General features: G+C 43.1%; 2 protein-coding genes across 2 annotated transcripts in view; one reads left to right on the top strand and one right to left on the bottom strand.

Annotated features, from left to right (window-relative positions):
• Window positions 1-10111: 10111 nt before the first annotated feature.
• On the bottom strand, window positions 10112-64328 carry LOC106586511 (tumor necrosis factor receptor superfamily member EDAR). The gene is made up of 11 exons (XM_014173897.3): window positions 64077-64328; window positions 35250-35314; window positions 30448-30570; window positions 27574-27755; window positions 26494-26579; window positions 21619-21810; window positions 21432-21506; window positions 15350-15422; window positions 11958-12231; window positions 11781-11841; window positions 10112-11634 (listed from the first exon to the last, which is right to left on the bottom strand). The coding sequence occupies exons 2-11, from the start codon at window positions 35298-35300 to the stop codon at window positions 11306-11308; spliced, it is 1446 nt and encodes a 481-aa protein (XP_014029372.1). The 5' UTR covers window positions 35301-35314; window positions 64077-64328; the 3' UTR covers window positions 10112-11305.
• Window positions 64329-68344: 4016 nt separating this feature from the next.
• Window positions 68345-69154, top strand: part of sh3rf3 (SH3 domain containing ring finger 3) — a 72849-nt gene continuing 72039 nt past the window's right edge. The window contains exon 1 of the mRNA XM_045707732.2: window positions 68345-68987. Coding sequence (XP_045563688.1) covers window positions 68613-68987 — 375 coding nt within the window. The 5' untranslated portion in view covers window positions 68345-68612. The remainder of the gene's footprint in view (window positions 68988-69154) is intronic.

Genomic DNA, 69154 nt, shown 5'->3' with positions numbered 1-69154 from the left:
TGTACTATTCAGTGCCTCCCTCTACTCTTACTTTCTTATACCCTGTTTATACAAAAGTATGTGGACACCCCTTCAAATTAGTGGATTCGGCTACTTCAGCCACACCTGTTGCTGACACGTGTATAAAATTGAGCACATAGCCATGCAATCTCCATAGACAAACATTGGCAGTAGAATGGCCTTACTGAAGAGCTCAGTGACTTTCAATGTGGCACTGTCATAGGATGCCACCTTTCCAACAAGTCAGTTCGTCAAATTTCTGCCCTGCTAGAGCTACCCAGGTCAACTGCATGTGCTGTTATTGTGAAGTGGAAAGGGCTCAGCCGTGAAGTGGTAGGCCACACAAGCTCACAGAATGGGACCGCTGAAGCGCGTAGCTCATAAAAATCGTCTGTCCTCAGTTGCAACACTCACTACCGAGTTCCATACTGCCTCTGGAAGCAACGTCAGCACAAAAACTGTTCGTCGGGAGCTTCATGAAATGGGTTTCCATGGCCCGAGCAGCCGCACACAAGCCTAAGATAACCATGTGCAATGCCAAGCATCGGCTGGAGTGGTGTAAAGCTTGCTGCCATTGGACTCTGGAGCAGTAGAAACATGTTCTCTGGAGTGATGAATCACGCTTAACCATCTGACAGTCCGACGGACGAATCTGGGTTTGGCGGACTCCAGGAGAACTCTACCTGCCCGAATGCGTAGTGCCAACTGTAAAGTTTGGCTGTTTTTTTATGGTTCGGACTAGGCCCCTTAGTTCTAGTGAAGGGAAATCTTAACGCTACAGTATACAATGACATTCTAGACGATTCTGTGCTTCCAACTTTGTGGCAGCAGTTTGGGGAAGGCCCTTTCCTGTTTCAGCATGACAGCGTGCAAAAATCGAGGTCGATACAGAAATTGTTTGTCGAGATCGGTGTGGAAGACCTTGACTGGCCTGCACAGAGCACTAACCTCAACCCCATCGAACACCTCTGGGATGAATTTCAATGCCGACTGTGAGCCAGGCCCAATCGCCCAACATCAGTGCCCGACCTCACTAATGCTCTTGTGGCTGAATGGAAGCAAGTCCCCGCAGCAATGTTCCAACATCTAGTGGAAAGCCTTCCCAGAAGAGTGGAGGCTGTTATAGCAGCAAAGGGGGACCAACTCCATATTAATGCCCCTGATTTTGGAATGAGATGTTGATACAGCCCTAGTTTAACACATTAGTCCTCAGATGCCCTGTCCTCTGCTGCCTTTGCTTCTAATGTAAGCTGTCTGCCATTGTACTTAATTTTCAGATAAAGGCTTGTTTGGATTATGCAACATGCATGCTAGAAGGCTCTATATCTGGTGAATGACTGTAGTGGTTATGTTTTCCCTCCGATAGTTATCTCTATGCTGCTGCATATCTTGGTTGGCTGGGGAGAATACATTGTTTCCCATATTTGTCTGACAGTGATTAATAATGAATGACATCCACAGTGTTGGATTGTTCCCTGCATGCTCTGGGATTAGACAGCAACGGGCCTTCATTATATAATATACTGCTGTACCAACATTAGGATATAGGATGTCACTGTACTAGAAACATAAAGATATGGGATGTATGAGAGATATGAAACCAGCTGGAGCCCTGTTTGGGGAATAAGAGTAAGCAAGTATGTAATGGTGGAAAGTGTGTGTGTGTGTGTGTGTGTGTGTGTGTGTGTGTGTGTGTGTGTGTGTGTGTGTGTGTGTGTGTGTGTGTGTGTGTGTGTGTGTGTGTGTGTGTGTGTGTGTGTGTGTGTGTGTGTGTGTTAGCAGGTACAGTAACTAGCTGAGCTCTATTAAGCTTGACTGTTTGTTGGTGTAGCGTGGTTCGTTCTGCGTTGTGTATTTTTATTTAGGACACTGCCACAACTGGAATTCTTTTGGTAGAATCATTTTTATTCGACCTGCACACGAAGAGACAACACACAATATGTTAGCCCTCGGTGCAGTCACAGCTCTCGGGCACCTTGCTAGCTGAAGGTCCGGCAAAAGAGAACGATAAAAGGGTACGTAAGTACGGATAACCCGCGATGGACCAAACCAAAATATACAAACTTTTACAATTAGGTGTATTTACAATATAGATATCAAAAAATGTTTGTACACCGAAAAATAACATTAACTATGCTGCTGTAATTAAATAAAGAAAACACATTGAATTATTATTATTGTTATTAACTTATTAACATCCCCTCTTGACCTGGCCTACTTGAACTGTCCTTGTGCGCAACTTGGTGCATAATCTAGGGGAACAACATCACTCTACTACATTCACCCCCACTGTTTTACACTAGATTATAGGCACAAAACAAAACACATTACCTCGAAGGTAACAAAGCAAAGAAAGAAAAAAAAATTCACACCCACAGAGCGACGGAGTAACCCAGTGTAGTCCCTTAAGTCTAGACCCACAAATGGTCGATCAGCTGGAAAGCTATCCCGCGAAGGATTAGGAAAAATAAGAGGTAGCTAATCCCTTATTCAACCGTATACAAAAAATGCCAAATACATTTTATGCTGATGAACTACACACAAAGTTACATGAATTGTCAAAAATATTAGACCAACCCACAAATCACTCTAAGACCCAGTTAGATTACCATATACACCCCAAAAAATGAAAAGGTAGGCAATATCCTACCGTCACTGAGAAACCAAGAACGGTTTCATTTCCTGTGTAGACATAGTTTGGATTAACCTATTCACTGGCTTAATAAATCTACCTAGTCTAGTCCGAACACCCTCACCCAAAAACCTAGCAGGAATGTCACGGACAGCACTAACCGTGCTCAGAGGTCTAACCTCAGGTTGGGGAATACTACAACTCGGCCTATCCGGAGCCAGCACACTTTCAGTTACAGACTCAACACTAGTAGTGTCAGACGACTGATCAGAATCCTGGTAGATTGCCACAGACCACACTGACAAAGCATCTTCAACCAAGTTAACAACATCTGTTACAGCACCATCCCCACTGAATGGAGTTTCGCCATCAGAACTCTTGTAGGCTTTGGGGATCTCTCTCTGGTCCACTTCTACTGAGCACACCTCACTCAAGGGGACGTCATATGGCCGTTCCACTTCACTTCCATCAACTGGGACTACACCATCCTCTTGGAATGTCCTCCCAGAAGACTCAGGAAGGCTTGCTACCCAGTGGACAGTCCTTGCGTCACTCCCATCCATTTTGCTGGACGCTGCAGACATCTCAGAGAACACGTCACCACTCGATAGATATCCGTGACTCTCAGGTTCCTCCCAAGAAGGCAAAGGCAGAAAGTTGACTGGCATAATCAGGTTCCTATGCACCGTCTTGATGCGTCCAGTGGTAGGGTGCTGTATACGATATGTGTTCAGTGAGCTGTTCTTCGCAACAACTATGTACACCGCACTGTCCCAGCGATCAGCCAGTTTCTTCTTGCCCCTCTCTCCCTTGTTAGCAAGTAGAACTCTGTCTCCCTTCTCTACCGAATGACCCTTCGACCGTCTGTTGTAGACCTCGGCTTGTCTCTTTTGTTGCTTACTTGCATGCTGCTGAGCCAATGTCATGGCTTCTCTCAGATCCTCACCCAAAGACTGGACATACTTATCCACAGCGACCGTGTCCCCATCCAACAGCACACTTTCAAACATAACATCTACTGGCAGCCTAGGGGTGCGTCCAAACATCAAGAAGAAGGGCGGAAACCCAGTAGTCTCGTGAACAGTGCAGTTATAGGAGAATGTCAATGTGTTCAAAATCTGAGGCCATTTAGCCTTGGACCTAGCTGGCAGAGCTCTAATCATCCCACCCAGCGTGCGATTTAGACGTTCTGCTTGACCGTTCCCCATGGGATGATATGGTGTGGTGTGGGACTTTCCAGTAATTCTGCAATAAGTGAACTTTCAAAGTTAGCACCCCTGTCAGAATGGATACAATCAGCGAACCCATAAACGCAGATGAAATTATTCCAGAGAACACGAGCCACAGTCTTAGCAGACTGGTTTGGACACGGATACGCACATGCCAGCTTAGTAAAGTGATCAGTCACTACTAACACATCAATAGACTTGTTGTTTGAATCTTCTGCTGTCCAGAAATCAATACACACAAGTTCCAAAGGTGCCGTTGTCACAATGGAGACAAGTGGAGCTCTTGCTTCAGGCTCAGGTGCTTTACTCAACACGCATCTCTTACAGTGGGCCACGTATTCCTTGACATCCTTTTCCATAGAGTCCCAGTAAAACCGCTGTCTCGTAAGCCACAATGTGCGCTGCTGACCCTGATGACCAGCATCATCATGAACTCCCTTCAACACAAGGCCTCTCAAAGACACAGGTACAACATACTGGAATATTTTCTTCTTACTCACTGGGTGTTTTGAGACACGATACAGAATCCCTAACCGCGTGGTGAGTTTTCCCCACTGTCTTAGATTATAAACTGTTTAATTAGCTTCAAGGACTCGCTCTCTCCTAGATGGGCGCCGGCCTCTATCTACAAAGAACATGACTCTGCTAATGACAGGATCCAGTGACTGGTTATCATACAGCTCCATGTGTGTAAAGACAGGTAAAGGGCTCTGACCCATGGACATCAACTTCTCAAGGTGCTGCGCATGTGAAATGGCCCTCACCGTGGCACCATCATCCCATCGGCGGTGAGCATGGAGGACAGCAGACACCTCTTCACAGGAAACCAACCCACTGACATCGTCTCCAGCTCTACTTAACTCACTCCCAGGAGCCATAGACGTTCCACAGCCAGCCTCGGGCTGTACACAGGAGAGGCGGAACATGTCTTGAACATCACCCACTCGAAGACCTCTGGCTTCCTCCAGCAGGACATCATATGGGATTCTTGTCAGTCGGTGCAAAACTGTGGAGCGGACAAATGGCTCTCTGCTCAAGGCATCAGCAACGACATTCTTGGGACCTGGTATGTACTGGATATCAAAGTCAAAGGGTGCCAGCTTTGCGACCCATCTCTGCTCGCATGCATCAAGTCTCGGCTTTGTAAGAATATATTTGAGTGGATTGTTGTCGGTCCACACAGTAAACTTATGCCCTCGCAGCCAATGGCTGAATTTATCATGAATGGCCCATTTCATGGCTAGAAATTCCAGCCGGTGAGCAGGATACTTGGATTGTGCATGATTAAGAGATTTACTAGCAAAAGCTATTGGCCTGGCTATTGCTGTCCCATCTTGCACTTGGGATAGTACAGCTCCCAAACCACTAGTAGATGCATCCACAGAAAGTAAAAATGGCAGAGAAAAATCTGGATGAGCCAGCAGTGCCTGGTCAACTAGTGCTGATTTCAAAGCTTCAAAAGCGAGTTGACATTCGGCAGTCCAGTCTGCAGCAGTGAGCCTGCGAGAGGGACCAGGCCTCCTCCTACCCTTGCCTCTCCTAGGCTTCTTCTGACCTGTAGTTAGCTGAAACAACGGCCTAGCAACCATGGAACAATTCTCAATGTAGTGTTGATAGTATACTACCATACCAAGAAAAGAACGGATTTTGCTAGGAGACGGAGTGACACCATCAGCTTCCATCATCTCGCTCTCAGTCACGTTCAAAATAGTTTGAACTTTAGCAGGGTCAGTGGCTACACCCTCCTGAGAAATGATGTGACCCAAAAACTTAACAGACCTCCTCAAAAACTTGCACTTAGACAGAGACAGTTTAAGATTGTGCTCCTGCAACCGCTGAAAAACCATCTCAAGTCTCTGCAGACTCTCTTCCTCAGTCTTAGCAAAAACCATCAGATCATCCAAATAACAAAGGAGACTTAGAAAGTTTTGGTCACCAAAGATGGTCAGCATCATTCTCATAAACGTAGCCGGGCTGTTGCATAGGCCCTGAGGCAACCGATTGTACTCGTGCAGACCTAAAGGAGAGGAAAAGGCAGTGTATTTCTTATCCTCTTCATGCAGTGGCACGTTATAATACCCTGACGTCAAGTCCATTGTGCTGAAGAAGGCATTACCTCCCAGCGCGGCCAGTACATCAGCCTGATGAGGCAGGGGATGAGCGTCCTTTACAGTGCGTGCATTTAACCACCTAAAGTCAGTACATAGGCGCAAGTCCCCATTCTTTTTCCATACCAGCACCAAAGGTGAGGCATACTCACTGCTGGATTTTCTGACGATTTCCTTTTCCTCCATATCATCCAGTGTTTCCCTGAGTTTTTGGTAATGAGCTGGAGAAAGCCTACGATAAGGTAATCGAAATGGGCGGTCATCAGTCAGCCGTATGCGATGGCAGAACCCCTTTGCCTCACCACAATCTAGGCTATGTCTAGAGAACACTGTGTCATACTTCCCAATTAAATTGACAAGTTTATCCTTCCAGAACTGTGAAACTGGACACTCCTCAACAGACAGGCCTTGAAGTCCAAGATTGCTCAGTGTACTGTTGCCATGAACTACACTGCCACCAACTGAACTCTTAGCTGTCAGACTGCCGTGTGAGCTGTCACATTGAACTTTAGCCACGTTCTGGTAAGCTGCTTGCTGCTTGACATCATCAAAATCCTCTAATGCAATGCAAGGATACACATCCGCCACTTTAGCATTTCGTCTCAGGGTAACTGGTGATGTTGTTGGATTCACTATCTTCACAGGCAGCCATCCATCCCCCCACAGAGGCGTAACTACTCTCCCCACTAGTATGTGTCGATTCACACACCAAGACGTGCTGGGCTCGACAACAACAGTACTGCCCACAGAGAGTTTTGTCTTTGGGGGTAGGCGCCCCCACACCAGATGCTCACTCATGGGTTGGAGCGTTACTGCTCTCTTCAACTTAATGGTGCCTACTTTATCTGGGATGGAGTCTCCTCTCCATCTCTCCAGATTTGACAGGAGACGCAGGAAGTGGCTGTCATCGCACTGGCTAGAAGAACCTGGTGTACCCACCACCCGCCAGTAGCTGTCATTTGATTTGAACTGTCTAATCAAAGACTTCAACACATTAGTGCCCACAATGAGTTCATCAACCTGCCCATCTACAATAAGCACTGGGACTACATAGCTGAAGCCATAAAGCTGAATTTTTAAATCACACATGCCCACTGGGCTAGTTTGCTTCCCACCACAACCCACCAGGATGATATCTGAAGGAGCTAGAAAGTTCCCCTCTACCACTCCTGCCTCCCTCAACCGAGGTACAATATCTGCGCGCAGAGTATTAGCCATGGACCCACTATCTAACATCCCCTTCAGCTCAACTTTATCCTGTACTAGCACAGAGGTGTAAAACAAACTGTCATTCTGAGTAATTCTCATTGTGTTCTGAAAAATGACTGTGTTGTTCTTGGGTACTGACTCACAAAAGTAAGAATAAACAGATTCGATATCATCATCAGTGGAGGAAAAACAAGACTGCCCCACATTGCCCTCCTCAGAATGGAGGCATTCTAGTTTTCCTGAGACCTGCCAGTCTGTCCACATCCAGGGCTCTGTCGCTGCCCAGCCTCACTACAGTCAAAGCTCATGTGGCCCGGAGAGAAGCACTTGAAGCACAGCTGGTGCATCTGAAAGTGAGCTTTGGTCCAGTGATTAGTGCTTCCACAGACGGCGCACTCACGCTGACGTTTGTGGAACTGTTTACGGGGCCCTCTGTTCACAGACTGAGTATTGCTGACCAGAGCCTTCTCTAACAAAGTCAAAACCTTCTCTAATGTCTCACCCTCAGATATAGATGGTGCCTGGTCTGGTTCACGGCCACATTGAGAAAAGGATGACAACTTAGGTCTGTTCACAGGACCCACTCCCTCCTGGGGGGAGTCAAAGACGGCAGCCACCTGCTGTGAAAGTTGTGTTCTACATGCTTTACGTTCCCTTAACAGTTCATCCAACTGATTCTGTACCTCGCTGGCTGTCCAGTCACGAAGGGGTTTGCTCTTGAACACTTGAGCCAACTCTTTATCAGGACAGTTGCGTACAAACATGACTGCCAACTCTGAGCACTCATTGGGTAGGGTCCTGCCCTCACTCACAAGGTACTGTTTGGCTGCCTCTGCAGCTTTGTTAAGCCTAATCCAGAAATCTATTGGACCCTCATTAGCATATGGTTTGATTGAATAGAAATCAGCTAATGGCATACCTGAGCAGACAGTATCCCCAAAGTGTTGCTTGAGAACAATGAACACCGCCTTAACATCTGTGACAACAGGGTTGTTACGCATCCAGACTTTGGTCACATCCCGTGCCCTCCCCATGAGCCTAGACATCACCTCCCCAACATTCTCAGACCCAGTGTAACCCCTCTTCTCTAAGTAGACTCCCATTAACTCCTCCCACTCCAGGACAGAGTACTTATCTGAGCCATCACCCCTAAAGAAAGGTGGAGGACTAACATCGGACTTCACAACCAGATTCAGCTTGGACGCATCAATAAAGGTTGACCCACACTGCTCAGCAGGGGAAACTGCTGGGGTTGGTGAGGGGGACAGGCAGGAGCAAGACTTGAAACCCCAGACTGCAGTAAACTCGCTCTGATAGATTCACCTATCTCTGAACCAATCTGCTTAATAATGTCACTAAGCTGACTCGGAGGCGTCCCATTATCACTGAGGACTGTGGATGACGGTACATCAAAAGACAGAGGTGGGATACCCTGGTCAGGTGGAACAAACAGCCTACCCCTCCCAGCGCTTGCAAACTCAGGACTAGCAAACGCTCTACTCCCAGGAGCTGACTGTACAAGTGGTGTAAATGCAAGGACACCCCTCCCTCTACCCAAACTAAAATCCCCAGCATAACTACATTTGTGGACTTGAGAGTCTTCCATGGCTCAACAGAGCACTAAAATACAATGTAATTTACTGCATTCAAATACAAAAAAAATTGCAATAAACAAATTCATCAAAAACATACAAATAAGCACGAATACCTGTATCTAATGAGTATGCTACACTCACATTCACTGTTCACAGTATATATTAGCTTACAGCAAACCATCAACAAATGCGCATGCGCAGGTCGTGCGCCTCAGCCACATGCATAGCTCCCGGGGGTCGGCTTGAGCTGACCAGTCGGCAGGTCACGGCACCAGTTTGTAGCGTGGTTCGTTCTGCGTTGCGTATTTTTATTTAGGACACTGCCACAACTGGAATTCTTTTGGTAGAATCATTTTTATTCGACCTGCACACGAAGAGACAACACACAATATGTTAGCCGTCGGTGCAGTCACAGCTCTCGGGCACCTTGCTAGCTGAAGGTCCGGCAAAAGAGAACGATAAAAGGGTACGTAAGTACGGATAACCCGCGATGGACCAAACCAAAATATACAAACTTTTACAATTAGGTGTATTTACAATATAGATATCAAAAAATGTTTGTACACCGAAAAATAACATTAACTATGCTGCTGTAATTAAATAAAGAAAACACATTGAATTATTATTATTGTTATTAACTTATTAACATCCCCTCTTGACCTGGCCTACTTGAACTGTCCTTGTGCGCAACTTGGTGGATAATCTAGGGGAACAACATCACTCTACTACATTGGCACTCCCTGCCCTCAGGAGTCCAGCTCTCTGTCTCACCTCGCTACGATCACACTAAGCCAAGCGCTAATAACTGGCCCTCGTGGGCCTGAAACACACACACTAAAGTAGAGAGGATTCTCTCTAGCTGAGCTGTTTGTAATGTGATGATCCACGTCTCCTCCAGCCTAGTCACAGGAGACTGTCTGCTCTCTGTACACCTCACATCTCAGGCCAGTAGAGATGGACGTCATGATTTATCACAAACGATGGCTGTGTGATATCTTGGCAGACAGACTAGCATGGCAGAGCCTGGTTAGTATGATGCTTCAAGGTCTGATGTCATGATTTCACACAAATAGATATCAAGTAACCAGATTTCCACTAGTGCCCGGCTGTGGTGTAAATCTCTCCAGTAATCTGAGATCTATGGTAATTGGCTGTTCCAGCAGATTCCTCTTCTTTGACAGAATAGTTTGATCGACCGCAGAACATGACATCATTTATGTTATCTACAAGAGGGTAAATAAGTGGTATTATTATTGGAATAACTGTTGACAAAACCTTTGTTAAACCGTGAAAATATCCTGTTATCTGTTTATCTTCATCAAAATAAATAAAAACATGGACTTTTAAATTGATACTTCTTTATTGATGCATACAGTATGTACAATAATAAGTTATATATACACTTACGTTTGTTTCCATGAAAAATAGTTTGTTTCTGTAGACTAATCTGTGGAGCTTTGTGATACTGAGGTAAGAGAACCAGGTTCTGTACATACAGTACAGTCAATCATCTTCTGTCATTCAGCAACCTACCTAAACTACTAGTCATCCGGTAACGCTGTGTTTGGACTGGAATGAACAAGGATCAACTAAAAGAAGCCATTATGGATACCTGCTAAATGATGAGCATTGTACATGCACATTTATGATTCATATACACTACCGGAGTCCAGACCCTTTAAACATGGCTAACTTGAAACACCAGAGCAGTGAAGACACACTGAGAGATGGGATTGTGCCTCCCCAGTCAATCAACAGAAACAATATACATGGAGGTATAGAAAGCCACCATTTAAATCATATAAACCAAACACACGTTCTCTTGTTCCTGAAATGTCTTTAGCTAGGAGCTTATCACCATTAGCTGATATGTGCTGAATGGCACAAAATGGCTGTCGTCCTGTGGCATCGCCCAGCATAGCATCAAAGCCAGGCTGACCATAGAGTAGTGCAGCGCTGGGTCTTCTGGTGTCCTGTCTTCCTGCATTTCTCAGGCTGCAGAAGGCCTAGTCTGTCTATAAGCTAAGCAGCCTCTTTAATGGTCTCTGGCATCTGGTATTTACTGGTTCATTGGTTTTAGTGGTTAATTAGGTGCTGAAAGTCTTGACTGTAAACCACAACATTATTAGATCAGACTGCCACAAGTCAACCAATTAGAGCCAGCGGTAGCAGCTGACCGCTGGAGGGGGGAGGGGATGAGAGGATCTGGGGCCACGGGGATCCTGGCAGAGAAGAGGTCCATTATGCCTTTTTCCAAAATCTCATATTATAATATGTACAAAATGTAATTTATATAAAATCTCTATATTTTCTTTAATAAAAAGCTTTTGTCGAGGCATCCAGCGCAAAGTTAATTGCCAGAGGGAGACAGAGAGATGAAGGAGAAGGAGAGAGATCTGAAATCTAGGAAGGCCTAGTGGCATTCTTCATGTGGAGGGCTACGGGTGTTTGATTGTGAATGTATGTGTGCGGGTATGTGCACATGGGTGTACTGCATCTGTGCATAAAGGTGTGTTCATGTGTGTGTGGGAGTCAGACGCTTGCACAGCGTGGTGAGGTCAGAGGAACAGTGTGTGTGTCTCCTCCTCCCAGAACATCAGAACACAGTGACTCCACAGCATCCAGTCTCTCTATCTGCACCAGTCTGGTGAGCAGGTCTGGGATGCTATAGCCGGCGGTACTGATCCTTTCAAACAGCTGCAAGCCGTCACTCATCCCTCCGATCTCATCCCTCTTCAGGCCAAAGCTCTCTGCCAGGTGTCTCCAGGTCTTCACCACGGCTGCCTCGCTACTGTAGGAGGAGCTCAGCATCCGACTGGCCTTCTCCAGACAGTCAAACGGTAGTTCTGTAGGACTCAGACCTGGGGAGAGGAAGGGAGAGGAAGGGAGAGGGAGGGTTAGGGATGTGTGTATTGTAGCAAGAGTCCAGCATACAAGTGTCCTTCGCTAGACAGTTGAAGGGTAGTTCTATAGGGCTAAAGCCCGGCGTGGACGTGTGAGTTCTCACCCTCGGCCACACTGCAGGCTCTAGCATACAGATCCAGGATCTTCTTCCTCCGGCTCTGAATCTGAAGGAAGAGACAGAGTGAAAGGTAGAGTAGGTTATAAAGTAATTACATTGCAATACATTGTAAAAGTACATGTAAAAGTACATAGTTGGATGTGAATGACTGATCTCTCTCACCCCTGTAGCCTTGTTGTAGTTGTTGTTATTGATGATGTTAGCATTGCCATTGCTAATGTTGTTAGCATTGATAGGACTGGTGGGGTTGGATCCAGTCTTATCCCTGTCGAGAAGCCCCAGAGAGAGCAGGCAGAGGTCCGGCTTGTTGCCCAGGTTCAGGAGACAGAGGCTGGGGTTAGGATCAGCCGCCCCCTGCCTCTCCAAGGCAGCTTCTTCATCACTGTCCATACTGCGACTCAACAGCTGCTCGTTCTCTGACGATGCATCATTCTCACTGGGGAGGAGAGAAAATCAAATTGAGCTGTCAAAACTCAAAATCGGTCAGCATAATAACAGTAAGCCTTCATGACCTTTTCAGCTGATATTTTGCAGTGTCTAGTTATGGTAATGTTCTGTAGCTTCATCCTTAATGTTATACTGCAAATAGACATGTTTTATATTACATATTTAGCCTCAGATCCACAGAATGCTATTAACAGTGTTTAACACTGGGAAGTTCTCCCAAAAACACCTTGTTGACAAAGATTCTCAGAGATACGCACACAATAGCATTGTTTTACTGGCACACACACACACACACACACACACACACACACACACACACACACACACACACACACACACACACACACACACACACACACACACACACACACACACACACACACACACACACACACACACACACACACACACAGGCATTGTTTTGTAGTCACCCTACACCCACTCAGGCTGCTAAGACGGTGAGTTAGTACATCCTCTGGCATGCAGCTAGCCACACTGTTTACCACTGCTGAGTCTGGCTAGGTGATGTAATGCTAATGTTCATGTGTGTGATACTGTGTGTATGACACAAACTCATCCTCTGTGTCTACCCATATTTACGTAAATGTGTATGTATCTTCTCCTTGCTATATCTGTCTGTCTGTCTGTCTGTCTGTCTGTCTGTCTGTCTGTCTGTCTGTCTGTCTGTCTGTCTGTCTGTCTGTCTGTCTGTCTGTCTGTCAGGAAGGAAGGAAGGAAGGAAGGAAGGAAGGAAGGAAGGAAGGAAGGAAGGAAGGAAGGAAGGAAGGAAGGAAGGAAGGAAGGAAGGAAGGAAGGAAGGAAGGATCAGAGATTTTAGAGGATGAGAAGGCCACCGGGCTCAAGGCTGCCAGAGAGAACGTGTGGGGTTGGCACAGACAGACAGACAAAAAGAAAGGGAGGAAAGAACAGAGAGGGGAAGGAGAGAGGGAAAGGGAGGAGAGAACAGAGAGGGGAAGGAGACAGAGGGAAAGGGAGGAGAGGACAGAGAGCGGAAGGAGACAGAGGGAAAGGGAGGAGAGAACAGAGAGCGGAAGGACAGAGAGGGAAATGGAGGAGAGGACAGAGAGGGGAAGGAGACAGAGGGAAAGGGAGGAGAGAACAGAGAGCGGAAGGAGACAGAGGGAAAGGGAGAAGAGAACAGAGAGCGGAAGGACAGAGAGGGAAATGGAGGAGAGGACAGAGAGGGGAAGGAGACAGAGGGAAAGGGAGGAGAGAACAGAGAGGGAAAGGGAGGAGAGAACAGAGAGCGGAAGGACAGAGAGGGAAAGGGAGTAGAGGACAGAGAGGGGAAGGAGACAGAGGGAAAGGGAGGAGAGAACAGAGAGGGAAAGGGAGGAAAGAACAGAGAGCGGAAGGACAGAGAGGGAAAGGGAGGAGAGAACAGAGAGGGAAAGGAGAGAGGGAAAGGGAGGAGAGGACAGAGAGCGGAAGGAGACAGAGGGAAAGGGAGGAGAGAACAGAGAGGGGAAGGAGAGAGGGAAAGGGAGGAGAGGACAGAGAGGGAAAGGGAGGAGAGGACAGAGAGGGGAAGGAGACAGAGGGAAAGGGAGGAGAGGACAGAGAGCGGAAGGAGACAGAGGGAAAGGGAGGAGAGAACAGAGAGGGAAAGGGAGGAGAGAACAGAGAGGGAAAGGGAGGAGAGGACAGAGAGTGGAAGGAGACAGAGGGAAAGGGAGGAGAGAACAGAGAGGGAAAGGGAGGAGAGAACAGAGGGAAAGGGAGGAGAGGACAGAGAGGGGAAGGAGACAGAGGGAAAGGGAGGAGAGAACAGAGAGGGAAAGGGAGGAGAGAACAGAGGGAAAGGGAGGAGAGGACAGAGAGGGGAAGGAGACAGAGGGAAAGGGAGGAGAGAACAGAGAGGGAAAGGGAGGAGAGAACAGAGAGGGAAAGGGAGGAGAGAACAGAGGGAAAGGGAGGAGAGAACAGAGGGAAAGGGAGGAGAGAACAGAGAGGGAAAGGGAGGAGAGAACAGAGGGAAAGGGAGGAGAGAACAGAGGGAAAGGGAGGAGAGGACAGAGAGTGGAAGGAGACAGAGGGAAAGGGAGGAGAGAACAGAGAGGGAAAGGGAGGAGAGAACAGAGGGAAAGGGAGGAGAGAACAGAGGGAAAGGGAGGAGAGGACAGAGAGTGGAAGGAGACAGAGGGAAAGGGAGGAGAGAACAGAGAGGGAAAGGGAGGAGAGAACAGAGAGGGAAAGGGAGGAGAGGACAGAGGGAAAGGGAGGAGAGGACAGAGAGGGGAAGGAGACAGAGGGAAAGGGAGGAGAGGACAGAGAGGGGAAGGAGACAGAGGGAAAGGGAGGAGAGGACAGAGAGGGGAAGGAGACAGAGGGAAAGGGAGGGAAGGGTTTAGGGTTTGGCTGGGCTATAGAGTATTTATCCCCATCTCTCTTCACTTCTCTTTGCCTCTCTCTCTACTACCCACCCTCACCTCTCTCTTTCTCTCTCTATATCTCTCCCTCGCCCCCCTCTCCATCCCACCTCCAGGGCCAATCTGTGCTCAGCTAGTTTGCCCTCCAAAATCAGAATCACTTTGCTTCAGAAAAATCCTCAGTTTTTCCATGATCCACACAAGGGGGCGCACACACACACACACACACACACACACACACACACACACACACACACACACACACACACACACACACACACACACACACACACACACACACACACACACACACACACACACACACACACACACACAGTCTCCCCACTAACAGGGCTAGCAGCGATGCTCTGCTGCAGTGACTTGTCCTGTGGTAGTCTAATTATGGGCAGATCCCGAAAAACAGATAAAAGAGCCTCTCTGTCTCTGAGGCCCCCAATCAACCCCTACACACACACACACACACACACACACACGCACACACACGCGCACACACACGCGCACACACACTCACACACACGCACACATGCACAAAATCACGCTTGCAGACAAGAACACAAACACACTCAAACGCACAAACAAATACAGACAGACCCAAACATGATCTGAGCGATATTGGTAACCATTACACATCTTTTGCGTTTGTCTGTTCAGCGTGTGTTTGATGTGTCATGTGAACTGGTGATTATGATACCTTACCTTTTCACCGTCTTTGGAGGCGTGGGTTTGAGTTTGTCGAATTCATCCTTTTCAGAGAAAATTACAACGTTGTCTGAAATAAAGAAAAAAATGATTTATAAAATATATAAATTAGGATGCTTAATAAGTGACACAAACAACAAATACACTACAAGCAAAAGTATGTGGACATCTGTTCGAACATCTCATTCCAAAATCATGGGCATTAATATTGACTTGGGCCCCCCTTTGCTGCTATAACAGCCTCCATTCTTCTGGGAAGGCTTTCAACTAGATGTTGGAACATTGCTGCGGGGACTTGCTTCCGTTCAGCCACAAGAGCATTAGTGAGGTCGGGCACTGATGTTGGGCGATTAGACCTGGCTCGCAGTCGGCGTTCCAATTCATCCCAAAGGTATTCGATGGGGTTGAGGTCAAGGCTCTGTGCAGGCCAGTCAAGGTCTTCCACACTGATGTCGACAAACCATTTCTGTATGGACCTCGCTTTGTCATAAGGTTGGAAGCACAAAATCGTCTAGAATGTCGTCACTGGAACTAAGGGGCCTAGCCTGAAGCCTGAAAAACAGCCCCAGACCATTATTCCTCCTCCACCAAACTTTACAGTTGGCACTATGCATTGGGGCAGGTAGCATTCTTCTGGCATTTGCCAAACCCAGATTCGTATGTCGGACTGCCAGATGGTGAAGCGTGATTCATCACTCCAGAGAACACGTTTCCACTGATCCAGAGTCCAATGGTGGTGAGCTTTACACCACTCCAGCCAACGCTTGGCATTGCGCATGGTGATTTTAGGCTTGTGTGCGACTGGTTGGCCACGGAAACCCATTTCATGAATCTCCCGACGAACAGTTCTTGTGCTGACATTGCTTCCAGAGTCAGTTTGGAACTCTGTAGTGAGTGTTGCAAACGAGGACAGACGATTTTTACCTCTTCAGAATGGCATGACTCCACCAAAGACATGGAATAGTATCAACTCACTACCCAGGGCTTTTATTTGCAACATATGGTTAAATGCACTAAAGAGGAACAATGGGTACATATTGAAGATGCAGATGCTCATCTCCAGAATCTTTTTAGGTGTCTATTTTCAAAGGATAAAGCTAAGAACATGAACAACTTTCTAGTTAAGAACACTAGAACAATACGGAAGAAAATGGTTCTACATGAACCAATAACACTACCTAAAACACAACCCTATGGAACGATCCTTTCAGAACGCACCGTTTCAGAACGCACCGGTAGATTGGTCCACATAGAAAACTAAAGGCATAAACACCATAAACGATATGGTAATAGGATATCATTTATTTCCATGACAGAATTAAAAACCAATTTTGGACTGACCAATGTAGATATTTTCAAATACATGCCACTTAAAAGTTTCATATCAGGAAATTTTGATTTGAAATCTTTTGGACATCAGAGTAATCTTGAGGGAATCCTATTTGAGTCAGAAAAGGATGTTCATACAAAACCTTGCAGAGAGCCTATCCAGCTGACAACCTCTTAGAAAAAAATAGGAACTATTGGAACCAAGAATTAAAAATAATTGATATTGGCACAAGATGGAGGGAATATTGGAACATAACTAACGAAATTACAGTTAACGAAAATGTACGCTTAATGTATAGAATGTATTATACAAGAGACAAAATGCACGAATTCTATATCACAATGATATCACGTCTTAAGTGTAAAACTAACAATGACTCAATAATAAAAGCCAAAAGTTATGGGCGGAGTAAGAAGTTGGCTGTCAGAAGTATTACAATGTAAATTTAGTTTTAATCCGTCTGTCTTTTATTTAACTTTTATTTAACTAGGCAAGTCAGTTAAGAACTAATTCTTATTTACAATGAAGGCCTACTCCGGCCAAACCCGGACGACGCTGGGCCAATTGTGCGCCGCCCTATGGGACTCCCAATCACAGCCAGATGTGATACAGCCTGGATTCAAACTAGGTACTATAGCGACGCCTCTAGCACTGAGATGCAGTGTCTTAGACCTCTAGGGAGCCCACATATGAGGGTGCTGTGCCTGATGGATTGGATGATACTCTTCTCATCAATTATCTTGAAAAACGCACACTTAAAAACTGGAAATGAACCAATCCTCCATCTTTAAGACAATGGAAAAAGCATGCATGACTGAGAGTAACAAAATGTTGCAATTTGAGGACATGTGGTGTAGAGTAGTGCAGGTACTGGAGATAGGGGGGAGAAGAAGTGGGTCTGGGCAGGTGTGATGTCGTTGATGTTTGTGTGTGTCTGTCTGTATGTTGTCTTTTTTGTTTTGTTTACCAAACGTTATTTCTCACACAGTTCCGTGAACGCGGGTAAAAGTCTGAAACAATCGTCAAAATAACCAGGGGAACAGAGGTCCCATTATTTTCTAAATAAATCAATTAACAGGACTGTAGTGTTCAAATGCAATCACATCAAAGTTTGAAGCCTGTAAATGTCTGCCACTGCCATCCTAGATGGTGTATGCCTCAGAGATGTCTCAGACAGACACTCATAGTTCCCAGCTCTACCGGAGATGTCAATCATAGAGACTTACAAACAGCTACTCAATACACACACACATGCGCGCACAAACACCTTTCCCAATACATAAACACACACATACAGTATGCTTTCACCTATACACTTAGAACATGTAAACATACATTCAGTTTCGTGAATAAAACACTTATGTTTGATTCTTCATTTGCAAGCCTAAACAGGTTGATTTCTAAACCTAAAGGACTGAATGTATAACTATTACCATAGCAGAGGTAAAATGGAAGGCCTAAAGTATGTGAGACGCCAGTAGGTGTATTATTGTCAGGTAGATAACCCCTGAATGAGTTATTAACATTCTAGTTAGTGAGAGGGGAACACTGACAGCCTAGAGCTAGGGCCACAGTCTAATCTAAACATTCCACCATGCTACGCTCAATCAGTGTCAAACCCACAGACACCGGGCATGACAGACAGCCACCACGTATGAGAATGCCTTTATGCTAGTTACTGACTAGACTGTAGATTAAGCCTGAGGCCCCAGCCGGTACTATACATTATGTTAGTTATAGACTAGACTGTAGATTAAGCCTGAGGCCCCAGCCGGTACTATACATTATGTTAGTTATTGACTAGACTGTAGATTAAGCCTGAGGCCCCAGCCGGTACTATACATTATGTTAGTTATAGACTAGACTGTAGATTAAGCCTGAGGCCCCAGCCGGTACTATACATTATGTTAGTTATTGACTAGACTGTAGATTAAGCCTGAGGCCCCAGCCGGTACTATACATTATGTTAGTTATAGACTAGACTGTAGATTAAGCCTGAGGCCCCAGCCGGTACTATACATTATGTTAGTTATAGACTAGACTATAGATTAAGCCTGAGGCCCCAGCCGGTACTATACATTATGTTAGTTATAGACTAGACTGTAGATTAAGCCTGAGGCCCCAGCCGGTACTATACATTATGTTAGTTATAGACTAGACTATAGATTAAGCCTGAGGCCCCAGCCGGTACTATACATTATGTTAGTTATAGACTAGACTGTAGATTAAGCCTGAGGCCCCAGCCGGTACTATACATTATGTTAGTTATAGACTAGACTGTAGATTAAGCCTGAGGCCCCAGCCGGTACTATACATTATGTTAGTTATAGACTAGACTGTAGATTAAGCCTGAGGCCCCAGCCGGTACTATACATTATGTTAGTTATAGACTAGACTGTAGATTAAGCCTGAGGCCCCAGCCGGTACTATACATTATGTTAGTTATAGACTAGACTGTAGATTAAGCCTGAGGCCCCAGCCGGTACTATACATTATGTTAGTTATAGACTAGACTGTAGATTAAGCCTGAGGCCCCAGCCGGTACTATACATTATGTTAGTTATAGACTAGACTGTAGATTAAGCCTGAGGCCCCAGCCGGTACTATACATTATGTTAGTTATAGACTAGACTGTAGATTAAGCCTGAGGCCCCAGCCGGTACTATACATTATGTTAGTTATAGACTAGACTGTAGATTAAGCCTGAGGCCCCAGCCGGTACTATACATTATGTTAGTTATAGACTAGACTGTAGATTAAGCCTGAGGCCCCAGCCGGTACTATACATTATGTTAGTTATAGACTAGACTGTAGATTAAGCCTGAGGCCCCAGCCGGTACTATACATTATGTTAGTTATAGACTAGACTGTAGATTAAGCCTGAGGCCCCAGCCGGTACTATACATTATGTTAGTTATAGACTAGACTGTAGATTAAGCCTGAGGCCCCAGCCGGTACTATACATTATGTTAGTTATAGACTAGACTGTAGATTAAGCCTGAGGCCCCAGCCGGTACTATACATTATGTTAGTTATAGACTAGACTGTAGATTAAGCCTGAGGCCCCAGCCGGTACTATACATTATGTTAGTTATAGACTAGACTGTAGATTAAGCCTGAGGCCCCAGCCGGTACTATACATTATGTTAGTTATAGACTAGACTGTAGATTAAGCCTGAGGCCCCAGCCGGTACTATACATTATGTTAGTTATAGACTAGACTGTAGATTAAGCCTGAGGCCCCAGCCGGTACTATACATTATGTTAGTTATAGACTAGACTGTAGATTAAGCCTGAGGCCCCAGCCGGTACTATACATTATGTTAGTTATAGACTAGACTGTAGATTAAGCCTGAGGCCCCAGCCGGTACTATACATTATGTTAGTTATAGACTAGACTGTAGATTAAGCCTGAGGCCCCAGCCGGTACTATACATTATGTTAGTTATAGACTAGACTGTAGATTAAGCCTGAGGCCCCAGCCGGTACTATACATTATGTTAGTTATAGACTAGACTGTAGATTAAGCCTGAGGCCCCAGCCGGTACTATACATTATGTTAGTTATAGACTAGACTGTAGATTAAGCCTGAGGCCCCAGCCGGTACTATACATTATGTTAGTTATAGACTAGACTGTAGATTAAGCCTGAGGCCCCAGCCGGTACTATACATTATGTTAGTTATAGACTAGACTGTAGATTAAGCCTGAGGCCCCAGCCGGTACTATACATTATGTTAGTTATAGACTAGACTGTAGATTAAGCCTGAGGCCCCAGCCGGTACTATACATTATGTTAGTTATTGACTAGACTGTAGATTAAGCCTGAGGCCCCAGCCGGTACTATACATTATGTTAGTTATAGACTAGACTGTAGATTAAGCCTGAGGCCCCAGCCGGTACTATACATTATGTTAGTTATAGACTAGACTGTAGATTAAGCCTGAGGCCCCAGCCGGTACTATACATTATGTTAGTTATAGACTAGACTGTAGATTAAGCCTGAGGCCCCAGCCGGTACTATACATTATGTTAGTTATAGACTAGACTGTAGATTAAGCCTGAGGCCCCAGCCGGTACTATACATTATGTTAGTTATAGACTAGACTGTAGATTAAGCCTGAGGCCCCAGCCGGTACTATACATTATGTTAGTTATAGACTAGACTGTAGATTAAGCCTGAGGCCCCAGCCGGTACTATACATTATGTTAGTTATAGACTAGACTGTAGATTAAGCCTGAGGCCCCAGCCGGTACTATACATTATGTTAGTTATAGACTAGACTGTAGATTAAGCCTGAGGCCCCAGCCGGTACTATACATTATGTTAGTTATAGACTAGACTGTAGATTAAGCCTGAGGCCCCAGCCGGTACTATACATTATGTTAGTTATAGACTAGACTGTAGATTAAGCCTGAGGCCCCAGCCGGTACTATACATTATGTTAGTTATAGACTAGACTGTAGATTAAGCCTGAGGCCCCAGCCGGTACTATACATTATGTTAGTTATAGACTAGACTGTAGATTAAGCCTGAGGCCCCAGCCGGTACTATACATTATGTTAGTTATAGACTAGACTATAGATTAAGCCTGAGGCCCCAGCCGGTACTATACATTATGTTAGTTATAGACTAGACTATAGATTAAGCCTGAGGCCCCAGCCGGTACTATACATTATGTTAGTTGACTGTTGTGTGGTTTTCTGTTCCCTGAGGTATCATTTGTATAGCTGTGTTGTAGTGTCTCACCTGGAACATCTTTCTTGTCCTCCTGTTTGTTGGTCTGAGCCTCCACAGCCTTCACCACCTGACCTGAGCAGCACGCTGCACACGGAGAGAGAGAACGTTTAGTAACTGTGCACACTGATGTCCCATTTAACACAGGGACGGAACCCAACTGAAACTGTGTGTGTATGTGAGTGTGTGTGATTGTTACCCTGTCCGCTGGGCTTGGCTTTGAGGATGTAGAACATGATGATGAGGACGATGGCGATGGCCATGATGAAGATGGTTGACATGGCGATGATGAGAGCGGTTGCTAGGTGACCCTGTCCTGTGGGGTCTTTGTGAGGGTGAGGGAACATGGTGGTACTGCTGGTTGAGACACTGGGGACTTTGGTAAGCATGCCTGGAACACACAGATACTACACAGTTAATACACAGATACTACACATTTACTACACAGATACTACACAGATACTACATAGTTACTACACAGGTAATTAATCTAAGGGAAGCCATGTCCCTCATGATGCCTTACCCCTCAGGGGTGCGTGCTTAGTCCCGTCCTGTACTCCCTGTTCACCCACGACTGCGTGGGTGAAGTTTACCGACAAAACGACGATGGTAAGCCTGATCACTGATGATGAGACGGCCTATAGGGAGGTCAGAGACCTGGCAGTGTGGTGCCAGGACAACAACCTCTCCCTCAGTGTCAGCAAGACAAAGGAGCTGATCGTGGACTACAGAAAACGGAGAGCACGCCCCCATTCACATCGACGGGGCTGTTGTGGAGCAGGTCGAGAGTGTTCACATCACTAAGGATCTATCATGGTCCAAACACACCAACATAGTCGTGAAAAGGGCATGACAACGCCTCTTCCCCTCAGGAGGCTGAAAAGATTTGGCTCGGGCCCTCAGATCCTCAAAACGTTCTACAGCTGCATCATTGAGAGCATCTTGACTGGCTGCATCACTGCTTATTATGGCAACTGCTTGGCATCTGACCGCAAAGCTCTACAGAGAGTACATCACTGAGGCCTAGCTTCCTGCCATCCAGGACCTCTATACCAGGCGGTGTCAGAGGAAGGCCCTAAAAATTGTTACAGACTCCAGCCACCCTAGTAATAGACTGATCTCTCTGCTACTGCACGGCAAGCGGTACCGATGCACCAAGTCTGGAACCAACAGAACCCTGAACAGATTCTACCCCCAAGCTATAAGACTAATAAATAGTTAGTTAAATAAATAAATAACTACCCGGTTAGTTAAATAAATAACTACCCGGTTAGTTAAATAAATAACTACTACACTGCTGCTACTGTTTACCATCTACCTTATTCCTAGTTATATGTACAGTATACTGTATATCTACCTCAATTACCTTGTATCCTTGCACATGGACTCAGTAATGATACCCGTTGTATATAGCCAGGTTATCATTACTCATTGTGTATCTATTATTACTTTATTATTTCTCTATTTTCTTTCTCTCTGCATTGTTGGGAAGGGTCTTTCACTGTAAGCGTTTCACTGTTAGTCCACCACACCTGTTGTTTACGAAGCAATTTGATTGGATGATTTGATTTAGTCTACAACACTGTGCCGCTCTCACCCCGTCAACCTTTGTACCCTACAGAATAGTCTTCAGCGTCTCTCTCTCTCTCACACACACATATACACACACAAGCCTACATACTCTCACTATCAGTGTCATTGATAAGACAGGACCACCCCATAGGACATTTCTCCCGCACAACTCCCATATCACACACACAGCCTAGTCTAACCCTCCATTGGCCACGCTACCAGCCTCAATTACCCAGCTGCCATCTGGTCACCCACCAACATGGAGGCAGGAGAAGATATAAACTGTTACAGGACTGACTTAAAGGTCTGATCTCTCTCTCTCTCTCTCTCTCTCTCTCTCTCTCTCTCTCCCCGTCAGTTTTCCTACAGGGAGACATCAGAATAGACCAAGGCTTTCCTTCTAGACTGGTCTCATAGTCTAGACGTAACATAGTAAATGTAAAGCCGGGATACCAAATTACTATGATATGTTACGTTTGTTATGGTGATAGAAGGTTACTTAAGGCAAAAATGAAAGGAGGGTATAACGCATATTACTATCATCCCAAAGGTTTCTTGTTCAAATCTCATCATCAATCTCAATTTGTAACATATCATACATTTAACAAATTCGTAACATATTGTACGTTTAGCAAATTTGTAACATCATATGAATTGTAATTCGTAAACATATCATGATGGACTTCCACAAATTAACACAAACTATAAGAAACGTAACATATCATACTAAATGGAGTGTCTCGGATTTACGTACAGAATAATACTAAATGCTCTGAGACCAGGTTATTCCTACAGTGAGACATCAGAATAGACCAAGGCTTTCAACCCTACAAACAGACATCAGAATAGACCAAGGCTTTCAACGCTACAAACAGACATCAGAATAGACCAAGGCTTTCAACCCTACAAACAGACATCAGAATAGACCAAGGCTTTCAGCTACAAACAGACATCAGAATAGACCAAGGCTTTCAACCCTACAAACAGACATCAGAATAGACCAAGGCTTTCAGCCCTACAAACAGACATCAGAATAGACCAAGGCTTTCAACCCTACAAACAGACATCAGAATAGACCAAGGTTTTCAACGCTACAAACAGACATCAGAATAGACCAAGGCTTTCAACTCTACAAACAGACATCAGAATAGACCAAGGCTTTCAACCCTACAAACAGACATCAGAATAGACCAAGGCTTTCAACCTTACAGACAGACATCAGAATAGACCAAGGCTTTCAACCTTACAGACAGACATCAGAATAGACCAAGGCTTTCAACCTTACAGACAGACATCAGAATAGACCAAGGCTTTCAACCCTACAAACAGACATCAGAATAGACCAAGGCTTTCAACCCTACAAACAGACATCAGAATAGACCAAGGCTTTCAACCTTACAGACAGACATCAGAATAGACCAAGGCTTTCAACCTTACAGACAGACATCAGAATAGACCAAGGCTTTCAACCCTACAAACAGACATCAGAATAGACCAAGGCTTTCAACCTTACAGACAGACATCAGAATAGACCAAGGCTTTCAACCCTACAAACAGACATCAGAATAGACCAAGGCTTTCAACCTTACAAACAGACATCAGAATAGACCAAGGCTTTCAACCTTACAGACAGACATCAGAATAGACCAAGGCTTTCAACCCTACAAACAGACATCAGAATAGACCAAGGCTTTCAACCTTACAGACAGACATCAGAATAGACCAAGGCTTTCAACCTTACAGACAGACATCAGAATAGACCAAGGCTTTCAACCTTACAGACAGACATCAGAATAGACCAAGGCTTTCAACCTTACAGACAGACATCAGAATAGACCAAGGCTTTCAACCTTACAGACAGACATCAGAATAGACCAAGGCTTTCAACCTTACAGACAGACATCAGAATAGACCAAGGCTTTCAACCCTACAAACAGACATCAGAATAGACCAAGGCTTTCAACCCTACAAACAGACATCAGAATAGACCAAGGCTTTCAACCTTACAGACAGACATCAGAATAGACCAAGGCTTTCAACCTTACAGACAGACATCAGAATAGACCAAGGCTTTCAACCTTACAGACAGACATCAGAATAGACCAAGGCTTTCAACCTTACAGACAGACATCAGAATAGACCAAGGCTTTCAACCTTACAGACAGACATCAGAATAGACCAAGGCTTTCAACCTTACAGACAGACATCAGAATAGACCAAGGCTTTCAACCCTACAAACAGACATCAGAATAGACCAAGGCTTTCAACCTTACAGACAGACATCAGAATAGACCAAGGCTTTCAACCTTACAGACAGACATCAGAATAGACCAAGGCTTTCAACCTTACAGACAGACATCAGAATAGACCAAGGCTTTCAACCTTACAGACAGACATCAGAATAGACCAAGGCTTTCAACCCTACAAACAGACATCAGAATAGACCAAGGCTTTCAACCTTACAGACAGACATCAGAATAGACCAAGGCTTTCAACCTTACAGACATCATCTCCTCTAAAGCTTTTGGACATCTTTATGCTTTACTCAGACTTTATTTATTCACTGATCAGATCAGACTGACGAGGTCTATCATTGTATGAGACTGCTGCAGTTACATTAGACAAACCTGGGTTCAAAGTTTAAAGCCAGTCTGTTACAGTAGATGGTGGTAAACAGAGGCCAGACAGCGGTGGTATAGATATGTATAGAGCCTGGAGAGGTGGTATGACAGGCTGCTGTTGAAGAGAAGACCCAGTGCATGTGGAAACATGTTAATCATCTTTTTCATGCCCTCTAAACTTTTTAATTATCACACCGCACCATGCTGGGAGCTACCTGGGCGCAGCGGTAACACACACACACACACACAAACACACACTGAGCTGGAAGCCGGAGCAATTGACAGATTACTTGGCGAGTGCTAGCCTGTCTTGACCCTGAGCTAGTAACTCTATGCTTCAACTACATATTTCAAGACTTCATTTAAAACAGTTCATTAAAATGTACCCTCACACATTCACTCCCTCCCTCTCTTCCTCCCTAACTCACTCCCTGGTTGGAAGAAACAATTAGACACTTGTTAAAACGTTTGTGTTTGTTGGTATACACTCATCTGTCCTCCTCCCTCCTTCCCTCTCTCTCTTCCCTCCTCCTCATAGCAGCTTCCAATCTGTTTGAGGTTTTCATATTTCAAAACACAGTCATTCAAATTACACAATAACATATATATTAATTTCCGGTCAAAACAATGTGCCAGTGAGTGTTGGTTTGAGCGACGGACACAAAAACTATTCCTGGGTTTGAGCATTACCATGAGGAAGCCGTTCCAGACGAGTTAACATCCTGCTGCCTCGCCCTGTGCTCTGTCTGTCTGTGTTCATTAACTGATCACAGCCCTCACTCGCCTGACCTTACAGTGATCGCTCTCCGTCCCTCTCTGACCGTGGTTCTGTAATACAGTGATTCTGTGTTGTAGAAGTAGTAAAGTATAGTAGAACATACACTCTTTGGTGTTGCGCGGTGCGTTCTGACACGAGTGACAGACCATCCCATACAGGTTCCTGGGCCGGTTCTCCTGGATGTAATACCTGACAGAAAGGAAACACAGAGAGAACCTTCAGAGAACAATACCGATACAGTACCTAGCATTGGCTTCTTATATCCAGATAGATGTTAAGATATGGTGTGAATATGTACGTATTTGACAGGAGAAGTGTCTCGATAATAGCTGAGGTGAAAAGGCTGAACTGACTGCTGTATTGATGCCCAGAGGGGAAGGAGTGATACTGTATACCATTAGGTTAGATAAGGTATTATATAGCCCTGAGCTGTGACAGAGGACGAGAAGGGAAGCTGCTTCAGAGCGTGGCGTCCTCTAGGCCTCTAGGGCAGAGAGGCTGTCATTAATCAGAGATGACTATTAAACCAAATTCAATCAAACACCAACACCCGATCTCCAGGTTAGAGCACCGACAAAGCATTAAACGTGAGATGAATAAAACCATTTTACTTCAAGGAGTTTGGTGAGTATTTAGATTCCATCACAGCAGCAGTCAGACAGTGTTCAGAATCCCTGCCCCCAATACAGTACAGCTGAAAGAGAGGATCTATTAAAGCAGCCAGTAATGTTATGCTAAAACACTCCAGTCTGTATATTGACTTTAAACTCAATTGAAACCAGAGAATGCCTTTGAGGTGGTCCAGTCACTGAATGATATCATATGGTGGAAGGGAGGGGGGGGGGAGAGAGAGAGAGAGAGAGAGAGAGAGAGAGAGAGAGAGAGAGAGAGAGAGAGAGAGAGAGAGAGAGAGAGAGAGAGATCAGACCTTTAAGTCAGTCCTGTAACAGTTTATATCTTCTCCTGCCTCCATGTTGGTGGGTGACCAGATGGCAGCTGGGTAATTGAGGCTGGTAGCGTGGCCAATGGAGGGTTAGACTAGGCTGTGTGTGTGATATGGGAGTTGTGCGGGAGAAATGTCCTATGGGGTGGTCCTGTCTTATCAATGACACTCTGATAGTGAGAGTGTGTAGGCTTGTGTGTGTGTGTGTGTATATATGTGTGTGTCTGTATGTGTACATACCCAGGTAAGCAGGGTCCACAGTCTGCGTCACTGTCTGGTGTCCCAGGTGTGAGTACTGTAGCGCGGTACAGACCTTCACAGTCCTTATGTCTCCTGCAGATCTCATACTTCCCCTTTGAGTACTTCCCCGCCGGACAAGACACACACACAAAGTCCTCATCCTTAGTCCCATAGCCACAGTTCTGCAACAAAACAAACATAAACAATGTTAGACATGTGTTATGCATGTGTTGTGCTCACATACACATACACACACACACACATACACTGCACTTGAAACGAGTGGTGCTGTTCATAGACCAGTGTGTTAGTGTATATACTAATGCTTCCTTCTGTGTTCTGCCGAGCCCAGCCTAGATCTGACAGTCTGAGTCTGAGACTAAAGACGTGAAATGTGATCGCTAACAAGAACAGGACATGAGTCATTCTGAACTGATCTTTGTGTCGTTTGTCTACAGATGTAGGATCTTCATTTGATCACCCTGTTGCAGGATAATTTGCAATTCAGGAAATGTAAAATGTATAGCGTATTTGAGTTTTAAAAAGGTTTATGAAAGTTTGTAATTTCCACACGAAAGATGCATCAACCACCACAAAAATGTCCATTAATTAAAATCCACATAATATTTAACATTTCCTGCAGGATTATTTTCCTGCTGTAGCAAACTGGCTCAAGTTAAAGATCCTACATCTGTAGTGTGTGTGTGTGTGTGTGTGTGTGTGTGTGTGTGTGTGTGTGTGTGTGTGTGTGTGTGTGTGTGTGTGTGTGTGAGTGAGTGAGTGAGTGAGTGAGTGAGTGAGTGAGTGAGTGAGTGAGTGAGTGAGTGAGTGAGTGAGTGAGTGAGTGAGTGAGTGAGTGAGTGAGTGAGTGAGTGAGTGAGTGAGTGAGTGAGTGAGTGAGTGAGTGAGTGAGTGAGTGTGTGTGTGCCTGTGTATAGCCTAGTAGATGTGGCGAGGAAGTGGAAATGTATGTTCTAGTATAGAATGAGGATGTCCCAGACTGATGCACTACTCTCAGGTGGGATCTGTGACAACAACCAATACTCTACACAGTCTGACAGACAGGCAGGAGTCTGAGGTATCTTTATTAACGGTTAAATCATCTCCATCTTTACGCCAAGCTGCTGCCTGACCTACAGACTACAGAAACACTATATTCACTTCAACTTCGACTTTATTGGCTTGTCCAATATATCCACTGTGACATGTGATAAAAAGTGGATTAAATGATCAGTAGGATTCTGTCAGGATGGATCAACTCACTGTCAGATCTCCTGGCTCACTTTACTTCTGTTGGTTCATATAAACCTTCTCCAGATCAAATTGATTTCCAGTCTCCATAGTTGTGGTAAACCAGTGTGTATCACTGCAGTAAAATGATCTATCAGATCACAGCAGGTCTGTGTGGGAGTTGAAAGAGTTCTGTTTGATGTGTGTGTGTGTGTGGGGGGGGGGGGGGGGGGGGTTCTCAGGTGGGTGTAGATTATCCCAGTGATTACACAGAGGCAGAGGGAAAGCACAGGGCTAGATTACAGACTAACTACTACTACTGATCACAGACGAGAGATGAGAACAGAGCTGAATGCCTGGTTAGTTATGATGTTGGTGCTCTGTTTGATAAGTCCTTAAACAAATAGACAATCATGAGCAATGATAGGCTTACTTGTCAAGGTCACATTATAGTCATTTTCTGTAATTAGATAGGAGAGTTGAATAACTATCACTTAACCTTAGAAGGTTAATGAACAACGGACTATTCAAACAGTTAGATATGTGTTAGGATTGTTGTTTAGATTAAGAGGAAAAGGCGTGCTCCTGTTGGAGTTGTTCTGTGTAGTTGTGTGAAGTGGTCTATAGGTGTGTGTGTGTGTGCGTGTGTGTATGAGGTGTGTCTCCTCCATATTAAGGCCCAGTGAGGTGCTGTCTGCTGTGCTTTTTGGTTTGACCGGGGGACTGATGACTCATGGTTACTGACAGACTACTGTACCATTCCTACCCACGGGGCTTCAATATTTGGAAAAAAATCAGAATGGTGTGACAAACCGTGAAAATTGTTCATTCCCCTTTATGAATCTGAACAGGCTTACAGTACTGGGATTTAGGTGGTAACTCTCTCTAAGCTGGGAGGTGTACAGATGTAGGCTCTTTTGTTGCAGAGAATGCAAACTTGGAAATGCAAACTTCTAGTTTATTTGAGTTTTAAAAAGGTTTCTAATATCCCATTTGAAATGTCAGACTTTATTTGCCCTAATGAAAAAAGTATCAACCCCTACAAAAATGTTTCCTGTTGCTGCAGGGTTATTTTCCTGCTGTAGAAAATTGGCTCAAATTAAGATCATACATATATGTACCTGTGTGTATACCAGTGAGTCAAGTAAACTACCTGGGTGGTCTGAGCAGACAGGCAGACTAGAGAGTATTGTCACACCCTGATCTGTTTCACCTGTCCTTGTGATTGTCTCCACTCCCCTCCAGGTGTCGCCCATCTCCCCCATTATCCCCTGTGTATTTATACCTGTGTTCTCTGTTTGTCTGTTGCCAGTTCGTCTTGTTTGTCAAGCCAACCAGCGGTTTTGTCTCAGCTCCTGCTTTTCCCCAGTCTCTGTTTTCTCATCCTCCTGGTTTTTGACCCTTGCCTGTCCTGACCCTGTACCCACCCGCCTGGCCACTCTGCCTGCCCCAGACCCTGCCTGCCGTCCTGTACCTTTGCCCCTGTTTCTGTAATAAACATTGTTACTTCGACACGTTCTGCATCTGGGTCTTACCTTGATACCTGATAAGTATGGCTGGGAGGTAGGTAGCAGGGGTCAGGGTTCACACGATACGGACACTCAAGTAATTTCACCACAGGGAAAGTGTGTGTATGTGTCTCACCATGTGGGGCTCCTGTCCAGGCTGGCATGGGGGGCATGGCCGGCAGCTACTGAAGGTCTGGTTGTAGAACTCAAACTCTCCACAACTACTGTACTCTGACCTGAGACAGGGAGGACAGGACACCTGAGAGAGAGAGGGGGGAAGAGTTAAAATATGAAAGCGTGCAAAGAGTCAAACTTAAATGTATTTTTTATTCAGGTTGTTGGTTATACGGTAGTCCTTTCCTCTCACAGCCCCTGTCATATGCAGTCATATGCAGGTTGAAAATTGAATATTTTGTTATTGATAATCGCCTAAATTGGAAGGCATCTGCTGTACAGTAACCTTTTATACATGACGTCAGAGCTCAGGGTTCTCCACTTCATAGCGCTGTATGGATTTTGACCAACAGCCGTTATAAACTTGAGCACCGTGCTCGACAAGAAGATGCACCCATCCCTCCCACTAATTGGGCTGCTTTTGCACATTTATTGTCGCCTCGGTGAGAGAAATGCTGTAAATTGAGAGGAGTCACTGTGTTCTGACAGATGAGACGTTGAGAATTATAATAAATACTGCTTTGATGTCATACAAGCAAACCACAAACCCATGAGGCCAAATGTGCACTTCATGTCAAAACTCATGTCATTTACAGTATCAATGTTTAGGATTTCTATATTTGATCCACAGTTACAAGGATGACATGTGTTATACCCTGGGTTGTCCTGAACAGAATGAGGCTGTTTGTCATATTGTGAAGACAGTTAACCGCAGGACACGCACTTGAATGCACTCATGATCCCATTCTATGCGCACCAAAATTACAATCTGTTTATCTGAAGTGCCTTTTGAAAGCCTAACACTGTAAGATCATATTTTGTGCTTGCTTCAGTTCCTCAATGGCAAAGCTAGGAGAGCTCAAAAAAGCACCTTATAGTTGAAGGCTCTTTCCTTGAGTCATAAAAGTGTGTTGAAATGATTTAGGAACTGTGCAGTTTGGAGAGGTGTGTTGCCACTTGGAGACACCAGTTAGACCTCTCACTCAAATCCTTGTTTTTTTCTTATTTTGCACCAAATTTCAATGAATATTTGTATGTTATTGAATTTATCCAAAGTGTTTTCAGATTTCGTTATTGACAAATGCTGTGAAAAACACAATGTAAAATGCACATAAAATCAACGATGTAATGTTTGGATTCAGTCTTGTGTCAGGTGAACTTGTTGTGTCCTCAACTTTGGTCTGATAATTTCCCCATAATCTCAAGTTTTGGTAACATGGTCATGCATATGCTTTTTATAGTTCTTCCGTTAGAAACATTTCAAATCGGCCCCTCCATATAGGCCCATTTCTACGAGTGTAAGGGGTAGGATTCATATTTTTGTTCTGCTTCAACTCACTACAGGATTCTTCAGTATATAGCCTTTATGCTTGTAGACTTTGTTTTACTACAGCTTTCAATAACTCTAATTAAAATCATTGAGACTATATTAATCCCCTCGGGAACCTTTCAGAGACCAATCAAGCCATTGTCATTAATGTGGCCCTAAATCTGTCAGCCAGTGAGAGAATGTTACATCACTATCTCTCCCACCATCCAACCCACACAATAACATACTAACCAAACCGCAATCGCTGGGTGTCAGAGTGAACTTAGGGACTGACCATAGTTGTTTAAATGTGCATATAATTGATTTATCGAGTGGCTGAAGTGTGTGTGTTTGGTGGGCATTTGTTCGTGCACCGTAAAGGAGAACTGGAATGTTTATGGTAATTGGGAGTATTATGAACAGTAAAATACTGTGAAACGTTTTACTGCAGCATACATTAAATTATATTGCATTGTGGGAACATTTTGTGGGCAGGAGAATAATTGCTGTATTCCGAATGGTACCGTAATTCCATCCCACAGAATACAGTACCGTACCATCTTTTTGGAGCCAAAAGCCTTTTGACCACTAGTGGGTGCATGGTCTTGTTGTTTCTGACTTATTAACATATTTTGAGGCATGCCTTGTAAAAGGCTATATTTGTTGCAGGGTAGCGTTTTTCGTCATGAATCTTGTTCTGGAGGCAGCTCTGCAGAGTGGTCACTAGCTGGCATAGCCACAAAGTCATAAAATCTGATTTTAAAACTAACCTTAACCTTAACCACACTGCTAACCACACTGCTAAATCGCTCCTAAAAGACTCATGACAATAAATGTCAACCTGCATATTTGTTGCACCCGTTAGTGAGAATGCTGTACCGATTTAACTGGTATGTGGTAGTAGTGCCCCATCAATTTAAAATATATAAGGGACAGACTGGAGCAGTAGCAAGTCTTAAACTGTTAATGGTTAAGTATTTTGCCATATCCTTTTGGTCTGTTTTGCCCTGTAGTCTCTGCCAGTTTGGAAGCCTTTGTTAGGCCTCTAGAAATTGAAGTGATATAAAACACCAAATATGAATTGATATGCTGTACTGTGGAAACACATGACCTAGCAGCCAAACTGCTTGCACCAATCCCATGCAATTATAGTCAAATACAAACCCCAATCCCTTCAACCATGGCTGTATCTTGATGTTTTGGGTTAGGGGGTGCTGTAGCCTTTCCGCTTTACAGTACAATGGAGTCCATTTTACGGTATTGTACCATGTGTCATTACACAGTGCTTGCTTTGATACTGTATTTAAATTACAATAGGTGTACTGTAACATTATATACAGTAACTTACTTACCATTAGCTACCTGCCTGCCTGGCTCTTTGTGTGTGTGTTTGTGTGTGTGTGTTTGTGTGTGTGTGTTCCGTTGGCTGTTCTCCTCACACAGATTTGCTGTCCAGATCCATCCATCAGAACCCCCAAATAAAACAAGCACACACTCAGCTCTCTCCAGCTCACGGTCAAGAATTTCCTTTTCTAAACACAACAAGTTACACACTGCTGTTCAAACACATGGAGACTGAAATGAAACCAGTTACTGTTTGCAGTGGTGGAAAAAGTAACCAATTGTCATACTTGAGTAAAAGTAAAGAAACCTTAATAGAACATGACTCAAGTAAAAGTGAAAGTCACCCAGTAAAATACTACTTGAGTCTTAAAGTATTTGGTTTTAAATATAGAGTAAGTATCAAAAGTGAATGTAATTGCTCAAATATACTTAAGAATCAAAAGTAAAAGTATAAATCATTTAAAATTCCTTATGTTACGCAAACCAGACGGCATCATTTAAAAACATTTTTTATTAACAGATAGCCAGTGGCACACTCCAAAATTCAAACATAATTTACAAACGAAGCATGAGTGTCTAGTGAGTCCGCCAGATCAGAGGCAGTAGGGATGACCAGGGAAGTTCTCTTGATAAGTGTGTGAATTTGACAATTATCCTGTCCTGCTAAGCATTCTGTCACGACTCCTACCGAAGGTGGCTCCCCCTCCTGCTCGGGTGGCGCTCGGCGGTCGTCGTCACCGGCCTACTAGCTGCCACTGATTGCCTTTTGTTTCCCCCCTTTCCGTTATTGTTTGCACCTGTTCTGTGTTGGGCTGATTAGCGGGGCTATATTAGCCAGTAGGCCCGCCTGCTCTTTGTGCGGGATTGTTGCTCTGTATTTTGGCTTGTGTTCACGCTGATTGTGTTTATGCTCTAGTGCGTGGTTTTGCCCCGACTGTTTTCTGTCCCCTGTGTTTGGGGCACTTTGTTTTGTGTGCGCTCTGGATCGCTGTTGGGGTGGATTGTGTTTCGCCGTTGTGCTCATTAAAAGCCACTACCCTGTAATCGCTGCTTCCTGCGCTTGATTCCTCACCCACTACGCCCAAGCCTTACACATTCAAAATGTAACTTTTGTACTTTTGGGTGTCAGGGAAAATGTGTGGAGTAAAAAGTAATTATTTTATTTAGGATTGTAGTGAAGTAAAATTAGAAGTAAAAGGAATCTAGTGAAGTAAAAGTAAAAAATATACATATTTTTACTTAAGTACTTTACACCACTGACAAACTCTACAACAACAAATACAAGACAGACTGAGCAGCTGGGGAGCTGGAGAAAACTGAGACATCTGTCAGGAAGACATGTGAGTCTGAGGCTGTCATACACTGTGTATGGAGTAGGGGAAAGGAGGAAGAAGGAAGAGGATATGTGAGGAGATGGGAGCACTGTAGGTTGGATGAGGAAGAGGTGGAAGGAGGAAGAGGAGATGGGAGTAGTTGGGATGAGGAAGAGGTGGAAGGAGGAAGAGGAGATGGGATGAGGTGTGAGGAAGAGGAGGAGGTTGAAAAAAGAGAAGATAGGAGGATGAGGCAGAAGGAGGAAGAGATGAGATGGGATGGGGAAGAGGTGCTCTCTCTCTCTCTCTCTCTCTAATTCAGCCCTCCAGAAGTGGCTTTAGTGGGGATCATTTATTGAGCTCTGAGGGAAGTTAAACTCCTGGGAATACAGCCAACACACACACACAGCCAACAGGTTTCAACATCAGAGGAAGAGAGGAGAGATTCAGGAGAGATTCAGGCCCAGATTAGAACTGCTCTCTTAGAGCTCCACGGAGGAACCTGTGATGTTTCACAACCTCTGGCAAAGACCTGCTAAAGTCTGGCTGTACCTCTGCCAGTGTTATGTCTGTACGAGTGTGTGTGTGTGTGTGTGTGTGTGTGTGTGTGTGTGTGTGTGTGTGTGTGTGTGTGTGTGTGTGTGGGGGGGGGGGGGCAGTGTATTTGTGTTCACGCATGCGTCTGTGTATCTGTTACACTGTTTCATTGGTGAGGATGAGAAGAGGAAGGAAAGGAGGAAAAGGAGATGGAGGCGAGGAGGAAAGAAACAGGAGTAATGTAATTTGAAAGATACTCACCAACAACAAACAGAGGAAGAGGGACTCTATGTGACTTCCTTTCTGAAACATCTTCTCACCTTCCCCTGAGAGAGAGAGAGAGAGAGAGGTAAGAGGGTCAGAAATACAAGTCTTCCACTGCTTAAGAAAGCCGTCACTCCTCATAAACATTTGATCCACACCCACACTATGCGTCATCATTTGTGTGAGTTATACTTGACTGAGTGTGTGTGTGTAGGTGATACTGTTCTCTACTGTAGGTTACTCCTCTGCCCTACTGATGTGATGAGATCATTAATGATCCCCCTATCAGAGCTGCCAGTCACTGAGGAGAGAGAGTGGGAGAGAAGGAGTATGTGAAAGGAGGAGAGCAGCCTGGTGGAAGAGGAGAGGATCAGCTCATCACCTCTCTGACACAGATGGATTATGGGTAACCAGCCATTAGAGCAGGCCTGGGCAATTATTTTCCATTAGAATATATTTTTGCCATCACGGGCCAGAATCATATTACAGGATTATACATCATGTGTAAGACTGTGTTGACAGACATATCTACTATAAATCACATCCAGATATGCTACTTATTTTACTTTTTTAACATGCACAGAAATAAACCACTTCCATGTTCTCCTTTTGGTAGGTATTTTCATTATTAAACAGGCAGTGAACTACACGGAGGGAAAAGTACACTGTGCTTTCAGCACCACGGACAGAACTCTTGTTAACGGGTATGCACAAAAACACAAGAAAGAGAGAACGCTCAAGATTACATTTAAACTACTCAATGAACTCTCTGATGGGCATTGACTAGAGCAGTGAAGTCAGGTATAGTTTCTGACGTCGCTATGCGCAGGATTGCTGAGAGGTGAGAGTCAGTAACAGATTATCTGTGCCTTGACGTGTTATATTCTGTTCACATACATAGGTTGACCCAAACATCTTCTGAGCATAACTCCTAATCTTTAGAATGTTTTGTTCATCCAGGGATGCATAGAACCTCGTCAGTGACATTGTTTGAATAGTTCTCCAATCACTGCATCAGACTGAAGATCGATAAGCTCAAGTTGCAGGTCAGTAGAAGCGTTATCCACATTGAAGGTGAAAGGAGAGGAAACCAACACCATGTCATTTCCCAACACTTTGAAATTCTCACAATTCACTGTTCAAAGCACGCAGCAGCGATGTATGCTTCTCCCGCTGGTCATCTGATAGGGAACAGACTAGTCATGTCAGAAGGTGGGTGAGATTGTTGGCTTCTACTTGGCGGGTCAGGATGAGTCATTTTCCCTTGAAGGCTTTGACAAGGCTGTACATCTGATGTGCAAAAAGGACCTTCCCTTGTAGTTTGGAATTCAGTTCATTCATGAGGGCCATGATGTCCACAGTGAAGGCAAAATCAGCCAACCATTCTTTATCTTGCAGTTGACGGAAATCCACATATTTCCTTTCATTTACAAAAACTCAGTAATCTCCGACTTCAGGTCCCACACCCTTTTAAGCACCTTCCCCAAACTCAGCCATCTCACGTTTGTGTGGAAGGGTAGATCTGCAAGACCCGACTGTCTCTTCCAACAGTGAGACAAACTGGCTGTGGTTTAAAGATTTTGCTCTTATGAAGTTTACCACTTTAGTGACTGTATCCACAACATGGCTCATTTTCAGAACACATTTACAGAGCACCTCCTGATGAATAATGCAATGCAGAAAAATTATTTTCTGATCTGGGTTCAGCTCAGCTACTTGATGTTGTATCCTTTTCAGAAGGCCAAAGTTTTATCCTGTCAAGTTTGGGCACCCTGGATACCTTTTCAAAACTCAGTCCCAGCTTTGCCACAAACTTATTAACCTCCTCCAATAAATATTTCCTTGTGGTTGTGCTCTTCATTAAGTGCACTGAAGCAAGCTCCTCTGTAATTTAACAGTCTGGGGTTATGACTCGTAAGAAAATCAACAATTGCACCGTGTCACGTCCATCACTGCTCTCATCCAGGGCCAAGGAGAAATAGGAGAAATCCTTTACCTTGTCTTTCAACTGTTGTTCCATATTCTCTGCGATGTCCTCAACACGCCGTGTCACTGTTCGTCTTGACAGGGAAACATTTTCAAACAACTATTTCTTGTTGGGGCAAAGTATTGCTGCAGAGTCAATTAAACATTATTTAATTAATTCTACCTCAGCAAATGGCTTGCTATGTTTAGAAATTTTTTAGGACAGTACATAGCTTTTTTGTCTGGAAGTGTCGGGACACAGCGATGCTCTCTTGTACACAGCTTTCCCTGATATCGCAATAAAGACATTTTTCGACGTCCACTCTTGCTGGAACCCCCTACATTCATTGTCTACTTTCCTTTTCTTTGAAATCTTTGAAAAACACATTTTTGCACAATTTCTAGCTAGCTACTATTTGTAACTATGACGTGTGTCAGCCTGTCAATCACCGTCGTTCAGTTGTTATTTATACGTGCCTTCAAAATAAATGCCCACAAGCGGTGGGAGTTAAATCATTACACAAAGGCGAGTATTCATTGGGATTTTAATTTGAATAACAAATATGTTTTTCAAAACTTTACTATCGATAATTATTTCTGTGATCTGAGCATAATTCCGCGGGCCGTATTGAATAAGGTCGCGGGCTGGCCTTTGCCCAGGCCTGCATTAGAGGGACTGTACTTTGTTTTAGTTACAGTAGTACTGTCACAGATCTGGAAACCCTTTAAATACTCTGGCAGCACAAAGTTACTATACTTATATAGGCACTCACAGGTATGTCACGGTCAAACACACACTCTCGCTCTTCTCTAAGATCTGTAGTGACTAAGGTATACAACCACTCACAAGTACATTGAAGAACACATAAAACTAAAATTAGATCAAACTTCAAACATGATTTATCCTTTTTATTCTTGTATTTAAGAGAATAATATCAATGTAGAGGATTTCATTGATTGAATTATGTTTATAGCAAAGCTATAGACTGTGTGTGAGAGAGTTGCGTGTGTGGGTGTATGCATGCTTACGTGCGTACATGTGTGTGCGTGCTTATGTGTGTATTGCGTCTGTCTGTGTGTGTGTATAGCGTCCGTCTTTGTGTGTGTATAGCGTCCGTCTGTGTGTGTGTATAGCGTCCGTCTGTGTGTGTGTATAGCGTCCGTCTGTGTGTGTGTTGCCAGGCCCTTACCTACAGGAGACAGATTTTTATTGGCCCACTCCCAGCATTATAATAACAGTCAGCTCTTATTTCTCTCAATAAAGGATAAATGAGTGTGCACGCGTGTGTCAGTAAAGTATAAGTAATGTGGTCAGTGTAATTGGAAGGTCTTGGCGAGAGAGTCTTTCCCCCCAGAAACACCCATTACATAAAGCTGAGTTAAACCGTTAAACTGAAACATCATTACATAAAGCTGAGTTAAACCGTTAAACAGAAACATCATTACATAAAGCTGAGTTAAACCGTTAAACAGAAACATCATTACCTAAAGCTGAGTTAAACCGTTAAACAGAAACATCATTACCTAAAGCTGGGTTAAACCGTTAAACAGAAACATCATTACCTAAAGCTGAGTTAAACCATTAAACAGAAACATCATTACCTAAAGCTGAGTTAAACCGTTAAACAGAAACATCATTACCTAAAGCTGAGTTAAACCGTTAAACAGAAACATCATTACCTAAAGCTGGGTTAAACCGTTAAACAGAAACATCATTACATAAAGCTGGGTTAAACCATTAAACAGAAACATCATTACCTAAAGCTGAGTTAAACCATTAAACAGAAACATCATTACCTAAAGCTGAGTTAAACCATTAAACAGAAACATCATTACATAAAGCTGAGTTAAACCGTTAAACAGAAACATCATTACCTAAAGCTGAGTTAAACCATTAAACAGAAACATCATTACATAAAGCTGAGTTAAACCATTAAACAGAAACATCATTACCTAAAGCTGAGTTAAACCGTTAAACAGAAACATCATTACATAAAGCTGGGTTAAACCGTTAAACAGAAACATCATTACATAAAGCTGGGTTAAACCGTTAAACAGAAACATCATTACATAAAGCTGGGTTAAACCGTTAAACAGAAACATCATTACCTAAAGCTGAGTTAAACCATTAAACAGAAACATCATTACATAAAGCTGGGTTAAACCGTTAAACAGAAACATCATTACCTAAAGCTGAGTTAAAGCGTTAAACAGAAACATCATTACCTAAAGCTGGGTTAAACCGTTAAACAGAAACATCATTACCTAAAGCTGAGTTAAACCGTTAAACAGAAACATCATTACCTAAAGCTGAGTTAAACCGTTAAACAGAAACATCATTACCTAAAGCTGAGTTAAACCGTTAAACAGAAACATCATTACCTAAAGCTGAGTTAAACCGTTAAACAGAAACATCATTACATAAAGCTGGGTTAAACCGTTAAACAGAAACATCATTACCTAAAGCTGAGTTAAACCGTTAAACAGAAACATCATTACCTAAAGCTGAGTTTAACCGTTAAACAGAAACATCATTACCTAAAGCTGAGTTTAACCGTTAAACAGAAACATCATTACCTAAAGCTGAGTTAAACCGTTAAACAGAAACATCATTACCTAAAGCTGAGTTAAACCGTTAAACAGAAACATCATTACCTAAAGCTGAGTTAAACCGTTAAACAGAAACATCATTACCTAAAGCTGAGTTAAACCGTTAAACAGAAACATCATTACCTGAAGCTGAGTTAAACCGTTAAACAGAAACATCATTACATAAAGCTGGGTTAAACCATTAAAAAGAAACATCATTACCTAAAGCTGGGTTAAACCGTTAAACAGAAACATCATTACCTAAAGCTGAGTTAAACCGTTAAACAGAAACATCATTACCTAAAGCTGAGTTAAACCGTTAAACAGAAACATCATTACCTAAAGCTGAGTTAAACCGTTAAACAGAAACATCATTACCTAAAGCTGAGTTAAACCATTAAAAAGAAACATCATTACCTAAAGCTGAGTTAAACCGTTAAACAGAAACATCATTACATAAAGCTGAGTTAAACCGTTAAACAGAAACATCATTACCTAAAGCTGAGTTAAACCATTAAACAGAAACATCATTACCTAAAGCTGAGTTAAACCGTTAAACAGAAACATCATTACATAAAGCTGGGTTAAACCATTAAACAGAAACATCATTACCTAAAGCTGGGTTAAACCGTTAAACAGAAACATCATTACCTAAAGCTGAGTTAAACCGTTAAACAGAAACATCATTACCTAAAGCTGAGTTAAACCGTTAAACAGAAACATCATTACCTAAAGCTGAGTTAAACCGTTAAACAGAAACATCATTACCTAAAGCTGGGTTAAACCATTAAACAGAAACATCATTACCTAAAGCTGAGTTAAACCATTAAACAGAAACATCATTACCTAAAGCTGGGTTAAACCGTTAAACAGAAACATCATTACCTAAAGCTGAGTTAAACCATTAAACAGAAACATCATTACATAAAGCTGGGTTAAACCGTTAAACAGAAACATCATTACCTAAAGCTGAGTTAAACCGTTAAACAGAAACATCATTACATAAAGCTGGGTTAAACCATTAAACAGAAACATCATTACCTAAAGCTGGGTTAAACCGTTAAACAGAAACATCATTACCTAAAGCTGAGTTAAACCGTTAAACAGAAACATCATTACCTAAAGCTGAGTTAAACCGTTAAACAGAAACATCATTACCTAAAGCTGAGTTAAACCGTTAAACAGAAACATCATTACCTAAAGCTGGGTTAAACCATTAAACAGAAACATCATTACCTAAATCTGAGTTAAACCATTAAACAGAAACATCATTACCTAAAGCTGAGTTAAACCATTAAACAGAAACATCATTACCTAAAGCTGAGTTAAACCGTTAAACAGAAACATCATTACCTAAAGCTGAGTTAAACCATTGAACAGAAACATCATTACCTAAAGCTGAGTTAAACCGTTAAACAGAAACATCATTACCTAAAGCTGGGTTAAACCATTAAACAGAAACATCATTACCTAAAGCTGGGTTAAACCGTTAAACAGAAACATCATTACCTAAAGCTGAGTTAAACCGTTAAACAGAAACATCATTACCTAAAGCTGAGTTAAACCGTTAAACAGAAACATCATTACCTAAAGCTGAGTTAAACCGTTAAACAGAAACATCATTACCTAAAGCTGGGTTAAACCATTAAACAGAAACATCATTTCCTAAAGCTGAGTTAAACCATTAAAAAGAAACATCATTACCTAAAGCTGAGTTAAACCGTTAAACAGAAACATCATTACCTAAAGCTGAGTTAAACCGTTAAACAGAAACATCATTACCTAAAGCTGGGTTAAACCATTAAACAGAAACATCATTACCTAAAGCTGAGTTAAACCATTAAACAGAAACATCATTACCTAAAGCTGGGTTAAACCGTTAAACAGAAACATCATTACCTAAAGCTGAGTTAAACCATTAAACAGAAACATCATTACATAAAGCTGGGTTAAACCGTTAAACAGAAACATCATTACCTAAAGCTGAGTTAAAACGTTAAACAGAAACATCATTACATAAAGCTGGGTTAAACCATTAAACAGAAACATCATTACCTAAAGCTGGGTTAAACCGTTAAACAGAAACATCATTACCTAAAGCTGAGTTAAACCGTTAAACAGAAACATCATTACCTAAAGCTGAGTTAAACCGTTAAACAGAAACATCATTACCTAAAGCTGAGTTAAACCGTTAAACAGAAACATCATTACCTAAAGCTGGGTTAAACCATTAAACAGAAACATCATTACCTAAAGCTGAGTTAAACCATTAAACAGAAACATCATTACCTAAAGCTGAGTTAAACCGTTAAACAGAAACATCATTACCTAAAGCTGAGTTAAACCGTTAAACAGAAACATCATTACCTAATGCTGAGTTAAACCATTGAACAGAAACATCATTACCTAAAGCTGAGTTAAACCGTTAAACAGAAACATCATTACCTAAAGCTGGGTTAAACCATTAAACAGAAACATCATTACCTAAAGCTGAGTTAAACCATTAAACAGAAACATCATTACCTAAAGCTGAGTTAAACCGTTAAACAGAAACATCATTACCTAAAGCTGAGTTAAACCGTTAAACAGAAACATCATTACCTAAAGCTGAGTTAAACCATTAAACAGAAACATCATTACCTAAAGCTGAGTTAAACCATTAAACAGAAACATCATTACCTAAAGCTGAGTTAAACCATTAAACAGAAACATCATTACCTAAAGCTGAGTTAAACCATTAAACAGAAACATCATTACCTAAAGCTGAGTTAAACCATTAAACAGAAACATCATTACCTAAAGCTGAGTTAAACCGTTAAACAGAAACATCATTACCTAAAGCTGAGTTAAACCATTAAACAGAAACATCATTACCTAAAGCTGGGTTAAACCGTTAAACAGAAACATCATTACCTAAAGCTGAGTTAAACCGTTAAACAGAAACATCATTACCTAAAGCTGAGTTTAACCATTAAACAGAAACATCATTACCTAAAGCTGAGTTAAACCGTTAAACAGAAACATCATTACCTAAAGCTGGGTTAAACCATTAAACAGAAACATCATTACCTAAAGCTGAGTTAAACCATTAAACAGAAACATCATTACCTAAAGCTGAGTTAAACCATTAAACAGAAACATCATTACCTAAAGCTGAGTTAAACCGTTAAACAGAAACATCATTACCTAAAGCTGAGTTAAACCGTTAAACAGAAACATCATTACCTAAAGCTGAGTTAAACCATTAAACAGAAACATCATTACCTAAAGCTGAGTTAAACCGTTAAACAGAAACATCATTACCTAAAGCTGAGTTAAACCGTTAAACAGAAACATCATTACCTAAAGCTGAGTTAAACCATTAAACAGAAACATCATTACCTAAAGCTGAGTTAAACCATTAAACAGAAACATCATTACCTAAAGCTGAGTTAAACCATTAAACAGAAACATCATTACCTAAAGCTGAGTTAAACCGTTAAACAGAAACATCATTACCTAAAGCTGAGTTAAACCGTTAAACAGAAACATCATTACCTAAAGCTGAGTTAAACCGTTAAACAGAAACATCATTACCTAAAGCTGAGTTAAACCGTTAAACAGAAACATCATTACCTAAAGCTGGGTTAAACCATTAAACAGAAACATCATTACCTAAAGCTGAGTTAAACCATTAAACAGAAACATCATTACCTAAAGCTGGGTTAAACCATTAAACAGAAACATCATTACCTAAAGCTGAGTTAAACCATTAAACAGAAACATCATTACCTAAAGCTGAGTTAAACCGTTAAACAGAAACATCATTACCTAAAGCTGAGTTAAACCGTTAAACAGAAACATCATTACCTAAAGCTGAGTTAAACCGTTAAACAGAAACATCATTACCTAAAGCTGGGTTAAACCATTAAACAGAAACATCATTACCTAAAGCTGAGTTAAACCATTAAAAAGAAACATCATTACCTAAAGCTGAGTTAAACCGTTAAACAGAAACATCATTACCTAAAGTTGAGTTAAACCGTTAAACAGAAACATCATTACATAAAGCTGGGTTAAACCGTTAAACAGAAACATCATTACCTAAAGCTGGGTTAAACCGTTAAACAGAAACATCATTACCTAAAGCTGAGTTAAACCGTTAAACAGAAACATCATTACCTAAAGCTGAGTTAAACCGTTAAACAGAAACATCATTACCTAAAGCTGGGTTAAACCATTAAACAGAAACATCATTACCTAAAGCTGAGTTAAACCATTAAACAGAAACATCATTACCTAAAGCTGGGTTAAACCGTTAAACAGAAACATCATTACCTAAAGCTGAGTTAAACCATTAAACAGAAACATCATTACATAAAGCTGGGTTAAACCGTTAAACAGAAACATCATTACCTAAAGCTGAGTTAAACCGTTAAACAGAAACATCATTACATAAAGCTGGGTTAAACCATTAAACAGAAACATCATTACCTAAAGCTGGGTTAAACCGTTAAACAGAAACATCATTACCTAAAGCTGAGTTAAACCGTTAAACAGAAACATCATTACCTAAAGCTGAGTTAAACCGTTAAACAGAAACATCATTACCTAAAGCTGAGTTAAACCATTAAACAGAAACATCATTACCTAAAGCTGAGTTAAACCGTTAAACAGAAACATCATTACCTAAAGCTGAGTTAAACCGTTAAACAGAAACATCATTACCTAAAGCTGGGTTAAACCATTAAACAGAAACATCATTACCTAAAGCTGAGTTAAACCATTAAACAGAAACATCATTACCTAAAGCTGAGTTAAACCGTTAAACAGAAACATCATTACCTAAAGCTGAGTTAAACCGTTAAACAGAAACATCATTACCTAAAGCTGAGTTAAACCATTAAACAGAAACATCATTACCTAAAGCTGAGTTAAACCATTAAACAGAAACATCATTACCTAAAGCTGAGTTAAACCATTAAACAGAAACATCATTACCTAAAGCTGAGTTAAACCATTAAACAGAAACATCATTACCTAAAGCTGAGTTAAACCGTTAAACAGAAACATCATTACCTAAAGCTGAGTTAAACCATTAAACAGAAACATCATTACCTAAAGCTGGGTTAAACCGTTAAACAGAAACATCATTACCTAAAGCTGAGTTAAACCGTTAAACAGAAACATCATTACCTAAAGCTGAGTTTAACCATTAAACAGAAACATCATTACCTAAAGCTGAGTTAAACCGTTAAACAGAAACATCATTACCTAAAGCTGGGTTAAACCATTAAACAGAAACATCATTACCTAAAGCTGAGTTAAACCATTAAACAGAAACATCATTACCTAAAGCTGAGTTAAACCATTAAACAGAAACATCATTACCTAAAGCTGAGTTAAACCATTAAACAGAAACATCATTACCTAAAGCTGAGTTAAACCGTTAAACAGAAACATCATTACCTAAAGCTGAGTTAAACCATTAAACAGAAACATCATTACCTAAAGCTGAGTTAAACCGTTAAACAGAAACATCATTACCTAAAGCTGGGTTAAACCGTTAAACAGAAACATCATTACCTAAAGCTGAGTTAAACCGTTAAACAGAAACATCATTACCTAAAGCTGAGTTAAACCATTAAACAGAAACATCATTACCTAAAGCTGAGTTAAACCGTTAAACAGAAACATCATTACCTAAAGCTGAGTTAAACCGTTAAACAGAAACATCATTACCTAAAGCTGAGTTAAACCATTAAACAGAAACATCATTACCTAAAGCTGAGTTAAACCATTAAACAGAAACATCATTACCTAAAGCTGGGTTAAACCGTTAAACAGAAACATCATTACATAAAGCTGGGTTAAACCGTTAAACAGAAACATCATTACCTAAAGCTGAGTTAAACCGTTAAACAGAAACATCATTACCTAAAGCTGAGTTAAACCGTTAAACAGAAACATCATTACCTAAAGCTGAGTTAAACCGTTAAACAGAAACATCATTACCTAAAGCTGAGTTAAACCGTTAAACAGAAACATCATTACCTAAAGCTGAGTTTAACCATTAAACAGAAACATCATTACCTAAAGCTGAGTTAAACCATTAAACAGAAACATCATTACCTAAAGCTGAGTTAAACCATTAAACAGAAACATCATTACCTAAAGCTGAGTTAAACCATTAAACAGAAACATCATTACCTAAAGCTGAGTTAAACCATTAAACAGAAACATCATTACCTAAAGCTGAGTTAAACCATTAAACAGAAACATCATTACCTAAAGCTGGGTTAAACCATTAAACAGAAACATCATTACCTAAAGCTGAGTTAAACCGTTAAACAGAAACATCATTACCTAAAGCTGAGTTAAACCATTAAACAGAAACATCATTACCTAAAGCTGAGTTAAACCGTTAAACAGAAACATCATTACCTAAAGCTGAGTTAAACCATTAAACAGAAACATCATTACCTAAAGCTGAGTTAAACCATTAAACAGAAACATCATTACCTAAAGCTGAGTTAAACCATTAAACAGAAACATCATTACCTAAAGCTGAGTTAAACCGTTAAACAGAAACATCATTACCTAAAGCTGAGTTAAACCGTTAAACAGAAACACACAGGGTCTCAGATTAGTTTCAACACTGTCCAGGCTAAGGGGAAACTCTCGGTCATTACAAGCCTTCTTAGATACAGATGAATTCATTTCTCATTCTGTGAGGACACCGAGAGTGTAGGTTTTCTGAAACACCACAGTAATGACCCGCTCCAGTCTTTAATGGGGTCGCATTATTAAACAAACACTGATTTTACTGGAGCCTAATGGCCCCACCATGGCTTGTGTGCTCTCTCTCTCTCCTGCAGAGGGCGTGTGTGTGTGTGCACGTGTGTGTGTGCACGTGTGTTGGCAGTAAATCAAACAGGCAGTAAATCCTGCAGCCCTGCAGTCAGGAGGACTAAGCTGTTGCCTTGTTTGGTTGACTGTTTACCTGCCTGTTTATCTCCCTTTATAAACTACAGCATGCACATGAACATACACAGGAACAGAACTAACGCTCTAACCTCTGGCTGAGCGTATTCACATTTACTATTACACAGCAAACATAATATATCAGGCCTCATTGTGCCAGTGTGTACAGTACTGTATGGTGCGCAATCGTGACACATAACAGATGGATCCAGCAAGCAGCCAAGTCTTTAAATGTGAATCTCAACACTCCACCACACTGTCTCTTTAGTTTGTGGAAATACATTCCCAAAATAATAGAAGCCTTTACACCACATGGAGACAATGTTGCTGATACTGCTCCTGGAAAAACACACAAGTGTCCAAGTGTTTTACCTCCCAAATCTTGAATTAGTCCCATACTGTTTCTATACATCCCTACACTCTTTAAAAAAAGGTGCTATCTAGAACCTACAAGGGTTCTTTGGCTGTCCCCATAACTCTTTTTACAGAGGGTTCTACCTGGAACTTAAAAGGGTTTTACCTGGAACCAAAAAGGGTTCTCCTATGAGGACAGCTGAAGAACCCTTTTGGATCCCTTTTTTCAAAGAGTGTAGTAACATACTAAGGAAGTGTAGCTCACTCTCACACAAACACACAGTACATAAAATAATTTAGACAAACCCAATATTGGACGGGGAAATTCACATGCAAGACATTCTGACTCAGACCCACAGGATGGGCAACATCTAAGCCTGTCTGCCTGTCTTTAGGGGGAATTATATTCACTGCAAATATGTATTTGAATAGTAACTAAGACAAAAACAGTCTCTGAAGCGGAGAGGTTGTGTAAGACACACACACACACACACACACACACACACACACACACACACACACACACACACACACACACACACACACACACACACACACAGTAATTATTGTTATCAAGTAAATTTCTCATGGAGTCTCTCTGACAGATAATTGCACCATATGCAAGAAACAACAGGTTGAGAGAGAGCGAGAGAAAGAGAGAGAAGGAAAAGAGAGAGAGGAAAAGAGAGAATTAGCTGGCTTTTTACTGTGGAGAGATTGAACAAAGCCTTTCTCCAGACATTAAGAGGCTATAGTGTTGCTGTGTACTGTAGTGTTGGTGTATTGTAGTGTTAGTGTACTGTAGTGTTGCTGTGTACTGTAGTGTTGGTGTACTGTAGTGTTGGTGTGTACTGTAGTGTTGGTGTGTACTGTAGTGTTGGTGTACTGTAGTGTTGGTGTGTACTGTAGTGTTGGTGTGTACTGTAGTGTTGGTGTGTACTGTAGTGTTGGTGTACTATAGTGTTGGTGTGTACTGTAGTGTTGGTGTGTACTGTAGTGTTGGTGTGTACTGTAGTGTTGGTGTACTGTAGTGTTGGTGTGTACTGTAGTGTTGGTGTGTACTGTAGTGTTGGTGTGTACTGTAGTGTTGGTGTACTGTAGTGTTGGTGTGTACTGTAGTGTTGGTGTGTACTGTAGTGTTGGTGTGTACTGTAGTGTTGGTGTACTGTAGTGTTAGTGTGTACTGTAGTGTTGGTGTGTACTGTAGTGTTGGTGTGTACTGTAGTGTTGGTGTGTACTGTAGTGTTGGTGTACTGTAGTGTTGGTGTGTACTGTAGTGTTGGTGTGTACTGTAGTGTTGGTGTGTACTGTAGTGTTGGTGTACTGTAGTGTTGGTGTACTGTAGTGTTGCTGTACTGTAGTGTTGGTGTACTGTAGTGTTGGTGTGTACTGTAGTGTTGGTGTACTGTAGTGTTGGTGTGTACTGTAGTGTTGGTGTGTACTGTAGTGTTGGTGTACTGTAGTGTTGGTGTGTACTGTAGTGTTGGTGTACTGTAGTGTTGGTGTGTACTGTAGTGTTGGTGTACTGTAGTGTTGGTGTGTACTGTAGTGTTGGGTGTACTGTAGTGTTGGTGTGTACTGTAGTGTTGGTGTGTACTGTAGTGTTGGTGTACTGTAGTGTTGGTGTGTACTGTAGTGTTGGTGTACTGTAGTGTTGGTGTACTGTAGTGTTAGTGTGTACTGTAGTGTTGGTGTACTGTAGTGTTGGTGTGTACTGTAGTGTTGGTGTACTGTAGTGTTGGTGTACTGTAGTGTTGGTGTGTACTGTAGTGTTGGTGTGTACTGTAGTGTTGGTGTACTGTAGTGTTGGTGTGTACTGTAGTGTTAGTATGTACTGTAGTGTTAGTGTGTACTGTAGTGTTGGTGTACTGTAGTGTTGGTGTGTACTGTAGTGTTGGTGTACTGTAGTGTTGGTGTGTACTGTAGTGTTGGTGTACTGTAGTGTTGGTGTACTGTAGTGTTGGTGTGTACTGTAGTGTTGGTGTGTACTGTAGTGTTGGTGTACTGTAGTGTTGGTGTGTACTGTAGTGTTGGTGTACTGTAGTGTTGGTGTACTGTAGTGTTGGTGTACTGTAGTGTTAGTGTGTACTGTAGTGTTGGTGTACTGTAGTGTTAGTGTGTACTGTAGTGTTGGTGTACTGTAGTGTTGGTGTACTGTAGTGTTAGTGTATACTGTAGTGTTGGTGTACTGTAGTGTTGGTGTACTGTAGTGTTAGTGTGTACTGTAGTGTTAGTGTGTACTGTAGTGTTGGTGTACTGTAGTGTTGGTGTACTGTAGTGTTAGTGTGTACTGTAGTGTTAGTGTGTACTGTAGTGTTGGTGTACTGTAGTGTTGGTGTACTGTAGTGTTGGTGTACTGTAGTGTTAGTGTGTACTGTAGTGTTAGTGTGTACTGTAGTGTTAGTGTACGTAGTGTTGGTGTACTGTAGTGTTAGTGTGTACTGTAGTGTTAGTGTGTACTGTAGTGTTGGTGTACTGTAGTGTTGGTGTACTGTAGTGTTAGTGTGTACTGTAGTGTTAGTGTGTACTGTAGTGTTGGTGTACTGTAGTGTTGGTGTACTGTAGTGTTAGTGTGTACTGTAGTGTTAGTGTGTACTGTAGTGTTAGTGTACGTAGTGTTGGTGTACTGTAGTGTTAGTGTGTACTGTATGCAGCACCATGCAGTGTGTGTAATAGTTATATTCATGGATCTGTTATTGTATCAGATGATCCATAAAGAGAGAACGAGTTTAGCCTGTCTGCTATAGGGGTCCCGCTGTCACCCTAACTCTGCAGGTATCACACACACACACACACACACACACACACACACACACACACACACACACACACACACACACACACACACACACACACACACACACACACACACACACACACACACACACACACACACACACACACACACACACACACAGCAGGAGAAAAGAGCATTGTGTACCCTCTGACACCCCGACTCTTCTCTCTCTCTGTGACAGCTCAACTGAAGAGCTGGAGAGACACTGACGATCACTAACAAAACAACTGATGGGAATCAGAGATAGAGTTACCACTAACTACTACACTAATACACAGTCAGTCAATCAAACACAGATTAGATCGACTACACTACTTGAATTAATCAGAGGGAGATGAAATCCACGCCCTCTTTCTTTCATGGTTTCAGGAGACTGGATGGGGGATTTTGGGCCGGGGGTGGTGGGTAAGTGGTGATGGGAGAGGGTCGGTCCCCAGGACGGTTCCTGTGTTCCAGATCAAGGTGCTACTGTAACTGGAGAGAAACGTTCACATGTTGAACGGAGCTGATCGTCTGAAAGGGTCACGTCCTTTTCCCTTTGATCCTGTTTAATCACAGCCCCCATGCACTGGGTCTCCTAAACACACACACACACACACACACACACACACACACACACACACACACACACACACACACACACACACACACACACACACACACACACACACACACACACACACACACACACACACCACAGACCTGACTTCTGAGCTGAAATTAGTTTAATTGTGCAAATCATTGTGGAGTGTTTGTGTGTGTGCGTGCTTGCGTGCATGCGCTTGTGTGTGTGTGTGTGTGCGTGTGTGTTTAGGAGACCCAGTGGCGCTGTCGGGCTTTCAGGATAAAAGAAGAAAATGTAACTTTTTGTTTTGATAAAAAGCTTGTCTTCTGAACAGGAAGTGAGAGCTGCCAAACGACGCTGCCCCGAGCACCTCATTATCAGACTAAACGAACACACACGCACACACGCACACTCACCCTGATGCTTTCATCAGGCTCCAGCCCCTCAAACCCCCGTGAGTCCCCTGCACCCCGCACACACCCACATCCACACACACACCCACACACACACACACACACACACACACACTCCCTACTCCCCTGGACTGGAATGCATCACTCTATTTCAAGAGCATCTCTCTCCCTTCTCTCGCTCTTTCTCTCACTCTCTTCCTCCATCACTCTTTCCTATCCCTCTAGCTCCCGCCCTTTCTATTCCCTATCCCTATCCCTCTAGCTCCCTCACCCTTTCCTATCCCTCTAGCTCCCTCACCCTTTCCTATCCCTCTAGCTCCCTCACCCTTTCCTATCCCTCTAGCTCCCTCACCCTTTCCTATCCCTCTAGCTCCCTCACCCTTTCCTATCCCTCTAGCTCCCTCACTCTTTCCTATCCCTCTAGCTCCCTCACCCTTTCCTATCCCTCTAGCTCCCTCACCCTTTCCTATCCCTCTAGCTCCCTCACCCTTTCCTATCCCTCTAGCTCCCTCACCCTTTCCTATCCCTCTAGCTCCCTCACCCTTTCCTATCCCTCTAGCTCCCTCACCCTTTCCTATCCCTCTAGCTCCCTCACCCTTTCCTATCCCTCTAGCTCCCTCACCCTTTCCTATCCCTCTAGCTCCCTCACCCTTTCCTATCCATCTAGCTCCCTCACCCTTTCCTATCCCTCTAGCTCCCTCACCCTTTCCTATCCCTCTAGCTCCCTCACCCTTTCCGATCCCTCTAGCTCCCTCACTCTTTCCGATCCCTCTAGCTCCCTCACTCTTTCCGATCCCTCTAGCTCCCTCACTCTTTCCGATCCCTCTAGCTCCCTCACTCTTTCCGATCCCTCTAGCTCCATCTTACTCCCTTTGCTCTCTCCCACTTCCTCTCTCTGCCTCTCACTCATATTCTTCTCCCCATCTGTCCCCCACCTCTCCCTCTATTTGTCCCTCCTCTCTCCTTCTCTCTCCCTCTCTTCCTCCTTCCCTATCCCTCCCTCTCCCTCTCCTTCCTGTCGGGACATGTCTGTGTTAAAAGCCAACCTCAGTCTCCCCAGGCCCCAGGGTATTAATCTTCAAACGAGAGTTAATCTCACATAAACACACTGACAGTCATTATCTGTGTCATTAACGGCATGACAGACCCACACCTCGGGCACAAAGAAATACTTTATACAGACCTGCACTTCGGGCAAAAAGAAATACTTTATACAGACCTGCACCTCGGGCACAAAGAACGACTTTCTGCAGACCTACACCTCTGGCACAAAGAAATACTTTATACAGACCTGCACCTCGGGTACAAATAAATACTTTATACAGACCCACACCTCGGACACAAAGAAATACTTTATACAGACCTGCACCTCGGGTACAAATAAAGACTTTCTACAGACCCACACCTCAGGCACAAAGAAATACTTTATACAGACCCACACCTCAGGCACAAAGAAATACTTTCTACAGACCCACACCTCAGGCACAAAGAAATACTTTCTACAGACCCACACCTCAGGCACAAATAAATACTTTATACAGACCCACACCTCAGGCACAAAGAACTACTTTATACAGACCCACACCTCAGGCACAAATAAATACTTTATACAGACCCACACCTCAGGCACAAAGAAATACTTTATACAGACCCACACCTCAGGCACAAAGAAATACTTTATACAGACCCACACCTCGGGCACAAAGAACTACTTTATACAGACCCACACCTCAGGCACAATAAATACTTTATACAGACCCACACCTCAGGCACAAAGAAATACTTTATACAGACCCACACCTCGGGCACAAAGAAATACTTTATACAGACCCACACCTCGAGCACAAAGAAATACTTTAGACAGACCCACACCTCGAGCACAAAGAACTACTTTATACAGACCCACACCTCGGGCACAAATAAATACTTTATACAGACCCACACCTCAGGCACAAAGAAATACTTTATACAGACCCACACCTCAGGCACAAAGAAATACTTTATACAGACCCACACCTCAGGCACAAAGAAATACTTTATACAGACCCACACCTCAGGCACAAAGAAATACTTTCTACAGACCCACACCTCAGGCACAAAGAAATACTTTATACAGACCCACACCTCAGGCACAAAGAAATACTTTCTACAGACCTGCACCTCGAGCACAAAGAACTACTTTATACAGACCCGCACCTCGAGCACAAATAAATACTTTCTACAGACCCACACCTCAGGCACAAAGAAATACTTTATACAGACCCACACCTCGAGCACGAAGAAATACTTTCTACAGACCCACACCTCGAGCACGAAGAAATACTTTCTACAGACCCACACCTCAGGCACAAAGAAATACTTTCTACAGACCCACACCTCGAGCACAAAGAAATACTTTCTACAGACCCACACCTCAGGCACAAATAAATACTTTATACAGACCCACACCTCGAGTCAAATAAATACTTTATACAGACCCACACCTCGGGCACAAAGAAATACTTTCTACAGACCCACACCTCAGGCACAAAGAAATACTTTATACAGACCCACACCTCGGGCACAAAGAAATACTTTCTACAGACCCACACCTCAGGCACAAAGAAATACTTTATACAGACCCACACCTCAGGCACAAATAAAGACTTTCTGCAGACCTGCACCTCAGGCACAAAGAAATACTTTATACAGACCCACACCTCAGGCACAAAGAAATACTTTATACAGACCCACACCTCAGGCACAAAGAAATACTTTATACAGACCTGCACCTCGGGTACAAATAAAGACTTTCTACAGACCCACAGCTCAGGCACAAAGAACGACTTTCTGCAGACCCACACCTCTGGCACAAAGAAATACTTTATACAGACCCACACCTCAGGCACAAAGAAATACTTTATACAGACCCACACCTCAGGCACAAAGAAATACTTTCTACAGACCCACACCTCAGGCACAAATAAATACTTTCTACAGACCCACACCTCAGGCACAAAGAAATACTTTATACAGACCCACACCTCAGGCACAAATAAATACTTTATACAGACCCACACCTCGAGCACAAAGAAATACTTTATACAGACCCACACCTCGAGCACAAATAAATACTTTATACAGACCCACACCTCAGGCACAAAGAAATACTTTCTATAGACCCACACCTCAGGCACAAATAACTACTTTATACAGACCCACACCTCAGGCACAAAGAACTACTTTATACAGACCCACACCTCAGGCACAAAGAACTACTTTATACAGACCCACACCCCAGGCACAATAAATACTTTCTACAGACCCACACCTCAGGCACAAAGAAATACTTTCTACAGACCCACACCTCAGGCACAAATAAATACTTTCTACAGACCCACACCTCAGGCACAAATAAATACTTTCTACAGACCCACACCTCAGGCACAAAGAACTACTTTATACAGACCCACTCCTCAGGCACAAATAAATACTTTCTACAGACCCACACCTCAGGCATGGCTTATAAGACAGAGACCGTACAGATTGCCTGGCACAGTAAAGCATTAGAAAGGAGAGACTCTCCTTAGGCATTGGCTTACAGAGGAGATCACTTTTACGGACGTGATGATACACTTTAAAAAGTGGGACGACGTTGTTGTTCATCTGAAGTGCTTTTACTGATAGGAATGATGAAAATTACGCTTTGGTTAGTTCAACCTATTGTTTTTTTTTTTATTACATTTTTATCTTTATTTATTTAATTATTTTCTAGTTGGCGGAGGCTACATGCACAATATATACATTCCTATACTTTAATAGTCAGCTTGAATCCACCCGTGGGCTGTCACTCAAAAATTAGATATATCTATTTTTAAAGGTACACAAATACAAAGCATTGATCACCACGATCATAATACAGAACAAACAAGAAACAATATATTTAGTACAAAAATATAAATGCAACATGCAACAATTTCAAAGATTTTACAGTTACAGTTCATATAAGGAAATCAGTCAATTGAAATATATTCAAAAGGACCTAATCTATGGATTTCACATGACTTGGAATATGCATCTGTTGGTCACAGATACCTTAAAACAAAAATTTGAATCAGAAAACCAGTCAGTATCTGGTGTGACCACCATTTTCCTCATGCAGAGCAACACATGTCCTTTGCATGGAGTTGATCAGGCTGTTGATTGTGGCCTGTGGAATGTTGTCCCACTCCTCTTCAATGGCTGTACGAAGTTTCTGGATATTGGCCGGAACTGGAACACGCTGTCGTACACATCGACCCAGAGCATCCCAAACATTGCCATAGATAAAATGCAATAATGTTCGTTGTCTGTAGCTTATGCCTTCCCATACCATTCCTACAGTTAGAGTGAGCATGCCAGTTGCACGCTCCCCCAAAACTTGAGTCATCTGTGGCATTGTGCCACATGACAAAACTGCACATTTTAGAGTGGCCTTTTATTGTCCCCAGCACAAGGCACACCTATGTTATGATCATGCTGTTTAATCAGCTTCTTGATATGCCACATCTGTCAGGTGGATAGATTATCTTGGCAAAGGACCAGTGGCGGATTTAGGTATAGGCGGATTTAGGTATTGGCGACATGGGCAGCTCGGGGTGCCAGCACAAAAAAAAAATATATATATATATATATATATATATATATATATTAGAGGTCAACCAATTATGATTTTTCGACGCCGATACCGATACCGATTATTGGCGGACCAAAAACCCCGATACCGATTAATCGGCCGATTTTATATAAATAAATATATACTGCTCAAAAAAATAAAGGGAACACTTAAACAACACAATGTAACTCCAAGTCAATCACACTTCTGTGAAATCAAACTGTCCACTTAGGAAGCAACACTGATTGACAATACATTTCACATGCTGTTGTGCAAATGGAATAGACAACAGGTGGAAATTATAGGCAATTAGCAAGACACCCCCAATAAAGGAGTGGTTCTGCAGGTGGGGACCACAGACCACTTCTCAGTTCCTATCCTTCCTGGTTGATGTTTTGGTCACTTTTGAATGCTGGCGGTGCTTTCACTCTAGTGGTAGCATGAGACGGAGTCTACAACCCACACAAGTGGCTCAGGTAGTGCAGCTCATCCAGGATGGCACATCAATGCGAGCTGTGGCAAGAAGGTTTGCTGTGTCTGTCAGCGTAGTGTCCAGAGCATGGAGGTGCTACCAGGAGACAGGCCAGTACATCAGGAGACGTGGAGGAGGTCGTAGGAGGGCAACAACCCAGCAGCAGGACCGCTACCTCCGCCTTTGTGCAAGGAGGAGCAGGAGGAGCACTGCCAGAGCCCTGCAAAATGACCTCCAGCAGGCCACAAATGTGCATGTGTCTGCTCAAACGGTCAGAAACAGACAGAGGGTGGTATGAGGGCCCGACGTCCACAGGTGGGGGTTGTGCTTACAGCCCAACACCGTGCAGGACGTTTGGCATTTGCCAGAGAACACCAAGATTGGCAAATTCGCCACTGGCGCTCTTCACAGATGAAAGCAGGTTCACACTGAGCACGTGACAGACGTGACAGAGTCTGGAGACGCCGTGGAGAACATTTTGCTGCCTGCAACATCCTCCAGCATGACCGGTTTGGCGGTGGGTCAGTCATGGTGTGGGGTGGCATTTCTTTGGGGGGCCGCACAGCCCTCCATGTGCTCGCCAGAGGTAGCCTGACTGCCATTAGGTACCGACATGAGATCCTCAGACCCCTTGTGAGACCATATGCTGGTGCGGTTGGCCCTGGGTTCCTCCTAATGCAAGACAATGCTAGACCTCATGTGGCTGGAGTGTGTCAGCAGGTCCTACAAGAGGAAGGCAATGATGCTATGGACTGGCCCGCCCGTGGACTGGCCCAGACCTGAGGCTATGGACTGGCCCAGACCTGAATCCAATTGAGCACATCTGGGACATCATGTCTCGCTCCATCCACCAATGCCACGTTGCACCACAGACTGTCCAGGAGTTGGCGGATGCTTTAGTCCAGGTCTGGGAGGAGATCCCTCAGGAGACCATCCGCCACCTCATCAGGAGCATGCCCAGGCGTTGTAGGGAGGTCATACAGGCACGTGGAGGCCACACACACTACTGAGCCTCATTTTGACTTGTTTTAAGGACATTACATCAAAGTTGGATCAGCCTGTAGTGTGGTTTTCCACTTTAATTTTGAGTCTGACTCCAAATCCAGACCTCCATGGGTTGATAAATTGGATTTCCATTGATTATTTTTGTGTGATTTTGTTGTCAGCACATTCAACTATGTAAAGAAAAAAGTATTTTAATAAGATTATTTCTTTCATTCAGATCTACGATGTGTTGTTTAAGTGTTCCCTTTATTTTTTTGAGCAGTATATTTATAATAATTACAATTACAACAATACTGAATGAACACTTTTATTTTAACTTAATATAATAAATAAATAAAATCAATTTAGTCTCAAATAAATAATGAAACATGTTCAATTTGGTTTAAATAATGCAAAAACACAGTGTTGGAGAAGAAAGTAAAAGTGCAATATGTGCCATGTAAAAAAGCTAACGTTTAAGTTCCTTGCTCAGAACATGAGAACATATGAAAGCTGGTGGTTCAATATTCCCAGTTAAGAAGTTTTAGGTTGTAGTTATTATAGGAATTATAGGACTATTTCTCTCGATACCATTTGTATTTCATATACCTTTGACTATTGAATGTTCTTATAGGCACTATAGTATTGCCAGCCTAATCTCGGGAGTTGATAGTCTTGAAGTCATAAACAGCACAATGCTTGAAGCACAGTGAAGAGCTGCTGGGAAACGCACGAAAGTGCTGTTTGAATGAATGCTTTCGAGCCTGCTGGTGCCTACCACCGCTCAGTCAGATGGCTCTATCAAATATCAAATCATATATTTAATTATAATATAATAACACACAGAAATACGAGCCTTAGGTCATTAATATGGTCAAATCCGGAAACTATCATTTCGAAAACAAAACGTTTATTCTTTCAGTAAAATACAGAACCGGTCCGTATTTTATCTAACGGGTGGCATCCCTAAGACTAAATATTGCTGTTACATTGCACAACCTTCAATGTAATGTCATAATTATTTACAATTCTGGCAAATTAATTACGGTCTTTGTTAGAAATTAATGGTCTTCACACAGTTCGCAACGAGCCAGGCAGCCCAAACTGCTGCATATACCCTGACTCTGCTTGCACAGAACGTAAGAGAAGTGACACAATTTCCCTAGTTAAAGAAATTCATGTTAGCAGGCAATATTAACTAAATATGCATGTTTAAAATATATACTTGTGTATTGATTTTAAAGAAAGGCATTGATGTTTATGGTTAAGTACACATTGGTGCAACGACAGTGCTTTTTTCGCGAATGCCCTTGTTAAATCATCCCCCTTTAATTTCTTGATTTAAAGGGAATTTATTTAATTTCTTGTCACTCAATTGAATAAATGTGGATACGTAATTCCAAATTGAAAAGTGAACTTGGAACAAGATGAAAAAATGGGCTGTTCTTAGACTACACAAAATATTAGTTTGTATTTGTTATTTATAGGGTTTAACCAAAGGTGTAAAAGTAAGTTGAGTGTTGAAAGAAATTGGTTGCAGCTTGAAATATAGGTTTGGTATCAGGGGTTGGAACCTAAGTTTTTTCAATTGTTTGGTTCTGAACAGAACCATTATTTTTTCGTTCCGTTGCACTGATCCGAACAGCAAAATAATATTCTGAACCGATTCTAACCCCCAAAAAGTAACAGTTTATATTGTTCCTTTCTGCTCCTTTTAAACCTCAAAATATATTTTTGGGGTACATTTAGCTCAACATTAAATGAATTCACCAACCAGTGCAAATAGAGCAGCTTGCTATGGAGTGGGCAAGCTATTTACATGCATTGGAAAGACAAGATGCGACTGAAAGAGAGAGAGTGGAGGAGGAGGCATGAAGCGCTGGGCATCTTGTTGTTATGACATGCATTAACTGAATTAGGCCAATAGAATTATACCTACGGAAGATCAGCTTCTATGAAGGAACTTTGAATGTCTTAGAACTTCAGAGAGATGGCTTTATGTTGGACCAAAACTAGCCAGCTAGCTAACATGCTTGTGTTCAGAGTGGCACCAGAATTTAAATAAAAACATGTCTTCCTGTTTTGCAGTTAATTAATCCGATGTGAAATGTAATAACTATAGTATCCTTAACTAGCAATGAAAAAGTTAATCCATTCTTCTCTAATTAAAAATATATCTCTCCCTAATTTCTTAATCAAAGTCTACTAGCCTACTAACATCAGTAGTAGGCTATGCTTTGGAAGGGGAGGGGCAGGTAGCCTACACATGCACAAAATAACAGATCTCTTCCGGAACACTATAGATCACTTTCGTTCCCGGTTCTGATTCTGTTTCTCGAAAAATGTAATTGTTTTCTGGTTTTGGGTTCTGTTCCCTAAACCTGTTCCTCTCTCTCTCTCTCTCTCTCTCTCTCACTCTCTCTCTCTCTCCTCCCTCTAACATCCCTCCCTCTTCCTACCTCGTACCTCTCTCTCTCTCTCTCTCTCTCTCCTCCCTCTAACATCCCTCCCTCTCTCCTACTCTCTCCTCTCTCTCTCTCTCTCTCTCTCTCTCTCCTCTCTCTCTCTCTCTCTCTCTTCTCCTCTCTCTCCTCTCTCTCAATAACCATCACTAATTAGCAGGATGGAGCAGGTTGAGCAACTGTATTTATCAGTACCATGTTGACTGAAGGTGATTTAGCGTTCTAGTAACATCCTGGCACACAGTTTCATTTGGGATGTATCTCACCCGCCAATGAACAATGTAAAACAATTTCAGCATTTTATACTGCATTAGTTATTTGCAACAATAGTTTTCCATTACAGCAGTAAATCAGAGTGAATAGTAGCCAGCGTATACTTAATCTGATCTAACAGTTCCAATTATCTGTAACTATTAACTGTTATTAAGTCATTAGTGATCCTGTCAGGGTTGTCAGTGTTGGTATTCAGACAGACTAATCTATTGGAAAGTCCCCCTAGAGACGCAGCAGGGGCAATCATCTACACACACACACACACACACACACACACACACACACACACACACACACACACACACACACACACACACACACACATTACACAGCTGATTCAGGACCGAGTTTGGGAAACTGCTATAGGGAACACTGGGAAATATTCCACCTATACCACAGGATCAGACATTCCTCCCCTAAAGTGACAAATGTTCAGAATGATCCTAGATATCCAGTCTAGTTTAACTTTCTACGTGATTCCTAATGTTCACTCTTGTAGCAAAATATGTTTTGAAGTTGGTTCTGTAAACCTGGTAAACAGATTTGATTGAATAGGGCCCAAGGTTAGTTTAAAAAAGGTTTGCATCTCTCTGTTCCCCAATCCCCAACCCTCCCCATATCCCTAACCCAGAACCCTTATGATATCCCAAGCTCCCTTCCTCTACATTAACCCTATCTCTCTCTAATCCTCACCCCAGTTCCCTGATCAGGAACTCAAATCAAATCAAAGTTTATTTGTCACGTGCGCCGAATACAACAGGTGTAGACCTTACAGTGAAATGCTTACTTACAGGCTCTAACCAATAGTGCGAAAAAAAGGTGTGTGTGTGTGTGTGTGTGTGTGTGGTGTGTGTGTGTGTGTGTGTGTGTGTGTGTGTGTGTGTGTGTGTGTGTGTGTGTGTGTGTGTGTGTGTATGTGTGTGTAGGTAAGTAAAGAAATAAAAACAACAGTAAAAAGACAGTGAAAAATAACAGTAGCGAGGCTAAATACAGTAGCAAGGCTATAACAGTAGTGAGGCTACATACAGACACCAGTTAGTCAGACTGATTGAGGTAGTATGTACATGTAGATATGGTTAAAGTGACTATGCATATATGATGAACGGAGAGTAACAGTAGTGTAAAAGAGGGGTTGGCAGGTGGTGGGTGACGGGACACAATGCAGATAGCCCGGTTAGCCAATGTGCGGGAGCACTGGTTGGTCGGGCCAATTGAGGTAGTATGTACATGAATGTATAGTTGAAGTGAATGTGCATATATGATAAACAGAGAGTAGCAGCAGTGTAAAAGAGGGGTTGGGAGGGGCACCCAATGCAAATAGTCCAGGTAGCCATTTGATTACCTGTTCAGGAGTCTTATGGCTTGGGGGTAAAAACTCAGTGGTAACAGATGGGATCTGTCACCTAAAGGATGTAACGGAAATGAATGTTTAACCCCGTAATGGATATTTACTGTGAGTCGATAATGACTATGTCAGATTAGGAAATGGCTTCTCACTCTCATCAATCAGGAAGGAGATGCACTCAAGAGCCCAACTAAATCCTTTCTCACATACACGTGCATGTGTGCAAATACACACACACACACACACACACACACACACACACACACACACACACACACACACACACACACACCATCCTGCTGCTTACAGTTTGTTGGCTGGAAAGTTCTATTGAAAACAAACAACACAAGTATCAAATACACATTGAAATGCACTCACACACTCACCAGCAGTTGGGAGAGAGAAAGGGATGGAAGGGATAGAGATAGATTTATCTAGTGAAGGACTACCATCTTTGGGGCTCCCGTGTGGCGCAGAGGTCTAAGGCACTGCATCTCAGTGCTAGAGGCGTGACTACAGACCCTGGTTTGATTCCAGGCTGTATCACAACCGACCGTGATTGGGAGTCCCATAGGGCGGTGCACAATTTGCCCAGCGTCGTCTGGGTTTGGCCGTGGTAGGCCGTCATTGTAAATAAGAATTTGTTCTTAACTGACTTGCCTAGTTAAATAAAGGTTAAATAAATAAATAGCTTCAGATGATTCATGGAGATAAAGCTCAAATCTGATTGTTTCCATGTTTTCTGAAAACTAAACTCCCAGACTTAAACAGGTTCATATTATCACAGGGCTGTACTGATACAACTGTGTGCATGTGTGTCTGGTGTAGTCTCTTCATCTTCTGATTGCTTTAATTACAGACTGATTGTCAGCTCCCCTCTCAGAGGGCCGGAAAAACAAATTCTTAACGCACATGAAAAGGAGACACCACACACACACACACACACACACACACACACACACACACACACACACACACACACACACACACACACACACACACACACACACACACACACAGACACAGACACTACAGCAGTTGCACTCAGTAGCCCCTTTGATTTCTATCTGACGGTGATCTGTCTTTCATCGTCTCCTCTCCCTGATCCCTCTCTTCTTCTTTACCTCCACTGGGGCAGAACGTCTCCCTCCATATCTCCTTCGTCTCTCTCTTTGTCTATTGAGTGTTAATACTGTAGGTGGGCAGGGTCATTTACTGTGTCTCTTTGTCTCTCTAACACATTAGTAGGTGGGCAAAACGGTTTCTGTCTGCTTTTCTCTATTCCTTATTATTTAGCATGACAGCAGAACGACTGACTCTCTGCCTGTCAGCCTATTTGTGTTTAGTGTAGAATGATTACGGCATCTGTAGCCTTGTTAAGAACCAGGCTTCCCTAGTACAGGGATCTGATTGAGGCTGGCCTCTACTGTGTAAGAGGACTCAGAGCAGTGGGTTATGGGACCTTGGGATTTGGTCTGATGGACTGACAAAGTCTCTGTAGCCTTAAACAGCCAGCCATACAGAAGAAGAGAGAGAGAGAGAGAGAGAGAGAGCAGTGACCTCTGTCTCTACTCCCTGTTCTCTCCTCAAACATATTTGTTTATAACATAATTACTACTGTAAGTTAATTGATGCATAGAGCATACAGTCCTTCATTTACACACCATGTTAATCTATGGTCGTTAAGAGTTGCTCAGATTACAGTGTTGTTAGAACAACATCAGCTACAGGTCAGCTCATATCATTATCTATCTACACATCTACTGATAAGGAGTTCAACATCCTGTTTGATCTGAGGTCAGTATATTCAGGAACTCTCTCCTCCTGTGATGATGGTGTACAGTGGGAACTGAGATGTGCGCAGTCACAGAAACTGCTTAAAAGCTTGTTACATTTGAATATATATTAGGCTACATATTGTTTAAATATTATCTGACATAATATTATACATTTCTGCCATGTATCTGGAGAAGGGATATTCACATCAGCTGATTGCATGTGTTTGTTCTACAGAACAACAAAAACGTTTATTATGCTTGCTTTTTATATTAAAAAAAATAATGATCATAGGCCTATGCTTTTAATATGACCAATGCTGTGTGTTTTTTGTTATTAGGCTACTGCATCAGTAGGCTATATCCTTTCATCCATTTAATCCCGCGGCGCCACACTCGCTTTTGAAGAATATTTACATTTTCTTTCTCCCGTTTCTTCTTGTCTTTTTCCTTTCTAACTCAAACATGAAAGTCTGCGGCGGTGTGCTGGGGGGAGAGAGGGACAGAGGAGCAGAGACACAGAGAGAAAAGGGGATTGATTTCCACCGTGAGCGCTGCAGCAGTTGTTCAAAGCTCCAGACGTCAGAAAGCGGCAGGACTCAGCATGTCGAGGCCGGCCTAGGCTGCCTGTCTGCGCCCTGGACTTCCCCCAGGGCCCGGGGAGGGCGACAGCCAGGCGGCACCGTCAAAACAATTATGAGGAGAGGGACTGAGAGGAGAGCAAACCACACAAACCACACACTGGGACCAGGACCCGCAAAGCGAGATGAACTATGACCCATGCTCCCTTAATGTACCAATGACTTCGAAGATGGTAGGCTACAGGTCTAATGGACTCAGTAATAGACCTGGTGTCCTAAATGTTATTACTTTATAACCCACCACTTAACGACCATACACCCACTCACACACTGCGCTCTATTACTTCATGGCCCAGGCTACTATGAAGTGCCATATGAAAAAACAACCAACCTCCGGTTTAAACCTCCGGTTTATCACATCTTTAAAGCAGAAAAACATGCCTATTTAAAACTGGAGAACATTTCGATGTTGTCCATTTGCCAAACTTATCTGACAATTTTTTGCTACGTTTTTGACAAACAACGTAATGCATGCAGTTCTTTTCGAAAGATAAAATTACTGTTAAGTAGGCTACATGTGTCTGTAGCATAAATGCTCCAGGAATTTCCCCAAATCTTGCAGCAATCCCGTTTTACATTCCAGAGCGCCTTACCTGCGTGTAGAGTGGGGTTTTCGACGGGACAGGTCTTGCGGAGTGTAGCCTATCTCAACGATAGAGTGATGGTCGGAGCAATGCTGTGGTCTGTCTGCACGGACTGCTGTAGCCTAATGATTAGACTGTATTGGGGAGTCTGACAGGCATCACCGATATCTAAATCTCTGTAACAGATCCTCCGTTAATCTCTGTGTCTTCAGTCCGCCGTATGCATGCCCGGTGATCCAGAGTAGCTCCTCCTCACAGAGAAAAATATCAGTTTTCCCCGCCCCAGAAGATGAGGATAAACCTGATGCAGGTAAACGAACTGGAGCCTATGTGGCTCCATTACTCCACAACGACATCTAGCGGTGAACCCCAAACAATAAGGCTCCTCTTAGGGTAGCCTATTGAATTCATGTAGGATAGCAGAAACTACAGTACAGTTAGGCTACTGATTTGGTGAGACAGAACAATTTAATTCATCTAACCATATTTATCTGAATCTATCCTTTCATCAGTGTGCCAGTAATCCAACTGAGAGAGAGAGATAAAGAAATAGCGAGAGAGGGAGAGGAGGGAGAGGGAGAGGAGGGAGAAGGGGGGGAGGGAGAGGAGGCGGAGGAGGGAGAAGGGGGGGAGGGAGAGGAGGCGGAGGAGGGAGAGGAGGTAGGGGAGGGAGAGGAGGGAGAGGAGGGAGAAGGGGGGAGGGAGAGGAGGGAGAGGAGGCGGAGGAGGGAGAGGAGGGGGAGGGAGAGGGAGAGGAGGGAGGGAGAGGAGTGAGGGAGGGAGGGAGAGGAGGGAGGGGGAGGGAGAGGGGGGAGAGGAGGGGGAGGGAGGGAGAGGAGGGATGGAGGGAGAGGAGGGAGGGGGAGGGAGAGGAGGGGGTTGTGTTTTTATCCGGTATCAGTGTTGTAGGTCCATCAATAAAAAGGAAGCATTGCGTGTCATACTTTGTGCTATAAAAGACATGAAGGATTCAGATTGTGGTTCATTTATCTAAGAATCAGATTTCAAATGTTCCTTAATGTGATGTTTACTTTTTTGTTTGTTTACCCATCAGCACCAGTTTGGGACGGACCGGACCGAACCGAACCCTGAACTTTACCTGAGGCACGAGAACTGACCAAAGAGACTCCACCACTGTCCATCCGTCTGTTTCTCTCCTATCAACTCTTTGTCCGGTCTCTCTCTTCCCCTTCCTCTCTGCTCCTCTGCAGGAAAGAGCAGATAAAAGAGGTGCTTAGCGCTTCTGAGGAGAGAATGGTGTGTTTGAAGAGCGAAATTCTCCCCCTCCCTCTCTCTCTCTCTCTCTCTCTCTCTCTCTCTCTCGTTCTCTCTGGCAGCCTTGAGCCCGGTGGCCTTCTCATCCTCTAAAATCTCTGATCCTTCCTTCCTTCCTTCCTTCCTTCCTTCCTTCCTTCCTTCCTTCCTTCCTTCCTTCCTTCCTTCCTTCCTTCCTTCCTTCCTGACAGACAGACAGACAGACAGACAGACAGACAGACAGACAGACAGACAGACAGACAGACAGACAGACAGACAGAAAGACCAGCGGAGAGCAACAGAGCATCACTGGGATGAAAACACCTATCATATTACTTTACCCCAGATCACTATTACCACAGGACCACAGCCAGAGAAAACAGAAACCCAGTCAGCTGTCTTCTAAAGCCAACAGCGATAAGGCCAATATTAGCTCATTTAATAATGGCAGCAGAAATAGGAAGAGGTTATCTAGCTACTGAAGCCAAACAAATATCACAGACTTCATCTCTCTATTTAAAGTTGAAACTGTATATTAAGACATGTAAATGACAGGGATTGGGATGGGCTGAGGGAAGCTGAGGGTTGGTATGTGGAATTGGAGACAAGTGGGAGTGGAGCTGCTGTGTGGGAGATAGAATGATGGCCAAAGATAAAAGTCAAAATAAAACAGAATAAAAAGTACATTTGAATGACACTAAGTGTCAGTGTTTTTACAACTAATGCCGGTTTGCCTGAGGCTGATGCCTTGCAGGTGTTTGTACACATGCATATACACACACACACACACACACACACACACACACACACACACACACACACACACACACACACACTCTCATTCAAATAAACATATACAAGAACACACACATAGATGTAATAGTGCCAGACATGCACACAAACATATACAGTTAGCATTGCTGTTATGATTTTAGATGTCGTTGTTGTCCTTTGTTTTAAATGTATTCTTTTTTGTAATTTTTTTTTTGCGTTGTTGTTTGCTGTTTTCTTCTGTCTTTTCCTTTTTTCTCTTTAGTTGATTCTCTTGGTTGTTGGTGCATTGGGGGGTTCTTGGGGGTGGGGAATGGAATCTTCCTGGGGGGGACTGTGGGATGGGTCTCGAATGGTTGAGGGACAGCTATTGGGGAACTGTGGGGGGATCTTGGAGGGTTCGGGTTCATGTTTTCTGGCCTGGTGGTAGATCGGTCAACGTGCCCTTAAGCAGGGCATTGACCCTGGATGCTCTTGTGTGTCGCTCTGAATGGGAATCTGTTGGATGACTGGTATGATGTAGTTGTTGAGCGGGTTCACTGCAAGTATATTGTATGTTTCGAATATTCAATACATTTTAACATTTAAAAAATCAAAATTCACAGGGATTTCAGGCTCCTGACGCTATGCATGATGGGTAGGTCTACTCTGTAAAGGTGGGCATATTTTATCCTCTCCTCTAACTACTCATCCACAAACACTCACACACATGTGTATGCTGTCCTCTAATCACTGTGCCCCTCAACAGGAGAGCAGATTCCATTACCATGTTGACTGCATTGTCAGCTAACCTAGTTTCCACAATGAAAGGACATTGGGTGAGGAGAGGAGGCTAGCCTATACCTATAGGTAACATACAATTAAACTCTATACATCAAGATACAATGATAATGTAACATTATTGATGTACAGTAAGCTTTAAATATAGCATTTGTATTGGATAAATGTATACTTTGTCAATGGGGATTGTCAACGTGAATTTTTTTTACTGTTTTCTGTACACAATTCCACACACACACACACACACACACACACACACACACACACACACACACACACTGCCTGTGCATCAGGAGGTTTAGGCCCTGTGCTCGTCTCTGTGTGTGGTAGAGAACAGTGCCACCTCTCAGCCAGGCAGGATGTCAGATCTGGGGAACACAGCCTTCCCCCGGGGCAGGAGTTAAACGTGAGAAAAGGGCAGGTAGAGACAGGCAGAGACAGGTAGAGAGAGACGGCACTGTGCAGCTGACAGACCTTCTGCTCCCTCAGCCATGAGGCTCGAACAGCAACAGGAACTACGGCTGCATCTGAAATCGTACTCTATTCCGTATAAGGCTCTGGGCAACAGGAGAGCACCATGGTGTCGTTTCAGATCAGATTTGCTCATAGTCAGAAACATGGTTTAGATGGCAACTAGGAATGTGTGTGTGTTCAGTCCAAAAGCAACCTCTTAGATCTTACAAGATAGGCTCAAGCAGTTAAAATATGTTTTGAGGTCAAAATGAACTGAAACCTCACAGATAAAATGAGATTCTATTGTAGCTTCATCCAAACGTCTGGGTTATCGATTAGTTCAACATTTCACCAGCAGGCGGCAGAAGAAACCCTCTGTTACCAACAACACTAGGCTACCTACCAACTGTCCACAAGATAAGACAAACAAACAATTATTTCTCTAGTTGTCCGCAGGGTGGCAGTGTCTTCACACATCTGTCTGCTCTGATTGATGTCTTTTTTATTGAGTATCTATCATCTTCCATTGGTTATTCTGTGGTAGAGTAACCTACCATCCTACTCTCCTAACGGAGTCCACCAAATATCTGATTCAGTTTGGTTATTGACTTTACACCATATTTATAACACTTAAAGATAAACCTGTGTTCCAACACTACTGTTTCTGGAGCGCATCCCAGAAGATGGTGACAGGATTCGGTGATAATCTGTGTTGCATTATTTCTGATTGTATCCATTCTCCACTCTGCAACCCACACAACTGTTACATTATCACACACACATAACCACACGTACACTCACACACAGAGCTCTGCTCTCCCACACTGCCTTATAATCACTGGTTATCACCTCTCTCTGGCAGGCCTCACTGAGCACCTATAGCCTATACCCATCTGACACGTAGGTAGCCTAGCTGTATGAATGAATAACTGGTAGGGGGCTAATTGTAAAGAATGAACGGTCAGTTTGATTCCCAATTCTCTCATCTCCTTCTGATGGTGTATGTGTGTGTGTGTGAGAGAGAGAGAGAGAGAGAGAGAGAGAGACCTCAGTGCAATCTGCACAGCTGCGCGAGGGAGAGCAAGCAGAGAGAGCGAGAAGAGAGAGAGGGGTTGCCTGGTAGCCTTAACCGGCTCAGTTCGGGGAAATAGCACAACAGATTGCGCTTTTAAACAGCCTACGCCGATATGTATTCTTCAGTTTCTGGTGCATTAAACGCGAAATCAGAAACCAACACCCACTCGGTTAACGTCAATAATAATCGGTAAGGAATATTCGCAGTGTGAGATGGACGAGTCGTCTCTGTTGGATTTGCTGGAGTGTTCAGTGTGTTTGGAAAGGCTGGACACTACAGCTAAAGTCCTGCCTTGCCAACACACCTTCTGTCGCCGCTGCTTGGAGAACATAGTCAGCTCCAGAAACGAACTGAGATGTCCCGAATGTCGCATCCTAGTCGGCTGTGAGGTGGACGACCTCCCCGCGAATATTTTGCTGGTCCGCCTGCTGGACGGGATCAAACAGCGGCCACGGAATGCAGGCAGTACCAGGCAGTCCCAGGTGGGGGGCGGAGAGTCATTGGGTTGTGCAGCCGGGATCAGCGCCTCTCCCCCAGGCAGTGGGATCAGGGACCTGCCGGTGGCCACAAGGAGCTCCCCCGTTAAGGTACTTAGCTCTGCTACTTGGTATTTGGACTGGTTGGCTGCCAACTTGCTGTACAGAATGTTCCTTGGCTAGAATTCTGAAGAACCGAGTTGCTGTATACATGTGTGGGGGGTGGTGGTGTTGCTGCATAGCTGGACAACTGAGAATCTGTTTGGGAAATCTAATTT

Source organism: Salmo salar, chromosome 25 (genome assembly GCF_965601325.2).
Source record: "Salmo salar chromosome 25, fSalSal1, whole genome shotgun sequence".
NCBI classification, from domain to species: Eukaryota; Metazoa; Chordata; class Actinopteri; order Salmoniformes; family Salmonidae; genus Salmo; species Salmo salar.
Note: the sequence above shows the minus strand (reverse complement) of the source record. Positions and strands in the feature narration are given on the sequence as shown.

Bases quoted from the DNA above. Each gene is read 5' to 3' on its own strand.
- LOC106586511 (XM_014173897.3), bottom strand. From the start codon at position 35,300: ATGTTTCAGAAAGGAAGTCACATAGAGTCCCTCTTCCTCTGTTTGTTG. The intron at 21,811-26,493 runs GTATGTTCTACT...TGTGTGTTCCAG, and splicing joins ACCGCGCAACACCAAAGAGT to GCATGCTTACCAAAGTCCCC. The intron at 15,423-21,431 runs GTGAGACACTAC...TCTTTATTTCAG, and splicing joins GGACAAGAAAGATGTTCCAG to ACAACGTTGTAATTTTCTCT.